Raw genomic sequence first — 72,089 nt, 5'->3', positions numbered from 1 at the left:
TCTTCTATTTCATTGACTTATTATTTCATCTTAATTATCATCTTTTTTCAGCTTGGTGTATGCTTAGATTGTTCTTTTGCTTTGTTTTTAATACAAGGTATTGACACAATCTGTTTTCCACTAAGCACTGTTTCAGATGCAGTCCATAAACCTTATACATTGATTGGTTTGTTTTTTTACTCAGTTTCACTCAGTTCAAAATATTTTCTGATGTGACTTGACTTTCTTTGTGACTTGTTGAACCATGGCGTTGCTTAGAAGTGTGTGGTTTATTTCCAAATACTGCAATGATTATCTACCATCAGTAGGTTTCACAGTTAAATATACAAATGAGTTGGCTTGGATAGGATGTCATTATTAAGTTCATTTTTACAACTGCTTGTTAAAAAGGCTATATTCCTAATATATACTTGAGTAGTTCCCTTTTTATTTGAAAATTTATATAATTTTATGGGGCTCCTTGGGTGGCTGAGTTGGCTCAGTCAGTTGAGCATCTGATCTTGACTTCAGCTCAGGTAATGCATGATGTCAGGGTCACAAGAATGAGCCTCAATTCAGGCTCCCATGGAGGCTAATTAAGAATCTCTCTCTTCTGGGACACCTGAGTGCCTCAGTAGTTGAGTGTCTGCCTTTGGCCCAGGTTGTGATCCCATGGTCCTAGGATCTAATCCCACACCAGGCTCCCTTCAGGGAACTTACTTTTCCCTCTGCCTATGTCTCTGCCTCTCTGTTTCTCATGAATAAATAAATATTAAAAAAAAATTCTTTTTCTCCATCTGCCCCTTCCTCCCCCCTAAAAAATTCTGTAACAAATAAAAACTGGTAAAATTTATTTTTCTGTATCTGTAACTAAATGCTATACACATCAGCAATGCCAAATATGGAAGACTGACCTATCTCTCCTTGTTGGGTAAATATATTCCTCCTTTCTTCACACACACACATCCATCCCTATACACAAACACACACATACAAAAAATGTTTAAGCTGTTTGCTCTTTAGATCAATTACAAGGGTTTCATATATAATAATTGATTTTGTACAAATATGAAAGTTACCTGCACTATCAGGACAGGGAAGACCATCGTTCCCAAATTTTCTAAATAACTGAAGGGAAAGTATCTTCTTCAGAATTTTGTTTCATTTGTGTTGTGAGTATCCTTAAAAGGTATGTTGTTAATGAACATCTATTGAGTACCCATTCTATAGTCAACATACGACTAAGCAATAGTTCAATAGAAGTAATGGTCTATTACTTCACAGCTTCCTGTTACTTTTATCTGGATATCTTAGACTATGACTTATCTATTCAATACTGAATTGCACCAAGTTGGATATAATACCCCACAGATTTTCGTGCCCAATGTGATTCCTACTTCTGCTTTCAGATAATTTGGCATTCAGAGACTGTAAAGCTTAACACTTTAGAGATTTCCAGCTATAAATATTTAGCTGTTGCAACAGTTTCTATCTAGGAGTAAAATACAAAACATCAGTAATCAGATCTTTCTCTTTGTTTGTTTTCTGCTCTATCTAAAAGGAAAAGAAAGTGTGCCTGGCCAGCTCAATCCATAGAATATGTGGCTCTTGATCTCAGGGTTGTGAGTTCAAGCCCCATGTTGGGTGTAGAGATTACTTAAAAAATAAAATCTCAGAAACAAAGAAAAGGAAATGACTATACTGAAGATTCAGGCAGCCCATTATTACTTAGTGGGTGGAGGGCTATTTTGGGTGTCTGTGAGATGTCTTTATTCACAATTTTTAAGAATAATTTTTTGATTTTTCCAGCCATTTTGTACTGTATTTACAGATCTTACATTTTTTTTAATAATTTTTTTTTATTTTTATTTACTTATGATAGTCACAGAGAGAGAGGGAGAGAGAGAAAGAGGCAGAGACACAGGCAGAGGGAGAAGGCAGGCTCCATGCACCGGGAACCTGATGTGGGATTCGATCCGGGGTCTCCAGGATCGCGCCCTGGGCCAAAGGCCGGCGCCAAACCGCTGCGCCACCCAGGGATCCCCAGATCTTACATTTAATGCAAGTATACCTACATCAACATGAGTTTCAGTTGGCATAATTTAAAATGCAAGATGTTTGGGCCTGACAATGGTTTCTGGAACTGAATTTATGAGAAATGACTCTAACTCTTCATTGCTTTCAGATCAGAGTTCTACCTTGGATTACCTCTTAATTGGTATGGAAGCTTATAATTGCAGCAGTTCTTTGGAATCCTTTCATCAAAAGTACTCATGCAGAGACTTAAAACATATCCCAAACCATCTATCTGAAAATCTGCATACAGATTATTTTCTGCCTCAATTAAAGTCCAGCTCAGATGGCTAATGTCCTTTGAGTCAGCTGTAAAATGAGTAGCCCTCAACCGTCCACACAAAATGACAAGGCATCCTTTTAAAATTCTCTTTCTGCTTAACTAAACATCTGCATCTCAGATGCAGTAATTTGCACTCAGATGTATTGCTTTCTTCTTCTCTAACTAGACAATTTGTATAAATGTTCTTGGTAATTAATGGTTCTTATTTTTTATTATTTTCTAATTAGCACATTTTATTGATTTTTTTGTCTCAATAATAACAGTAATTTAATTGGCTGATTCCTTAGCATTCTTGTTCAAAATATTTAAGTCGATCTGCCAGCTTTTGACAATATCTCATTCAGGGTGAGAGCCTTGGTTATGTAATTAGAAAGCTCAGGAGAAGGGTAAGTCCTTTAGAGTGTAATAGACACTGAAATTACAGTTTTCATGGGCACTTCATCAAGTTATTTATTGCAAATCCTAAATTTCTGATGGTAGCTGGAAGAGAAATGGTCCCAGTGGGGTAACAGTAACTTCCTGACCATGTAGGTTGTCACTCAGTTCTCCAAATAAGAAAGGATTTTTATAGGAAACTTTTCTACTGTCCTATTTCTGGATTCCTAATATCTTAACCAGGTTCTCTAGAATCATATCCTGTGATGGGGAATTCCCTTCAAAGGCTTTAGAAAGATGATGTTCTGACAAAAAAGAGTTAGGAAGGAGAGAAAGCAGGATAGAGGAGGGGACAGTTCTAAGAAACAATGAGGTTTTTGCTAAAATGCAATGTGAGCTCATCCACACAGGTATTTCTGGAATGTGAATCTTATCATTGAGCACATTTCATGTTGAGGCAAGAGGAATGGCGGTTTGTTCACCCAGCTCAGTAGCTCAGTATAAATCATGGGCTGCAGGCTACTTGAGTGAGCAAGTGTTGGAGAGAAGGAGGAGAAAGACGATAAAACCATCCAAACTCACAACTGACTCAAGTTGATTGAAGGATAATTCTCAAAAGAAGAATACAGTGGTGCACCAGTAACAGTTTAGGTGAAGAGGGGTAGCTAGGGAAGGGGTGCACGCCTATATCTATATCTATATAGATCTATCTATCTATCTATATGTGTGTCTATATCTATATAATCAATCAACTTGCTTAGATTACATATTACTGGGGAAATCAAAACAATCAAAAGACATTCCTAATGTCAACTATTGATATCTGTACCAAACAATTCTACCCTCTCTCTGGTAATTATAGAAGAAAATTGTACTCAAATACAAAGCTAAGTCTTCCAAGTTTGCATTGGATTTCACTCCCTCTGGTTTATTCAGAAACATCATTTCAGCAATCCTTTCTTCTCTATCCCTTCCTCAGCCACTTCCCACTCTTAATTAGATAATCAGCCATATTGATTCTTTCCCTACCTCATGAAAATCCTCCCTTGATCCCAATTCCTCTTCCTCTCTGGATCCATTTTATTCTCATTTGCACTTAAGCTCTTTGAAATATTTTTCTCTACTCATGGTCTCCAAGACCTTGTTTTTTACAGCTCTTAATACCTCTTAAATTCACTTCAGTCATGCTATTTCCCTGATCATGACACTGAAACAGTTCTTGCTAAATCAAAATATCAATTTTGGGGGCACCTGGGTGCTCAGTCAGTTGAAAAACGGACTCTTCATTTTGGCTCAGGTCATGACCTTGGAGTGGTGGGATCAAGCCCCAAATGGAGCCCCACATCAGGCTCTGAGCTCAGAAGGAAGTCTGTTTGAGATTTCCTCCCTCTCCTTCTGATTCTCCCCTCCCACTTGTGCATGCTCTTTCCTTCAAATAAATAAACAAATCTTTTAAAAAATATAACAAATTTCAATCAATTTTCACCTGTTAGAGATTTTGACAGGGTGATTCACTCTCTTCTCTTTGAAATACTATGGTCATTTTTGTCTTGGACAAACAACTCACTTTATCTCCTACATCATTGGTCACTCCTGCATATTCTTAGCTGGTTACCATCTTTATCCACAATCCACAATTCACCTAGGTTTTTCCAGTTTTTTTTTTTTAATGAATACATTTAATATTTAATGTTCTGTGAGTTTAGACTGTGAAGTGTGTTACTTTTATACATACATATTATAATATGATTGCTAATGTAGTGATATCACATTACATACTTATAGTATTGTTTATATTCATCATACTATGCATTAGATTCACATGGCTTATTTACCACTCATTACAATTTTACACCCTTACACACTCAATCTTATCTCTCCTATCCTCTGTGATTATCATTTTACTTTCTAGTTTTTACAGGTTTAGTGTTTCAGATTCCACATAAGTCATGTCACACAGTTCTTGTCTTTTTCTGTCTTATATCACTTGGTATAATGTGCCCAAAGTCCACCCACAGTGTCAAAAATAGCAATATATTCTCCTTTCTCATGGCTGGATAATATTCCGTTGTGTTTATGTACCCCATATTTTTTTATTCCTTCACCCATCGATGGACATTTGGGTTGTCTTCATATCTTGGCTATTGTGAATAATACTGCAAAACACAGGGAACTGCATGTATCCTGTTGAAATCCTGTTTTCATTTCCTTTGAGTATATACCAAGAAGTGGAATGGCTGGAGCATGTTATGGCTTTTTTTTTACATTTGAGGAGTCTACATACTGTTTTCCACAGTGGTTGAACTAATTTACATTCCAATAAACAACGTATAAGGGTTCCCTTTTCACCATATCTTTGCCATTTCCTGTTGTCCCTTGTCATCTTGATCATGGCCTTTTTAAGAGGTGATATATCATTGTGAATTTGATCTCCATTTCTCTGATGATTATTGATGTTAAAAGTCTTTTCATATGCCTCTTGGAAATTTTGTTCTTATCTTTGGAAAAATGTCTGTTTAGTCCTTCTGCCTATATTTTTATTCAGATTGTTTGAGGTTTTTTATTATTAAATTGACAGAGTTCTTTATATATTTTGGGTATTAACCCCTTATCTGATATATAGTTTGTAAAAATTTTCTTTTGTTCTGTAGGTTGTCTTTTCATTTTGTTGTTTCTTTTACTGAGGAGGAGCTTTTGAGTTTGATGTAGTACCATTGGTTGATTTTTACTTTTGTTGTTTGAACTTTTGGTATCTTGTTTAAAAATTAATTGTTGAGCTGAATATCAATGAGCTTCTACCCTATGTTTTCTTCTAGAAGTTTTATGGTGTCAGTCTTTTTTTCAGTCTCAGTTCCATTTCAGGTTGGTTATTATTTATTTGTTTGTTTATTATTTATTATTATTTTTTTTGAATGGTGTAGCTTGGAATTAATTCCATTGTCTGCATGTGTTTCTTCAGTTTTCCCAACACCGTTTGTTGAAAACACTATCTTTTCTTCATTGGGTATTCTTGGCTCCTCTGTGGAATATTAGTTGTCTGTATATGACAGTTTAATTCTGGGCTCTCTATTCTGTTCCATTGGTTGATGTGTCTATTTTTCTGCAAGTTCCATACTTCTTTTATTACTATGGCTTTCCAGTGTAACTTAAATCTGAAAGTATGATATCTCCAGTTTTTTTCTCTTCTTCTCTGAGTTGCTTTGACTATTAATAGTCTTTTGTGACTCCACATGAATTTTAAAGTTGTGTCTTCTATTTCCATGAAGAATGCCTTTGGTATTGGCTGGGGATTTTGTTGAATCTGTAGATGGTTTTGGGTAGTATGGCCCTTTTAATAATATTAATTCTTCTGATCCATGAACATAGAATGTCTTTTTATTTCCTTATGTCTTTCTTTTTTAAGATTTTTATTTATTTATTCATAAGAGACACACAGAGAGAGTCAGAGACATAGCAGAGGGAGAAGCAGGCTCCATGCAGGGAGCCTGATGTGGTACTTGATCTTGGGACTCCAGGATCATGACCTGAGATGACAGCAGATGCTCAACCACTGAGCCACCCACGTGCCCCCTATTTCTTTATGTCTTACTTGATTTCTTTCAGCAAAATTTTGTAGTTTTCATTGTACAGAACTTTCACTTCCTTGGTTAAATTTATTCCTAAGTATATTATAATTTTTGATATTATTGTAAATAGGATAGTTTTATTTATTTTCCAGATATTTCATCATTCGTGTAAAAAAAATGCAACTGATTTCTGTATGTTGATCTTGTATCCTGGCACATTAGCAAAATCATTGATTAATTCCAACCTTTTTTTGAATGACTCTTTGGGATTTTCTATATATAATATCATATCATCAGTAAATAGCAACAATTTTACTTCTTCCTTTCTGATTTGGATGCTTTTTATTTCTGTTTTGCCTAAATGCTCTAGCTCCAGTAGTGTATTAAATAGGACTGGTAAGATAGGGCATCATTGCCTTGTTCTTGATCTTAGAGGAAAAGCTTTCAGGTTTTCTTCCTTTGACTATAATAGTAGTAGATTTCATAAGTATGCCCTGTGTTATGCTGAGGCATGTTCCTTTATACCCAATCTATGAAGGATTTTTATCATGAAAGCATGTTGTATTTTGTCAAATGCTGCTCTGCATTTATTGAGATAGCCATATGATTTTTATGTCTCATTTTATTGATGTGATATATGACATTTACCAATTTTTGAATATTGAAATGTTCCTTATGCCCCAGGAATAAATCCCACTTGGTCTTGATGTACAATTTTTTTTAACATGTTCTTGAATTCAGTATGCTAAAATATAATTGAAAAAATTTAGTATCTATATTCACCAGGGATATTGATCTGTAGTTTTCATTTCTTGTAGTCTCCTTATTTAGTTTTGGTACCAGAAAATATCAGCCTCATAAAATGAGTTTGGAAGTTTTCCTTCCTCTTTGGTATTTTGGAAAAGTTTGAAGAGGATCTATATTAATTTTTCTTTAAGTTTTAATTCTTCTTTAAATGTTTATTCTTCTCCTTTGAATATTCTGGTCCCAGAGATTTCTGTGTTGGAATTTTTTTGATTACTGAGTCAATATCTTCATTCATTATTGGTCCATTTCGATTTTCTTTTTTCTGTTTCAGTCTTAGTAAATTGTGTATTTCAAGAATGTATCCATTTCTTCTAGCTTATGTACTGTATTGGCATATAATTGTTCATAGTAGTCTCTTATGATTCTGTGTAATTCTATAGTATCAGATGTAACGTTTCCTTTTTTCATTTCTAATTTTATTGGAATTTTATCCCATTTTTTTTCAGTCTAGTTAAAGCGCTGTCAATTTTGATGATCTTTTCTAGTAATCTGCCCTTAATTTAATTGATCCTTTGTATTGTTTTTCTTGTCTCTACTTTATTTATTTCCACCCTGATATCTATTATTCCCTTCCTTCAGCTACCTTTGGGTTTTTGTTCTTTTTTTCCTACTTACCTGAGGTACAAACTTAGGTTGTTTGTTTGTAATCTTTCTAATTTTTTAATATATTTATTGCTATTAGCTTTTTACTCAGAACGGCTTTTGCTGCATTTCACAATAATTGATATGTTGTATTTGCATTTTAATTTGTAGTGAAATTATTTTTCATTTCCTTTCTAATTTCTTCTCTTATTCAGTGGTTGTTCTACTTTTTTTTTTCATAAATCAATGTGTATTCTACTGCTATACGCCTGTTAAATCTGTTTTTTTCTAATGTGTGGTTTAGTTCCAATGTTTTATTGTTAATTTTCTGTCTAGAAGATCTATCCATTGTTGATAGTAGAGTCTTCTAATATTATTATATTGTTGTCTATTTCTCTCCTAAGGTATATTTGCTTAATATATTTCAATGTTATGGTGTCAGGAGTGTATATATTTACAGTTGTTGTATCTTCTTAAGGTACTGACCTCTTTTATATTATATAATAACCTCTGTCTCCTGTTACCCCTTTGGGGTTAATGTTCATTTTGTCTGATGTAGATAGGGCTTTGCCTGCCTCTTTTTGATTTCCATATGCTTACATTATCATCTTCCATCCTTTCACTTTGAGTCTTTGTGTATCTTCAGAGTTGAAATGAGTCTTCCGCAGGTAGCATATAGTTTGGTCTTGCATTTATATCCATCCATTCACTCTGTGCATTTTGATTGGTGAGTTTAATCCATTTACATCATGATGATTACTATATGTAAGGATTTACCACTCCCTACAGTATTGTATTACAGTGATTTTTCACAATGTTTTATGAAAAATACTTCTGCTGCAACCTCACAAGTAGTGAAAACTTTTCTTATTTAAGTAGTTTTGTTTAATTTTAGCAATTGAACCAGTTGGTAATTAGGAGCCTTCCTTTTATCTTCCAGAAGGTGGCGATATAGCACAAGTTTTTGGTTTCTCTTACCTGAGCACGCCTCTAAGATTGGGAGTACCCACATTCAAAAAAAAAAGAAAAAAGTCACCAAAAGAAAAACAGGAAGAACAGAGTGGGAGATGGTGTGTGCTTGGCTCTTGGGGCTTTGGCTGTGCTCTTGGCCTGGCAAGGGGATCCTCTAGTGGAGTGTCTCAGGGGTTTGTGAGCCGTCCTCTTTCCAGAATCCTGAGGCAGTTGAAAGGAAGTTATTTGCTTCAGTTCTTTTTGTCTGCCTTCTTCCCAACTCTTTCCTTCACTCCAAGTCACACATATCTCTCCTCAGAGATAACAAATGGATTCTTCCATCTACAGCACTCAGCCAGGAAGGCATCCACCCTCTGTTTTCACCCGCTACCTCCCTTTCCACAAAGTCCTGAAAGCATGTTCCCTGATCTGCCAACCGTCATATCTGCCAACACTCCTATTCTGTAGTTTCCTTCAAAAGCCAATCCACCTAGTTTTGTGCGCATAGATATATGGATCTCTTTATTGTCTTGGTGGGCTGTGCACAGGTGCTCTTTTTTTTGTTTATGATTTAGGATTAGTTGTATATCAAAAAGAATAGAGAAAAGGAACATCTCAATGCACGATGATGCTGATGTCACCCTGCCTGTTTTTTACTCTCTTTTAGTTTTTATTTATGTCCTTTGTTCCCTACCACTCTTCCTTACCCTTTGTGATCTCATGGCTATTGACATCAATGTGCGGGCCAATTGTACCTCCAGGCCGTATCTCACAGCAATCCATATCTAAATAGAACTTCATGTTGGATACTTCAGATTTTACCTGTTTAAAACCGAACCCTCTTCTATTTCTTCCCAAATCTGCACCACTCACTTTATTTTTTTTATTATACATTTATTTTTTATTGGTGTTCAATTTGCCAACATATATAATTACACCCAGTGCTCATCCCGTCAAGTGCCCCCCTCAGTGCCCATCACCCAGTCACCCCAACCCCCTGCCCACCTCCCCATCCACCACCCCTAGTTTGTTTCCCAGAGTTAGGAGTCTCTCATGTTCTATCTCCCTTTCTGATATTTCCCACTCATTTGTTCTCATTTCCCCTTTATTCCCTTTCACTATTTTTTATATTCCTCAAATGAATGAGACCATATAATGTTTGTCCTTCTCCAACTGACTTCTTTCACTCAGCATAATACCCTCCAGTTCCATCCACGTCGAAGCAAACAGTGGGTATTTGTCGTTTCTAATGGCTTTAACTAATAACATACTTAATAGTGAGAAGTTAGGAGCTCTCAAGGTAGGACTCAGAACAATGCAAGTATGTTCCTACCTATACTTCTTTTCAATATTGTACTAGAAATCTTACCTAATGGACTCAGAAAAGTAAGGGAAATAAATGGTATATGGTCTTGAAAGGAAGAAATAAATACTTCTTTGATCTAGATGGCATGATTGTCCATTTAGAAAATCCAAACAAATTGACCTTAAAAAAAAATTCTGGAATTAACGCTGTGTGATTATATTATACCAAAGTCACAGGATACAAGATAAATATACAAAATCAATTATTTGTCTACATGCCAGAAATGAATGATTGGAGTTGTAATTAAAAACACAGTATATTAAAAAAAAACCCACACAGTTTATGGGACCCCTGGGTGGCTCAGCGGTTGAATGTCTGCCTTTGGCTCAAGGCGTGATTCTGGAGTCCCAGGATCAAGTCCCACATTGGGCTCCCTGCGAGGAGCCTGCTTCCCACTCTGCCTATGTCTCTGCCTCTCTCTCTGTGTCTCTCACGAATAAATAAATAAAATCTTTAAAAAAATAAAAAAAAAACACGGTATCATTTACATTAGCAACCCAAAAATCTAAGTACGAAAGTGTAGGTCAAAATATACAAGATATGTATGAGAAAACTCTGATAAATCAAAGAGCAACTAATAAGTGAAGATATATTTCATGTTCATAAATAAGAAGACTCCATAGTGATAGTGTCAAGATGTTAGTTCTTCCCAACATGATCTATACATTCAACACAAACCAATCAAAATCCTAGAAAATTTTGTTGATATTGACAAAATGATTCTAAAGTTTATATGGGGCAAAAGCTCAGAATATAATTAATAATACAGTTATATTTTGTATAGTGACAGATGATAACCAGACTTACTGTGGAGATAGTTTTGCAATACATTACAAATGTCATTTTTGTAAATAAAAATATCATTTTTATACATTTTATATATAAAATGTATTAAAAAAATCACCATAACATACATCTAAAACTAATAAGATATTATATGTCAAATATACTTCAATAAAAAATACTTATTATTCTAATTAGAATCCTACTGAATAGATACTTTCATTCATATATTTTCCTCCAAATTACTCTTTTTTCTGAGGGAGAGGGTAATATATTCATGAGAATTTTACTGAAATTTATTGTAAATAAAGATTTTTTCAGTGGTCTAGAAAATCAACTTGAATATCATTCAGCTTTTATTGAACAGGGATCAAAATTATTCTTTATATTATCCTTTATTGAAAAGTATGGTTTCCTTTGACACTTTATAGTTAAGAATTTAAACTTTTCCTTTTATTTCTCAATTGAATTACTGCACCACCCTTTAACAGACTTTTTTGCTCCAGGCTTCAGTGTCTTCAATCCATCCTTCAGTATAGCTAGAGTTGTACATGATAAAAGGGTAAATTTGCTCTTTAACTCATCTCTTTAGAATCCCTCAATTTTCCTCAACACCCTTAAAATGAACATAAGCTAACAAATATAACACATTCCAGCTTTATATTCTTCTTCTCCAAATTCTTATACATAACAATAAAGCAAATGCTGAAGCTAGAAAGCCTGAATATAGAGAATTCTCATATCTTTGTCTCCCTACACCATGGTATTGTGCATGGACAAACTTCCTTTTATTTCTTTAGCTCTAAAATCAATCCAGTCAATGAGTGGTAGTGACCCTTTATGTGGTAAGTATTACTCTGTACATTAAATCACGATGGTTCCCCTTATGATACACTGCACTCATCCTTCAAGACTTAAGTTATCTCTATATCCTCTGAAGTCTTCCCTAACCGTTTTCTGATTAAGCTTATTTTGTGATGACATATTTAATACTAAATTAGGACTTCTTGGTGGAGGGGCAGACAGTGAGCATTAATAAAGTCCCTCAGCATTCTGAAATGTAAACACAATCTAAGTAAAATCAGCAAAACTGGAGAAATGCAGTTTAAAACAAGTCTTCTAGCTCCCCACAACCACCCCTTGCCAACCTAAGCTTCTCCTATATGGAAAATCTGGAGCCACCACAGCACTGCGCATACCCTGTAGTGATTATTAAGAGTCCTTTTGTTCTTAACCAAAGTCATTTGAGTGCTTCAAGGATACTAATTATAAAACCTTGTTCTATATATTCAGAATCCAGCTCAGTACCTGGCATATAGCTAATATGAAATAAATATTCTTATATTTTGCATTTAGTAAATTTAGGAAAAAATGTAAGGCTCTTTGGCAGAGAGACTATTTTTTTTAGATAAGATTTAAACATATAGAAATAGTGTGTAATTTGGAAAGGCTTTAGTCCAACACTGTATCTAATGATAGGAAGGGTCTTCATTGTGCCCAAGAACACGAGCTTTTGTGGATGACAAAATTCTGGAAACTTTGAGGTCACAACTATTTTTTTAAAGATTTTATTTATATATTCATGAGAGACACACACAGAGAGAGGCAGAGACACAGGCAGAGGAAGAAACAGGCTCCCTGCAGGGAGCCTGATGTGGGACTTGATCCCAGAACCCCAGGATCACGACCTGAGTCAAAGGCAGATGCTCAACCACTGAGCCACCCAGGTGCTCTACACAGCTATCTTGAGATTAAAGGTTCTTCTAAGTTGCAGAGAATGCACAACACTAGTGTTAAATGTCTTTCTTCTGAAAGTGACCACATATAAAAATGATGCCATATCTTAAAATACTGGTACACTAAAATTTATATAGAAGTGAGTAAATGGTTAAGGTATGCTTTCAAAAGGAAAATATATATTATGAAAAAGCACTTTGTGATAGTGATACACAGAAAAAAAATGACATTATAAATAAAAAATATTATATCAAAAAAGGTTTAAAACCATATTTATGCCTAAATTTCATTTTCTCAGAACTATTAATGTATGTTAGCTTCATGCTCCACTTATTCAGTTTCCTAGGTACATATGTCCTTCTAAATATACACAGATTTATTTTTTTTCCTACTTCTTGTAATTATGAATTCATACTCTGGGTGAAACTAGAGAGCTTAATAAATACAATCACTGAACTTTTTACATACACCATTGGTTTTATTTTAAGTTTTACTTACTGGTAACAGCACTGAGAATCACACAGCTTAAGTACCTCATACAAAATCAATAGTTAGTACCTGGTGGAGAAGGCTCTACAACCAGTTATTTTTTACTTCACTGAAACACCACTGAAACACGATTTCCTCATTTATTTCTTTGGGCCTGATTGCTGCACCATACACTTATTGAACACAGCATATAAAATTTTGCACATAAAAGGAGAATTTCTTAAATCACTGTTTTATGGGATATCCATAAACTGCTGGTAAAACACTAATATTTACATAACGGGTTAAGGGATTTATTCTCTAATGTTTTCATTCAATTTCTATGTTTTTTAGTTTATATGGACCTTTAAATTATTTTCTATGAGACCTTTTTTTGGGATGATTTAAGGTTCACAGTAAAATTGAGCAGGAGATATAGATATTACCATCTTCCCTTTGTGTCCACACATAGCCTCCCCCAATATTAACATCCCCCATCAGATGGTACATTTCTTGCAATTGATAAGCCTATACTGATAGATCACTATCACTCAAAGTCCATAGTTTTTATTAGTGCTTACTCTTGCTGTTATATAGTCCATAGGTTTTGACAAATGTATAATGACATGTATCCATCATTATAGTATCATATGCCCTAAAAATCCTCTATGCTCCACCTAGTCATCACTCCTTCTCCCAAGCCCCTGGCAACCATGGATCTTTTTCCTGTGTCCCTATTTTTGTCTTCTCAGAATGTCATATGTTTGAAATAATACAAAGTGTAATCCTTTCAAATTGTCTTTTTTTTTTTTACTTAGTAATATGCATTTAAGCTTCTTCTATTTATGTGCTGATTGTTCATTTCTTCCTAGTGCTGAATAATGTACTTTGTCTGGATATTTATTTATCCTGTACTTCAGTAAGGATTTAAGTATTTACTTAAGCTTACTTACTTCAGTAAGGATTTAAGTATTTACTTCAGTCCTTACTGAAGGACTACTTAGTTGCTTCCAAGTTTTGCCAATTGTGAATAATGCTTCTATAAACATCTCTGTAAAGGCTTTTGTGATAACCCAACTTTTCAACTCTTCTGAGTAAATACCAAGGAAAGAGAATATTATATCATATGGTGAACATATGAGTTTTGTAAGAAACTGTCAAACTGTCTTCAAAAGTAGCTGTACCATTTTTGCATTCCCATCAGCAATAAATGAGAGTTCCTGTTGTTCCACATCCTTGCCAGCATTTAGTAATATCTGGTTCTGGACTTGAGCTACCTATTAAGTTTATAGTTGCTACCTCATTGTTCTTTTAAATTACAATTCCCTAATGGCAATATGATCTTTACATTTTTATATACTCATTTGTAAAAACATTCAATACTATACTTTAAAATTTGCCCATGAGGGTATATTCTAAAAAAATATAACTATTACATGGTAAAATCATTTTACTGTAAAAAAGGGAGTTATGATCATCTAAGTATTTATGTCCATTTCCTTCATGTTTCCTAATTCCTCAATTTTGCCTTTGTTTTCTTATTGTTTTAGGCCTTTGTAAATTAAAAATATTTTTTTTAAATTATTGTTTTATTTTCTATTCCAAAATAATCAAGGCACTGGTATATCTGTCTTAAAATTGTGAGATTGCATCCCCCCAACTTTGAGATCGAAATTCTATTGAAATACAAAATATGCAATGTAAAGTGTATAATGCAATAATTTAATATATGTTATATTACAAAATAATTACCAATAAGGTTAGTTATTACTTTCATCTTATGACATAACTTTTTATTTGTGACAATTTAACATTTAAGATCTAGTTTCTTACCAACTTTGAAGTATATAATATGATATTTTTTATTGAAGTATAACATACAGTATTATATTAATGTCAAAGTACAATATAGTAATTTAACAATTCTATGCATCACTAAGTGCCCATAATAATAAATATGGTCATCATCTGCTACCAATGTTATTTAAATATTATTGACTGTATTCTCTATGCTGTACTTTTTTTCCCATGACTTATTTATTTTAAAACTGGAAGTTTGTACCTTTTAATCTCTTCATCTGTTTTGCCATCACTCTGCCCACCTTTCCTCTGGCAACTAGCAGTGTATTCTCTGTATTTTAGGGTCTGCTTTTTTGTTTGTTTTGTTTATTTCTTTACTTTGTTTTTTAGATTCCACATATAATTATTTGATGTTTATTTTTCACTGTCTGACTTATTTCATTGAGTGTAGTACTCACTGGGTCCATCCAGGCTGTTGTAAATTACAAGATCTTTTTTATTCCATTATGTACGTACATGGATATGTACATATATCACATCGCATCTCTTTAATCCATTCATCTATTGGCGGGCACTTGGGTTGCTTCCATATCTTGGCTATTGCAAATAATGTTGTAATAAACATAAGAGTGCATATATCTTTTTGAATTAGAGTTTTTGTTTTCTTTGGGTAAATACCCAGTAATGGAATTAATGGATTGTATGGTATTTACATTTTTAATTCTTTTAGGAAACTGAGTACTGTTTTTCACAATGGCTGCATCAATTTCTATTCTCACCAACAGTGTATGAAGATTCCTTTTTTCTCCACATCTTTGTCAATGCTTGTTATTTTTTCAGACAGCTTGTTATATACTTGTTATAGACATCAGATATTAACTCCTTATCAGATATGTCATTTGTAAATACCTTCTCCCAATCAGTAGGTTGCCTTTTTGTTTTGTTAATTATTTCCTTCACTGTGCAAAAATTTTTATATTTTGGTGTAACACCAATAGTTTATTTTTGCTTTTATTTGTCTTACTTTAAGAGACATGTCTAGAAAAATGTTGCTACAGCCTCCATTTCTTCCAGAAATTTTATGGTTTTAGGTCTCATCTTTACGTCTTTAATCCATTTTGAGTTTGTTTTTGTATATTGTGTAAGATAGTGATCTAGTCATTCTTTTGCATGTAGCTGTCCAGTTTTCCCAGAAAAATGTTTGTTGAAAAGGCTATCTTTTCCTTATTTTATGTTGTTGCTTCTTTTGTCATAGACAAATTAAGTATATAAGTGTCGTTCTATTTCTAGGCTCTCTATTCTCTTTTATTGATCTATGTGTCTATTTGTGCCTATATCATACTGTTTTGATTAATACAGTTTTGTGGTATATCTTGAAATCTGGGACTGTGATACCTTCAGCTTTGTTTATTTTTGTTTTTGTCTTTTTCTTCAAGAATACTTTCACTATTTGGAGTCCTTTGTGCTTCTATACAAATTTTAGGATTATTTGTTCCGGTTTTGTGGAAAATGCTTGGTTTTTTTTATAAGGATTGATTTGAATCTGTAGACGACAGTAGTATGGACATTTTAACAATATTTTTCCAGTCCATAAGCACAGTATATCGTGACATTTGTTTGTGTTGCCTTCGATTTCTTTCATCAAACCAAGTGTTTCATCTCCTTGGTTAAGTTTACTTCTAGATATTTCATTCTTTTTGGTGTAATTGTAAATGATATTGTTTTCTTAATTTCTCTTTCTGCTACTCTGTTATTAGTGCATATAAATGCCATATTTCTGAATATTAATTTTGTGTCTTGAAACTTTACTGAATTTATTTATTACTTCTAATATTTTTTAGTGGCATCTTTAGACTTTTCTAATATAGTATCATGACATCTGCAAATAAGACAGTTTTACTTCTCTTATACCAATTTGAATGCCTTTTATTTATTTTTCTTGTCTGATTGCTGCAGCCAAAACTTCCAGTACTATGCTGAATTAAAGTGGTGAGTGTGGGCATTCTTGTCTTATTTATGATCTTAGAGGAAAAGCTCTCAGTTTTTCAGCATTAAGTATGATGTAAGCTGTGTGGCTTTTATATAGGGCCTTTATTTTTTTATATATTCCCTCTAAAACCATTTTGCTGAGAGTTTTTTTTTTATCATAAATGAGTATTATACTTTGTCAACTGCCCTTACTGCATCTATTAAGATGATCATATGGTTCTGATCCTTTCTCTTTTGAATATGAGATATTACACTGATTGGTTTGTGAGTATTGAACCACCCTTGCATCCCTGAAATCATGGCTCAACCCTATTTGATCATGGTGAATGATTTTTAAACTTTATTGTTGAATTTTATCTGCTAATACTTCTGTTGAGGATTTTTGCACCTATATTCATTGGAAATACTGGTCTGTAGTTTTCTTGTAGGTTTTTTGTTATTGTTGTTTGGTTTTGTGGGTTTTTTTGGGGGGGGGGTGTCTAGTTTTGCTATCAGGGCAATGCTGGCCTTATAGAATGAATTTGGAATTTTTCCTTCCTCTTTTGTTTTTAGGAATAGTTTGAGAAGAATGAGTATTGAGTCTTTAAATGTTTGGTAAAATTCAACTGTGAAGCCATCTGGCATTGGACTTTTGTTTGTGGGAACTTTTTGATTACTGATTCAATGTAATTGCTAATTATTGGTCTGTTCAAATTTTCAATTTCCTCCTGATTCAGGTTTGAAACATTATGTTTCTAGAAATGTATCAATTTCTTCTAGCTGTCCAACTGTTAGCATATAATTTTTCACAATATTCTCTTAGTATTCTCTGCATCTCCATGGTGTTGGTTGTTAATTCTCCTCCTTCATTACTGACTTATTTACTTGAGTCCTCCCTCTCTCTCTCTTTTTCCCTGATGAGTCTGGATTAAAGTTGTTTATCTTTTCAAATAACAAGTTCCAGGTTTCACTGATATTTTCTATTTTTTTGTCTTTATTTCATTTATTTCTCCTCTAATCTTCATTATTACCTTTCCTTTATTTGCTTTGGACTTTCTTTGTTCTTTTTCTAGCTCCCTTAGGTGTGAATTTAGGTTGTTTATTTCAGACTTTTCTTGTTTCTTGAGGTAGGCCTATGCTGCTATAAACTTCCTTCATAGAACTATTATTGCTGCATTGCAAAGATTTTGGATCAATGTGTTTTCATTTTCAATTGTTTCTCTTTTTTATTCCCTCTTTGACTTTTTGGTTGACTCATTCATTGTTTATAACATATTGTTTAGCCACCATTTATTTTCAATAGATTTCCTTGCAATTGATTTCTAGTTTCATATTGTTGTTGGAGACAATGCTTGGTATAATTTCAATATTGAAATTATTGAGATTTGTTTTGCAGCCTAACATGATCTATCCTGAATAATATTTAAAGTGCACTTACAAAGAACATGTGTTCTGCTGTTTTGGGATGGAATATTTTGTATATACCTGTTAGGACTATCTGGTCTAATGCATTGGTTCAAAGCCTCTGTTGCTTGTTGATTTTCTGTCTAGATGATCTATCCATTTATATAAATGGGGTGTTTACAATTGTTATATTTTCTTGTTGGATTGTTCCCTTTATCATTATGCAATGTCTTTCTTTGTCTCTGGTAGTCTTGATTTTAAAGTCTTTTTTGTCTAAGTATCACTAATTTGTTGGGTTTCTTTCTCTTTTCTTTCTTTTTTTCTTTCTTTCTTTCTTTCTTTTTTTTTTTTTACTTCCATTTGCATAGTATATACTTTTCTATCCACTCTCAGTCTGAAAGTGTCTTTAGGTATGAAATGGTCTCTTATGGGCAGCATGTAAATTGGCTTGCATTTTATCCATTGATTGGAGCATTTAGCCTATTTACATTTAAATAACAGATAGATATGTACTTATTGTCATTTTATTATTTGTTTTCACCATTCAGGTCCTAGCAACCACTGTTCTATTCTATAAGGTGAGCTTTTTAAGATTTCACATAGAATGGTATTATACAGTCTTTTTCTCTCACTGTGTAAATTATTTCATTTAGCCTAATACTCTCAAGTTTCATTCATGTGGTCAATAAAAACAAGATTACTTTTTTTTCACCTGAATATTATTCTATTTTATATAGAACCTGCATCTTCTTTAATTACTCAGGTTGGTTGGACACTTATAATGTATATTGCTTCCACATCTTGATTATTGTGAATAATACTGCAATGACCATGAGGTCATTGATATCTCTTGAGATATTGATTGAATTTCCTTCAGGTATATACCCAGCAGTGGAATTGCTGTACACATGATAGTTCTATTTTTAATATCTAAAAAAACTTTATTTGCTTTTCTGTAGTGACTGTACCAATTTATATTCCCTTCAACAGTGCACAGGAGCTTCCTTTTCTCCATGTCCTTGCCAATGCTTGTTATCTCTTAGCTTTATGATAATAATCATTCCTACAGGTGTTGGATGATAAATCACTATGATTTTGATTTGCATTTTCCTGATGTATGGCGATGTTGAGCCTCTTCATGTACCTGTTGGTCATTTGTATATCTTCTTTATGAAAATATCTATTAGGTTTTCTGTACATGTTTTGATTAGATTTTTGGAATTGATATGTATGAGTTTCTCACATATATTAAATATTAATCCCTTATTAGAAAGATGATTTTCAAGTATTTTCACCTATGCTATAGGTAGCTTTTTCAATTTGTTAATTATTTATTTCCCTGTGCAGAGGCTTTGTAGTTTGATATAGTCACATTGCTGATTTTGGCTTTTGTTGCTTGTCCCTTTTATTTTTATTTAAAAAAATCATTGCCAAGACCAAAGTCAAGAATTTTTTCCCCTATATTTACTTCTAGGAATTTACACTTTTTGGCTTCCATTTGTAATCTTAATCCGTTCTGATATAAATTTTGTGTTATGATATAGGGTTCCACATTTTTTTTTCACATTCTTTTTTTGTTGTTATGAATATCCAGTTTTCCCAACACCATTTATAAAAGAGAATATCCATTCTCCAGTAAGTATTCTTGGCTCCTTTTTCAAATATTAGTTGGTTTATAATCATGGGTTTAGTTCTAGCTTTTCAATTCTATTCCAATCATCTATGTACCTGTTCTGTGCAGTTCCATACTGTTTTGATTACTATACCTTTATAATAGAGTTTGAAATCAATAACTGTGATGCCTCTAGCTTTGCTATTTTTTCCCAGAATTGTTTGGCTATTAGAGTTCTTTGATGGTTCCATACAAAATTTTAGAACTATCTTTTTTATTTCTGTGAAAAATTTTCTTGGAATTTTAATATGTATTGCATTGACTCTATAGGTGGCTTTGAGATGTCTGGACATTTTAATAATATTAATTATTTTGATTCATGAACATGGGATATCTTTCCATTTGTTTGTGTCTTCAATGTCATTCATCAAAGTCTCATGGTTTTTAGTGTACAGATATTTTATTTCTTTGGTTAAATTATGCCTAAGTATTTTATTGTTTTTATGCTATTTTTTATGCTATTTTAAGTGAGATTCTTTTCTTTAGTTCTCTTTCTGATAATTCATTGTTAGTATATGTAAATGTGACCCTGGAGTATGTTCCATGTATGCTGCAGAAGAATATATGTTCTGCTGTTCCTCAGTGGAATTCTTATTCATTGTTGATGGGATTGAACAGAAATTCTCTAAAATGTGAGAGCAGGTGATATATGGCAAATTTCTATGTTTTTAATTTATTTGTGTAGTAAACCTTTAATTGTTAAAAAAAATCAAGTTTTTAAAAAAATAGTTCATTACCCTGGATAAATTTTTGGAATTAGTAGATAGACTGAAGTAGTTTGTTTCCATCACACATGCCAATTACTATTTTCCACTCCTTTACAAAAATGCCATTTTCTCATTTTAAGATGGAATTTCTTCTTTTTTCTCCTCCACACTTTCCAAACTGCACTTAGATTCAACCTGGTCAAATGCTTTCTTGACTAACAGAATGTGGTAAGGTGACACTTGGTACTACTGAAGATAAATCTAGAAAGTATTTCAGCTTCTGCCTAGGTCTCCAGGAATGTTCGTGCTTCTGACATTCTAGTATAATAATAACACCATGCTTCAAAGTAATATTAGGCTCTTGAATAATAGACTCTAACAAGCCCAGCCTTCTGTCCATCTCTGAAAGGAAAATAAACCTCTACAATGTGCTGAAACATTACCTCAATACCACCAGGTGAACTTTGGTTTTATTACATAGAACAACAACAACAACAAATTCCCAACCAACTCTGGTCATTTTACTGGCCTACATATTTGTGAACTTTAATTAAGTGTATTTTATTGAAGCCAAAAAATTATCATCACTTGCTAAATAGCAATAAATAATCTGAACATATTATGTCCAATAACAAACTCCTTTTTACTTACCCATTCAGAAACAAAGAAGTCTCCAATTCTACTCTAGAAAAATTATTTCAAGAGAGGGAAACTCATGGGCATATCTTTGAGGGGATCAATGTGAATTGAATGTGATTATGAGAAGAAGATAAAAAACTTTTCTTTAAAAATGCTTCTTACTGATAACTAATGATAGGATTTTGAACTTTCTTGCTACCTTAAAAAAAATCAAAACTATACTTAAAAAGACAAATGTCCTATGATTTCACTCATATGTGGAATTTAAGAAACAAAACAGATGAACATAGATGAAAGGAAGAAAGGAGAGGAAGGCATACTATAAGAGACTCTTAAGTATAAAGAACAAATTGAGTGTTGCTGGAGGGGAGGTGGGTGAAGGATGGACTAAATGGGTGATGGCTATTAAGGAGGACACTTGTGATGAGAAGTGGGTGTTATATATAAGAGATGAATCCCTAAATTCTACTTCTGAAACCAATATTGCACTATATCTTAACCAATTAAAATTTAAATAAAAGCTTGAAACAAACAAACAAAAACCAAACAGATAATTTTGGGTTCAGATAAAAGGTGGGATGCCTCTCTTGATTTTTGATCAAGAATATCCCTAAGACTCACTGCACAAAAATCTACTTGCAATATTTGGTTGGATTCTTCTATTAGTCTTTGATGTATTCCTTGACATTTGGACATTTTACTTACATATAAATAACAAAATGTACTTTATGAACATGTATCTTGGCTTCCCAGAGCACTTAAGCATTTGGGTCACTGTTCTTAATTTCTCCCATTAATATTAGTGAAACATTACCATTAGTGTCAAATATTTCTTATCTAAGACTAATTTAGGGTCTGATTTTGATTCAAATATTGACAATTATTTGTTTTCATTAGGGACATTGGTATGGATTCTGATTTTTAATTATGTGGCACATTCATTTAGAGATTTCTGTTGGGTAGTATATAGTCTATTTTTCAAGTGGCAAATGAGTGTGAATTCAGATTTTTTACATTGTTTGCATGTATATATATATATATATATATATATGCAAGATATATATATATGTGTGTGTATATATATATATATTTTATATATATATAAAATCCAGGTATTTACTAATATTTGAGACTACATGTCATTAGTGTCTTGGCATTTCAATCACAGATAGAGCATCTATGTTTGTATTGTCTTGCATGAATGTGTGATTTTTATTTTTTAACTCAAATCATTGTCTTTTCACACCAACAAAATCCTTATCTCTACTTGTATGTAGAGATATAGGCCATGTAGTTAATAATATTTACAAAAAGGAATTACCATACCAGATGATGTTTATATAAAATGGCTTACAGTGAACTTTTGAATTAGTACAGTGACATATTTAAATAGCATTTTAGAATAAAAATAAAAATCTCTAGCAGAGTGATCAGCTTTTTTTCTTTTTCTTTTCTTTTGGTTAGCATGTAAAATAAATAGCACATAGTATTATTGTCTTTTCAAGACTCTTCAAATAAGACTAAAGATGGCAGAAAAAGGAAAAAAATATTCCCTCAAAGTACAACAGTTATTGATTGTTGTATAAGACTTTTCTCCAAATCTAGTGGTTTAAAAATAACAGAAATTTGAGAGCTTATTTACTATCTTAGTATTTTAGTGAATCAAGCATCTGGGTACACTATTACTAAGTCTTCTACTCAGGGTCTCACAAGGCTGTAACCAAGGTATTGGTCAGGTTGGTTTTTTCATTTGGCAGTCAACTGAGAATAAACCCACTTCCAAGCTCATTCAAACGGTCAGCATGATTTATATATTGCAGCTATATGTCTAAAGGTCCTGGCTTATTACTGTCTGTCCACTGGGTGACTCTCCATGTCCCTGACATTTGGAAAATAACGGTTCTACTAGATTCACAGGAAAATTCACAGAACTTTCATATTTTACCAGTGATGCTCCTCTGAAAAAAATCCAATGATGTTAATTATATTATTTAATTCATGCATTAATCAACATTCTTATAAAAAACAATATTTCTGTTTCTACTTTAAACCTTGCAGCTTACAACATCCCCAAGAATTGATAAAAATTGTCTGTTTGAGAGTATAAACTGTTTTTAATTTTAAGAAATTTACATAACTTTTCTACTTCTGGAGGTAATTAATATATCTAACTATAGATTTTCCAAAATTTGCATGGAAGTAACTATTTTGATTGGTTAAAATAGTATTATATACATTATGTAAAGATGTATATAATACATCTACATTTTCTAGAAAAGATGTTCAACTTATACTTTAAATATACTGCTTCTATAACTAAGAGGGAGTTAACTATAACTGTAACTAAGTGGCTTAGTTTTCATAATACAATGGCCTGGATTATGGAATTATAAGAAATAAAAAAAATAATGGAAATTTACTACTTATAAGAAATATAAAAATGTAACATTTCATAGATAAAAGTAGCTGAAAAATTAATACAACATTTCTAAAGAAGATTACTACTGGCACAATTGACTCTCAATAATAAAACAATGTTCACTCTCATTTTATCAGCATATAGAAATAAAGTTAACATAATTTTCTATGAAAATCTTTTTTTGATGCATCTTCTCTTTAAATTTTAATAAATTTGTGTTTTTATGTATGTATATCATTTTCTGATTACACACTTCATATGAGATCTATCCTCTCAACAAATTTTTAATTGCACAATACAACACTGTTCACTTCAGACCCTTATTTATCTTGCAAAACTGTAACTATATATACTATACAATAGTCATTTCCACAAGAACAGTTGAACTTTAATCAGTTGTTTCAATTATTAAAAACACCTTTGTGGTGCCTGTGTGGTCTAATAAGTTGAGCATCCAACTCTTGATTTTGGCTCAGGTCATGATCTTGAGGTCATGGGATGGAGCCCTTCATCAGGGGTCCATCTTCAGCAGGGAGTCTGCTTAAGATTCTCTCTCTCTCTCTCTTCCTCTGTCCCTCCTCCCAGCTCTTTCTCTCTCTCTAGGATAAATAAATGAATCTTTTTTAAAAAAAATAAAAAATAGAAATAAAAATAAACAATAAAAATTTTTATCTCGTTGTTACTCTAACAGATTTCAAATTTTCCAGAAGGCTAAAGTTTACGTTTTATTTCACATCTCAGAAAAATAGTGTTTTTCCAGTAGGAAGTATCTTTAATACTCTCTTGAGATTAAAAAGAAACCTCATTTTGTGGTCAACATACTTAAGGGAGCATATAAAGTATCCTCATTAAATAAATACTTTAATGTCTACTTCATTTCACATAATTCTAGCAAGGTAAGAACAGACCTAGTAGCGTTTTAAAATCAAAAGTATGCAAAATATTAAAAAAATTCTAATTCATCCTTGGCCTACAGTTCTATTTTTATTTCTAATAAAAAGGCATCTAATACTTCAAGATCTCCAATATACTTGCTATAGGGAATTCTTGTTAAGAGATCCAAAATTTTGGCTTGGTACATATTCTGCCTTGGTATACCCTGATCTTGTCAGATACTTTCAGAAAACTAGTATATTTGCCCATAGCCATACATCCAACAGAAAAGGTTTTATGTCCAAGAGGGACATACATTCCCCACCAAATGCTCCTGTTTGTATGTATGAGAACCAAACATGTTAACTTTGATTTTACCTTGGCCCAAAGTTCCTAAACTATGATATGTCATTATAATTTTTGTGCCTAAGAGCTAAATAAATGAATAAAATTTCAAATAAAAGGAATCAACAAACATATATTTTCATTGGCTAATATAATTCTCAACCTTTTTCTCATCAGTCAACATAAAATCCATAAACTGTCTTTGTTCATTCAAATCGATATAAATATTGGGTGGCTTATAAATAAATATATGTATATATTGCTCATAGTTCTGGAGGCTGGTAGTTAGAGATCAGAGTGCTAGCATGGTTGAGTGAGGGCCCTCTTCCACGTTACATATTTCTTGTGTCCTCACACATGGCACAAAGGGCTAGAGAGTTCTATGAGATCTCCTTTACTAGAGCATTAACTCCTTTACTAGAGCATTAATCTATTCATGCATCCTGATCAATTTACCACCCAACCCCATTTACTATATCAATACTTTTGGGGGTTAGGATTTCAATATATGCAAATTATATGCAAACATGTATAAATAATGTCTCTTTTATGGTTGAGTAAAACTCGTATAAAGATGAAATACATAATCTGCTACATTAAAAAAAAAAAAAAGCAATCAGTTAACTAGAGTTAACCAAACAAAACCTTTAGTCTTTAGTCTTATTCTTCTAATTAGGGTGACTGCAGGCTGATAGGGATATCCTCCAGCAGGTTATTTCCAGAAATTTGTGGGCAGACATCCTGGTAAAGTCCTGAATCCACAGCAGAAACTGTTCCTTTCATGACCCTTGCAATTATTGTCTTTTCTTTCCTTTTTTGTCTGCTTCCAGTCATGAGGTACTTTCTCAGAAATCAGGATCTGCTGGAGAAAAACAGGTTTCTCCATTTTCAACCCTCACAATTAGATTAATCTTACAGTCACTCACTGCTTTCCAACTACTCCTTGGGGAGGTCACCTCTTTCCACCATCTCTGTGAGAAACATCCTTGCTGCCACTGACAGAGGTCAATCTTATGCAGTGTCACCTGGGGAAGTGGGCAGCTCTAGTAGAGTTCCTCTCTGTCTACTGTTTTCAAACTCATTTTTATTCTGCTCCAATGGCCTGCTGAAATCTCCACTATGGCAGGCTGAAAATCTATAAATTTCATCTCCCCTGCTGTTCAGGCAGCACTTGCCAGGTTTTATTATCCTTAACCAAAGCAACTGGAGATGGGATAGATTTGTTAACTACCTTGAATTCATCCTTACTAAGGTCTTGTTTGTTTATTTTCTGATGTACAGATGAGCAAAGTTTCTCTTGGGTTCCTCCAGGAGCTGAAGGCCTCTTGTTTATGTATAGATATCTAATTTATTTTTTAAAAGGTGGGGGAGGAGGGATAAATGAAGAATGCTTTATGCACCACATTGCTGACATCACCACCCACACTATATTTATCTCTCCTTTTAAATTTTGTTTTGCCTTTTCTCACTAACAGTACTCCCTAATAGATGAAGCACTTTTATCTGTAGATGTGAAATATCTGAATTATTCATTAATATAATTAAGAAAGCTACAGATGAATCCTGATGTTTGAATATTTGTAAAATGATTTAAATAGGGTCAAATTTCTTTCTGGAACTTAAAGTAATTCAAGTATTTCATAATATGGTTCAATGTTGAAAAAATTATCTTGGGCGTGGGCAATAGTATGAGCAAAAGTACTGAAGGTGAAGTGCTTCTACTGTGTGCACGGAACACATAGGACAGGAACAAAAAAAATACAGTCATATTTATTCATATCGAAGAATAATTAGAAATAAAGCTTGATAGAGATGATGGAGCCAGAGTAGAACTTTTATCCAGTTGCCATGGTCTTTAGAATTGGGAAAGATTTGTTGCTAAGCAGTTAAATGTAGAACACAATCAAATGGGAGATGAAAGGGAGGGGATTATTACTACTCTTTATTAGGTAAGTTTCAGATAAGTCTTTGTCCATAAAGAGGTAGCACAAACTTTCTATGATAGGGCTAAAGTTAGAAAAGATAGTGGGAATCATTAATTCTACTGCTGGTAAGTCTTCCAAGAATTTAGCTGTAAAGGAGAGAAGCATAGTATTTGTACATACATGAATACACACATGCAAACACACACACCACATGTTTCTTTGCCAATTTTTCAATCTTAAGGAGGATCAGTGACCTGGATTATGTCTTATTCTGGCTTATTTTACTTGGTTGAATAAACAAAATTGTGTATTTAATAGGTTGTTACTCATAGTTTGGGAAAAACTGATAGGCTACAAATGGAAGTGAGAGGGTAAGTGGTAATTAGAGTAGATAGATCGATGGATTTGATGAATTTATAAAAGATAGTGTATGACCATCTACTTGGAAGTTTCTGTATTATTATAGCACTATACCCAATTATTAATGAAAATTTTATATTCTCTTAGGAAGAGTGTCTTGAATCATTGCATGAAATAACGTTATGAGGACAAATACAGTCCATCTCAAATATTCTTGGAGTTTGTTTTCCTATTACCTGCTTGGAAGCTGAGGTCTTAGGAATAAATTCTGACAGATTTGTATTGATTAATTTCATCTTGCTAGCACTATGTCGTTCTTAAATAATTATACTCCACAATAATTACCAAGTATATATTAAGAAAAACAAAAAGCAAATTAGCATATTAGGATTTTACTCACAATTTAGAGATGTTGTCCTCAAAGATTTAATTTAGGGATCTTTCTTTTTGTGGTTTCTTGGCATTTTGCGAAATATATTTCTAGGACTAAAGGGGATTTAGTCCTAGAAAAATATCTAAGTACCCTAGGAATTTAGATCTTATTAATGATGAAGATAATATTTAACCTGAAGTAAGTCTCCTGCCTGCTATCTGCAACAAGAAAGCAAAGACAAAATATCAAATCCTATATTAGACATACAAGAAATGTTGAATTATTGGTTTTAGTACCATAACTATAATTCAGTAATTATTAATTACTTGTGCAAACAAAGACAAGAGATTTTCAGGTGAAAGTCCTATGTATTGATGAGGATATTTGGAAAATCAGAAAGTTAAAAAACAACGTGGACAACAAAACTCAGTTTTTTGAAAGCATAAATTGGTTGAAGTGAATATCTATACCTGACTTCATCCTTTAGGCTGAAGTATTAGGTTATCTCAACTAATTATGGTTTCCTCTTTTTACCCATTAACTTCCTTATAGATACTCTGTGGTTTATTTTCCCAGCAGTTTTGAGATTTTTCTATGGGAGCAGCAAAAGCAGGAAAAAGGATTAACCTAGTTAGGGTTGAGGCTTTTAGCTCATAGTGGTTGTATTGAAGGAGTCTAGAGCTAGGCTATAGGGATACAAGCTAAAATGAAGGGAACTTAAAAAGTGGGGAAAAATGAAAAGAAAGTATATTAAGAAAGGAATGTGGGATATCTGGGTGGCTCAGTGGGTGAGCATCTGCCTTCTGCTCAGGTTGTGATCCTGAGGTCCTGGGATAGTCTTGCACTGGGTTTCCTGCAGGGAGCCTGCTTCTCTCTCTGCCTGTGTCTCTTTCTCTCTGTGTCTCTCATGAATCAATAAATAAAATCTTTAAAAAAAAAAGGAATTCAGTTTGAATAAGAATAAGAGTTGTGGTTAATTTTAATATGTAAGAGTCAGGACACTGGAGGGTGATAATAAGGGTTAAAGGTTAAGAGTAGGGTTATGGTTAGGGTTACAGTTAGAGTTTTTATAATTTAGAGTTTTTGATAATTAGATGCAGGTGATATTAAGATATAATGCTTAGCCATAGGCCAATGGCTAAATGTTGTTGAAAATGAGTTGTAAAACTAAAATAAGTGAGATGTATATGGGTTATCCACATGCACACTAAACCCAAAATGTGGGTAAAATTATTGGTGGATAATACTTTAATAATTTAGACACTCAGTTTCTTGAGGTTTATGTAGCATGAATTTGGGTATTGCTGTATGAGTAAGAAAGAAGCTAAATAGTGGTCTAATGAGATGGCTACCAGTTTAGTGGTTTGGAAGTGGCTTTGGTAATCAATGCAAATTGGGACCAGTCATTTGTTCTGTATGCCATATTAGGAATATTGAGAATGGAAATCTTCCTCTCTGCTCTGGCTTTGAATTGTTGACTGGTGTGTTTAGTAAAATGAAATAGGAATAAGAAACTTTCCATGAAAAGCTAGAGTAGAGCGATCTTTGCTTTTCATGAAAGGAAGATTCCATACGTGACACAATGATTCTGCAGAAAAGAGGTCAAGGAATGTAGAATCAAGATTTTTTTAAGCTTCTCCCTCTGCCTGTGTCTCTGCCTCTCTCTCTCTCTCTCTCTCTGTGACTATCATAAATAAATTAAAAAAAAAAATTAAAAAAAAAAAAAAAGATTAAGCATAAATGGGTACAAGGACTAGGAGATGATAGGTCCTTAATTATGTATATTTTATTCTTATATTACTTCTATGGGAAGTAATATAAAATACTATAAATATAAATATAAAATTTTATATTGCCTCTTACTGTGGGAGATGGTTTGATCAATTTATATTAGATCCCTCATAGCTGACTTCACTTTCCTAGTTATTCAATTGGAGCAAGAGTTCTTGGTATCATTACTTCAAATATTCATATAACTTTAATGATCTCTTAAAGATTGTGGCTATTCTGACTTGATAATAAAAATAAGCAATATATATATATATATATATAGTACTGACATTTTACAAATTTCTAATGTTTAGTTTGTCTCAACCGCTCTGTCCAATTTTAAGAACAGTAATATCTCCAGACCACTAATATCATGACATGTATGTTCATTTATATTTCCTGAATGTGTTGCACCATTGTTTTATTTCATTTTTCATACAAAATATGTATATTTTTTTAACTTATGAAATAAATACATTTTACTTCAAACTTAGGAACTAGTTATCTTGCAATCTTACAAATTTAGGCTTTGATGCCAATATTTTTTAGAATGATTGACACTTTTGTCCTTGCAGTTTTATAGGCTTAGATGAAAAGAAGAATGCAGGAAGGAGATAGGATAATTAATAATTTGTCACATGGAAGCATATATTAGAGACAATGAGAAAAAAATAATATATGTGAATAATTTTTATATCTTCTCTAATGTATGTAACTAAATAATTTATCACTTGAAAGTGAAAGGAAGACCTATATAGTGGTATTCACACTCAGTCCATATGTATAAATTGAGACTGCTACATTAAAACATGATAGGTGTTCATGTTTCCATTAATACCCTTTTGTTTTACTAAATATACAGTGAAAATGTTGATACCTATTCATATATTTATAGAACAGTATAATGAATCCAATTGTGTCCTTCATTTAGGTTCTGTAAGTGTCAACCTATGGCCAATTGCCTCAGTTTTGTATACCCAGCCTCACTCTGCCTTACAATTATTTAAGAGAAAATGCAATGCAGTGTACTGAGTCATGAGCCAAACACTAGCTCATTTTAACCTGTATCTTCTCTGCATCCTCTATCTTGATTTGCTTATATCTTCCACCTCTGTCTCTGTCCTTCTTTTAATTTTTTTTTTCTTTTAGTGCTGCTGCTCTGATGGTGTGACTGCTAGAAGACAGATCTTTAAATATCAGCACTTGATTTATCAGCTTACATCTCCAGCTCAGAGGCAGGAGAAAAAATAGTAATGCTTCCTAATCTGCTCTGGTTTGCTCTCACCAATGGCTGAATATGGTGGCTCTATAATGGCTGTGGGTGAGGTCCTGGTATGTGTGAGGATCGCTGTTCCCATTCTCTGGTTGAGGGTGTTTCTGCTTCTTTCTGGATGGTCCCATGTCGGGCACTTCTATCACCATGGTCCCCCAGAAGTGGTGATTCCTTTGAGGATAACAGACAGGAGCATTGTCAAGAAGCCTACAGGCTGGCTTTCTTACTGCCTGCATTTTGGTGGCCAGAGACACGTTTTCCATATAAAGGTCAAGAAGCTTTTGCTCTCCAAAAACTTCCCAGTGTTCACTTACACAGACCAGGGTGCTCTTCTTGAAGACCAGCCATTTATCAGGAAAGACTGCTATTATCATGGCCATGTAGAGGGGGATCCAGATTCCCTGGTTTCTCTGAGTACCTGTTTTGGGGGCTTTCAAGGAATATTACAGATAAATCACATTCTTTATGAAATTTTGCCCAAAAGGCTTTCTACCACATTCGAGCACCTGGTATATAAGATGTACAGCGAGGAGAAACAATTCCCACCTATGAGGTGTGGATTAACAGATGAAAAGATAGCACGACATGTGAAGTTTCAAGAGAGCAGTAATTCCACTTTGGTGCAAAGTGAATATGAAGGTCTGTGGATGCACAAGAGATATGTTGAAATGGCAGTGGTAGTAGACTACAATCGATATGCCTATCGTGAATATAATGTCACAACCGTGCAGCTGGAAGTGATTACTACTATGAACAACGTAAATACCTTCTACCAACCTCTAAATGTCGATGTGGGTTTAGTTGGAATGGAGGTATGGAATGAAGGAAACCCTGTTGAAATAGAGAACATGGATGTACTTGTGGATTTATTTTGCGCCTGGAAGAAAAAAGGCTTCAATGCCCGTGTGCCCCATGATGCTGCCCATGTTTTTGTAAAAAGAAGATATGGTATTCTTGGCATATCTTATGTCGGATCAATATGTAACTATAATACTAACTGTGCAGTGGATGCTTTCACAAGTGATAATTTGGGTTTTTTTGCATTTGTTGTGTCACATGAGCTTGGTCATTCTCTGGGTATGTGGCATGATGAAGAAACGTGTAAATGTGCAGACAATGTGTGCATAATGTATGCAGAGCAGTCTCAGGCAACTAAATTCAGCAACTGCAGTTATGCTCAATATTGGCACACTGCTGTAGGATCAAGATGTATCTTCCATCCACACACTCCAGAGAGAATCTTCAAGTATACGCGCTGTGGGAATGGTGTGGTTGAAGAAGGAGAAGAGTGTGACTGTGGCTCCTTAAACGTGTGTACAAAAGATCCATGTTGTCAGTTAGACTGTACTCTGAGTCCTGGAGCTACTTGTGCTTTTGGGCTTTGTTGCAAAGACTGCAAGTTCATGCCATCAGGTGATGTATGTAGAGAACAGGCTAATGAATGTGATCTTCCTGAGTGGTGTGATGGGACATCCTATCAGTGTCCAGAAGATGTGTACGTGCAAGATGGAGTCAAATGCACAGGTGGCGGCTACTGCTATGAAAAGAGATGCAATATCCGTGATGAACTCTGTAGCAGACTTTTTGGCCCAAATGCCAAGAGTGCAAGTCAGATTTGCTACAGTACAGTGAATATTCGGGGTGACCGTTTTGGTAACTGTGGTCTCAAGAACAATCAGTTTATAAAATGTAATACCTCAGATACCCTGTGTGGGAGGGTGCAGTGTCAGGATGTGGCAAAAATCCCCACTCTGAGAGACCATTCTACTCTGCACTGGCTTCACTTCAATGACAGCATCTGCTGGGGTATAGATTTCCACTATGGGATGCCCTTGCCTGATCTTGGTGAAGTAAAAGATGGTACAGAGTGTGGTGAAGAACGTATCTGTGTTCAAAGGAAGTGTATCCCTTTGGCATATTTGAAAACTGATTGTTCACCCAAGACCTGCCATAGGAATGGGATCTGCAACAATAGACATCACTGCCATTGTAGCCATAAGTGGAAGCCCCCCAGCTGCCAGGTAAAAGGCAATGGAGGTAGTGTTGATAGCGGCCCACCCCCAATAAGAAACGGGACTGAAGTGCCACAGAAGGAACAGCAAAAGAAGACTTACCAGCTACTACTTCAGTTGGTGCCTTCTTCAGTTTTATTATGTTGTTTGTTAATTTGGTTTTTTATGAGAAGGGAAAAAATGGATAAGAAGGAAGAACAGAATGTTTCACCTGCACCCAACGAACAGCAGAATGAATCACCTGAACCTAATCAAGAAGTAAATGAAAACTAAAGAGTTATGATTTCCAAAAAGATACTCAATCCCAAATGAACTTGCCTATTAAGTTTTAGCACCCTGTCAGGAGAAAGGTTACAGCTTTCATCACAGATCACTGACAGAAAATCCCTGAGATTTTTTATTATTTGAGATCATAAATGCTAGCCGCTGAGCAATAACCAAAATATACTAATTCTCGGCACATTTATCTTTTCCATTATTTAAGTAATCTTAGCACTTGATTTTATTTGATGGAATTATTCTGTGTCTCCTGAACAATGGCAGGACCAGCAGAGGGTGTGTTTTTGTCTTTAACTCACTGTCTGACAATTCCAAACACCCTTTCCCTTTGTAATCTGCTTTCATAAGCAAAGAATAAGAAACCACAAGTCACATTTCTCCTTTGTGAGTCCTCCATTTATATCTATACCAATAGTGGAAATGAGAGGGAGACTGGACATGGGAAGTGTTTTGAATGTTGTTCATGATGGGGTTGCCTCACTGACTCTCATCTTGAAGAGGCAGTGCCTTACACTCTTTATGTTACCACATATAGATATGAATGTAGGTGTAGATAAGGACAGAATGGTATTATATGTATGATCTATAGATATACACTTGCATATGTTTATAAATGATCTATAGATATACATTTGCATATGTTTATAATATATATGCATATAGATTTTTTTCTTTTGGTAATTCCCAGAATTGACAGTACCGTTAGCCTCAGAGATACTGGCACAGCTACGTAATGTCTTACCCTTGGAGTTCTAAACACCCAGTGTCTGAATCCTCCACCAAATCCCGGAGGTTCAGCACCATTTGCCAACCATTTCCCCAGTGGTCAGTCTTAGATCCATGGGACTCACTCCAAAAGTGTGGCTTCTAATAAGCACATTTCTTCCCTTTGATCTCAGTCTCCCATGCAATAGCTGCACTTCCTGTTAGGGAAGCATGGATGGCTCAGGGAGGCCCCCTTGCTTGCTGGTCTTGGGATAATGGAGAACACAGGAAAGGAGTCTGACTTCAGAAGCTCTTGAATTTTCCACACCACTGCCTTTACCATCTTGGGGACATGTTTCATACTCTGGTAGAATTACTTCAAAATCTCAAAAGATAAGAAAATGATACTTGACATTCCACCCTTGGTAACTTCACTTGTGGTGTAAGATGCAGAAGATACTTACAATTCCAGGTAGGATATATAAGTTTTAGCAGGCCATGTGTCCTCTGTAAGGAAAAATCCTGGAAAATCTCAATTTTATTTTAAACAATATTTTAGAGTGGGTGAACTAAAATGTTGGGCAAGGTAGAATAATTCTGAAAAGCACTTGACATTTTAGCCTCTGAGCCTCTGCTGACGCCAGGTATGAGTTGAACTTTAGGCTTAGCCCAGGTGGAGGACGTCTGCTGAATGAAAGAGAAATCCTCAATGTCTTAGTTCCTACACAGGGTTAGATAGACTCTAAACATTAGACATTGAGGACCTCTTTCCCTATCAGATTTCCCCAAGTCACAACAGCTAAATCTGAGAGCTTTGTGGGATGCTGGTGAGATCTTTTATGAATTTCTCAAAGGCATTGATCCCCAACATCATGTTATATTTTGAACACAAGGCATAGTAAAAGGATGCTTATCTCAAGCTCATGCTCTCTTTCCCCATCATACATTTACCTGATTTTGTTGTTGCATGTGGCAAAAGATTGAGGGCTGGGTTGTGAACCTCTGGGTGACAGCCAACCACCCATAAGCTCTCAGACTGCTAAAACAGAGTCACCTAAACTCGTAATTGAAAGCCCAGCAAGCCCATGACTAAACAACACAAGGAAAGGAGAATTAGCCCAAGATTCACTAAAAGCCACTCACCTCTGACTTGGCACAACCTATGATTAGATGTATGTAATCAGCTCCTCTATCTTCCTAACAGAGAAAAGAGAGAAAACTCCAGAGGGTCACCTAGAGCTACTGTGGTTGTCTTATACACAACTCCTGCACATGGTAAAAATTACCACACATACTTAGAATCACAATTCATGACATATTACTAAAGCAAGAAAGAAAGGAAAGAAAAGGCGGGGGAGACTATACCTACGATGCAGATGGTGGAACAAGAGCACACAAAAACACAACAGCAACTATGTGCATTTAAAATGAAAGAAAAAGGGCAGCCCGGGTGGCTCAGTGGTATGGCGCTGCCTTCGGCCCAGGGCGTGTTCCTGGAGACCTGGGATCGAGTCCCACATCGGGCTCCCTGCATGGCGCCTGCTTCTCCCTCTGCCTGTCTCTGCCTTTCTCTATGTGTGTCTCCCATGAATAAATAAAATATAAACTCTTTAAAAAATGAAATGAAAGAAAAATACACAAAATATAAGAACTAATGTAGAATAAACTAGTAAGTTGGAATCTATACACAAATTTCAATTGAATATTGTAGAATTAAAAAGTACAGTACTTGATATGTGTGATAAGCTGATCCTCAGGGAGAGCATTTTGGTGGGTGTAAGTAAAAAATGAGATGTTCCTGGACAGAAAAAATTTCTTGACCTTCATGTGGAGAATGTGTCTCTGGCCTCCAAAATGCAGGCTGTAAGAGACCCAGCTGGGAAGCTTCATGACAGTGCCTGCATCAAGGGAATCACACTTCTGGGGGATCATGGTGACAGGACTGCCCAACCTGGAGTCTTCCAGGAAGGAATTGACACACCTCTAGTCAGAGCATAGGAAGAGATCCTCATATGTACCAGGGCCCTACCCATACTCATTATGGAGCCACCATATTCAGTCATTATTAAGAGCAACAGACGGCAGCTCAGGAAGCATCATTTTGTCTCCTTCCCCTGAGCTGGATGTAGTGTTGACTTTTAATCTGTCCTCTTGCTCAGCTATACCATTCCAGCAGCAGTGCTAAAATAAAATAAAATAAAAAAAAACCACAAGAGGAAGGACAGAGACAAGGATGAGGGTTATCAGTTGCAGGAGGAAGAGAAAAATATGGACATGGGTTAAAATGGTGAGTGTTTGGCTCAAGATGTGAGTCAGTAAACTGCATTGCATAGTAAGGCAGAGTGAGACTGGGTGTTCAAAACTATAGCGATTTGCCTAGGTTGACACGTACAGAGCTTAGACAAAGGACACAGATGCAACCATTATACTGTTTCCTAAATATATGAACACGGATAGACTTTTTTACAATGTATAAAACAAAAAGAATGAAAAGGTGAATATCTATCATGTTTTTATGAAGAATTCTTGATGTACACATATGGGCATAGTATAAACATCTATACAAAAGTCTTCTTTTCATTTTTTTAAGGATTTTATTTATTTATTTATTAATGAGAGACACAAAGAGAGAGAGGCAGAGACAGAGGCAGAGGGAGAAACAGGCTCCACGCAGGGCGCCCGATGTGGGACTTGATCTCAGGACCTTGAGCCAAAGGCAGATGCTCAACTGCTGAGCCACCCAGGCATCCCTCCTTTTCATTTTTCAATGAATAATTTAGGGGCATTACTCAGGGGAGATATAAAAATTACTCACATATATTTTTTCTCATTTTCCGTAATAAATGCTTCCATGTAACAAATTATTAATTATCCTCTTTCCCCGCATTCTTCTTTGCATCCACATCTGTGAAACGGCAAGGATCAAGGCATCAATTGTCTCCACAAATGTTGGTAGCTACTCTAATGATACCCTCATTCTGTAATCAATACATAACAGTGGTATTGCAAGAGCGAGTATATTCGGTTGGTGATGGATACTACTCAAATGAATTTATCTTTGATTCTCCTAATCAGAAGAACAATATTTTTAAAACCTCTAGCCATGTAAAATGGAAGAAAATCAAACTAGCTGGAAGAGTAACAACTAGAGATCAGCGTATACTGAAGGCAAACTAAAGTTCCTTCAGAAATGAAAAGGAAATCAATAATCCTAGATAGAGGGAAGAAAGCTTTGAGGAAGGTAATATTGTCTTATGGTGGCAAGGCATCAAAGCCTGTATTTATTTTTAAGATTACAAGGTAATAACTGTCTTGGGTTAGAGAGTAAAATGTATGGATTTCATAATAAAAATACATATACATATTTTGCTTGAAATATAGAACAAAAAATCGTCTAAATAACACAAATGTATTACCACATATTTGTGAAAAAGAAATCTGGTATCAGCACAATGCCTGGCTGGTAATAGTGATTTGTTGCTTTCTTCTTTAAATAAATACATAATGTGCACACATGGTGCTACACACTTGGGAAACATAAATGAGCATATTGTCAAGAAAATTTAATAATATGGAGCTCAAATCTAGACAGAGTGGATGGGGCAAAGATACACATTAGGAATTTGTAAAATTGAATTCAATATTTGATGTATGAGATTTTTATTTTTATTTGTCTTGGGAAATACCCACTGTCTTCATCCGATCATTAAGGTGAGATTGTTTAAAATAAAAACTGTTGGTGTAGTTGAAAAAACACAAGATAGTGCAGTTGGCTACAAGAGATGTAAAACCAACTGATCAAGTCCACATCCCATAAATGATAATATCTGGAATTATTCTCCTGTCATTTATGGAAACTTCCTTTTATAAAAAGCAACAACAATAATTTCTCTATCAAACTTCTCCATGGATAACTCCGTGGTTATTCATGGTTAGTTCTACTACACTAAACCTACCAGTTAATAGCTGAAGAGCATGGAAAGATCAGCAGAGATTTCCTACTCAGAATACCCATAGGTTTATTATCAGACATCTGGTTGTAGTTCACTCTGATTATCAAACCCACTTCCAACCCCTAAGATGACAGCTAGCCATTCCATTAAACCACTATTTAGTTTATGTTCCTATTCACGCACCAACTACCAAACTAGTCTTACATAAATTTCAAAGAATTGGATGTCTTATCTACTAATGTATTATCCACCAATAATTTTACTCACATCCCAGGTTTAACAAACATATGGACAACTGAGATAACATCTGGTTTATTCTAGCTTTACAACTCATTTTCAACAATTGGCCTATGGCTAAATAGTGTATCTTATTATCAAACCCTACCCACCCTCCTAACCCTAACCCTAATCTAACCCTAACCCTAACCATAACCTTAACTCATTTTCAACTTCCACTGTCCTCTTATATATTAAATAGTTAACCACAAGTCTCATTCTCATTCAAAACTTAATTCTCAAATTTCTGGGCAAAAATAACTTTTCATTCCATTTTTTCCCACGTTTTAAGTTCCTTTATTTTACCTTTATCCTTTATCCTTTATAGATAAAACTATAGATAATAGTTTTTTTTTTTTTTTACAAAATGATTCAGCTTTTATTAATTAGCATCTTAGAAGAAACAAAAGATAAGAGAGCCAGCAAAGCTCTGAACAAACACAATGAAACAGGTGCAGACAGGCCTCAAGAAGCCATTTGAACAGATGGAGGCAACACCCTCCTTGAGTGGGCCCTGACCCAGGGGTGCTCCATGATCTGGGCCAAGGGTAGCCTTTCCAAAAGCTGGTATCTGAGAAGCTTGGAGACTAAGTCCTGGGCCCCCAAAGGTAATGATGGGGGAAATCATAGGTCTACCTTGAGGATGCATCTGTAGGTCTCATTATGGGAAAGGCTCTCATAGGGTGGATATCCTACCAACAGCTCATAGCAAAGTACTCCAATGCACCACAGATCAACATTCTCATTGTATGTTCTCCTCTCAATCATTTCTGGGGGCAAGTAGTCCAGAGTCCCACACATTGTCTTTCTCCTCAGAGATGGTGTGTGCACAGACCAGCTGAAGTCTGCAATTTTCACCTCACCCTTGAACCCGAGCAGTAGGTTCTCTGGTTTAATATCCCAGTGAATCACCTTTTTCTCGTGGCAGTAAGTCAGAGCATCTGCCAATTCCTCCATTATCGTGGCTGTGTGCTGTTCATCTAATGTGTGGCTCTTTTGCAGCTCCTTATAGAGCTCACCCCTTGGAGCATATTCCAGAATCAGGTACACGTGGCGTGCATCATGGAAATAGTTGTTTTGTTTGTTTTGTTTTTTTTATCTATATCTATATGGCTCTAGATTCCATCAATACAACTAGAATGGGCTCAAGCCAAACTGGGTCAATTCTCTTTCCTGCTTTCTACACTTTTACAACAAACTACCCAAACTGTAGGAAAATCAATATCTCTAGGGGAATGAATGCATGAAAGGTGAAAAGTACAAACTGGTTAAGACAGCCTGACATTCCAACCTAAAGGATGAAATCAGGAACAAATATTTATTTATGCATCTAACAATTTGTTGTCCACTTTGTTTCTTAACTTTCTGATGTTTTTTAAATTTCCTCAATAACATGCAGGACCTTCAGCTGACAACCTATTGTCTTTGTTTTCACAAGCAGTTGTTACTAAATTTCAATAATGATAGTTTAGTTTAAATTGTAAAACTAAGACTTTTTATTTATGGCACATTTAATAAGGATCTGATATTTTTATTTGTCTTTCTTGTTGAAGATAGTTGGTGAGAAACTTGTTTCAGGCTGAACATTGACCTCATCATTAAAGTGACCTAAATTCTTAGAGTGCTTAAAAAAGTTTCTAGGACTAAAGGGAGAGATTTTTTACAAGATGCCAAGAGCCCACAAGAAGATATAAGATCTCTAAATTAAATCTTTGAGGATACCTCTAAAATTGTGAGTAGAATCCTAATATACCCATTTGCTCTCCATTTCTCTCTTTATATATATTTGATAACTATTATGGAGTATTGATTATAATAGAAAAGAATTATTTGTAAATAATATAGTGTTAAGAGTGATCTTAATCAATTTAAAACAACCAGAATTAATTCCTAAGATGTCAGCTTGCAAAAATGTAAAAGGAAGACAAACTCCAAAAATATTTATATCAAACTGAGTTTGTCCTCATAACATTATTTTATAGAATGACACAAAAGACATACCACCTGAGAGGGTATAACATTTTCTTTAATGTGGTAGAGTGCCATAATAGTATAGAAACTTCCAGTGGATCTCCATACATTGCCTTTTATAAATTCTTCTTTTCTTTCCCTAAAGATTAATAAAATTCATCAATCTAGTTGCCCTAATTACCACCTCCACTCTCACTTTCATTTAAACCTAATTCAGTTTTTCTCAAACAATGAGTAGCAACCCATTAGAAACATAGTTTAGTGGCTCTCAACTGAGTAAATAGACTGGAACCAGACATAATACAGGCCACAGATCCTCCTTAAGATTAAAAAATTGGCAAAGGAATCATGTTGTGCTTGTATGTATGTATGTGTATGTGTATTCATGTATGCACAAGTACTATTGCTTCTCTCTTTTATTGCTAAATTCTTGAATGACCTATCAGCAGTAGAATTAATGGTGCCCCTGGTTTTTTCACACTATAGTCCTGTCATAGATAATTTTACTACTGATCTCTATGAACAGAATTTTATTTGAAACTTTACATGACAAAGATTAGTAACAATCCCTTCCAGTTCATCTCTCATTTGTTCTAGATTTGTGTTCTAGATTTAACTGCTTAGCAACAAGACTTTCCCAATTCCAAAGACCACAGCAACTGGATAAAAGTTCTATTCTGGCTCCAACTTCTCTATCAAGCTTTATCTTAACTCTTCAATATGAATAAATGTGATTACATTTTTTATCCCAATTTTATGAGCTCCCTGAACACAGTAGAACATTTTATCCTCAGTACTTATGCCCTGTTCCCAAATTATTTTCTGAACACTAAACCACATTATGGAACACTTGTAATATATAGGTTCCAGAAAGAAGTTTTACCCTATTTAAACCATTTTATAAAGATACAGACATCAGTAATCATCTGCAACTTTCATTACAAGGTCAATAAATAACTCAGAGACATTTCATATGTACAAATAATATGCTCAACTATTAGGAGAGAACTGCATCAGCAAGAAAAGGGAAAGTAAAATTTAAAAGGAGAAAGAAGTGAATTAAATATACTGTGGATTTTGATGTCAGCACCTTGGTGATAAAAGACATTTTTCCTCCCTCACCCCTCTTTTTAAACAACTATTTAGACACCCATACATGAACAAGAGTGCCTTAGCATTAGGAGAGACCAGGGAGGACTCTTGCTCATTTGTGGCAAGGGCAAATAAACAATCAAGACTTTGGTTAGAGATGCAAAACCAAAGGAGTTGACAAACCTATCCCACTTCCATTTGCTTTGGTAAAGAGAGAAAACAAGCAAACCTGGAGAATACTGAACTGAGTAGAAATAAATAGGTGAGAAAAAATTGATATAAGTTCAGCCTGCCAGATGGGAGATTCCAGCATGTCATTGGAGTGGGATAAGGACAAATTTGATTGCAATGGACAATGATGAACTTGACTAGAGTCATGGCCCATCCTCAGGGAAATAATATTGCAGAGTAAGCTATCTGGCAGTGGCAGCAGAGATATTTTCTGCAGAGGTCCAAAGAGTCCACTTCTCCTATGGAGGAGGTGGAAAAAGTGTGTGGCTGCACAGCTAACCCAGTTTTGGGAGTCTCCAGTGGAGAAACCTGTTTGTCTCCAGTAGCTCCCAAGTTTCTGAAGAAGAATCGCTATCACAGGGTGAAGAAGAAGGGGAAAAAGCAGACAAGAATATCAAAGTTCATAAAAGAAACATGGTTCATGCTATGTTTTTAGGACTTCACAAGAAGTGTGCACAAAAGCCTCTGGGATTGCCCATGGGAAGATCTCCTTACCAACCTATAGGTATCTCCAAAACCCAGATTGCGGAACCCACACCTCTCCCCACTCTGTGGTGGGTATCTTGTATATGCTCCTGAGTGTAGCAGTGAGAGCAATGTAGATAATCAATGTGCTCTCAGAAAAATGGTTCACAGTTTGTGAGTGAAAAAGATCATAAACTGGAGCTGTGGCATCACCTTCTGAAAAACAAAATAGAAATTTCTCAGCCAGTTAGATAAGTTATGAGATCAAGAGTGAAGGAAAAAAAAAAAAAAAGCTAATGAATTCTACCACAAGAGGGAATAAGAAGATGAAGCAGTTCTATACACGACAAACCTAGGATCCCCAGGGAAGCGCACTAATGAACAGTACCCCTCTGAAGATAATCTTGTTCATAAGTTATCAAAAATAGCTGTACTGAAGAAACTTGGCAAACTGTAAGAAATCTCAGAAGGACAGTTCATTGAAATTAGGAAAAAGATAAGTGAACAGAATGAATTCTTTACAAAAAAGACAAAACCCATTATAAAAAACCAAATGGAAATTCTGGAGCTGAATAATTCAATGAATGGGTTGAAGTTTATAATTCAGAGTATCTATAGTGGAGTAGAAAACATAGAAGAGAGAATAAATGACTTAGATAGGAATTTTGAAAGACACCCTGTTTGGCTATAGTGCATTTCTCAGTAGAAACCCTTCAGGCCAAGAGAGACAGAGGGGAATGGGTATTTAAAGTGCTAAAAAATAAAAATTGTCAACTAACTGTACTCTCTCAGTCAAAATTATCCCTCAGATTTGAATAAGAAAAAGACTTGAGAACTGAGGGCATTTATCACCACTAGACCTCCTATGCAAGGCATACTGAAAGTTCTTCAAGCTGAAATGTGAACATGCTAACCAATGAGATTAAAAAACACAAATATATGATACAGTGGTCAAGGCAAAAATATTTGGTCAGGTATAGAAAACTCCAATTATGTCATAGGATGGTGTGTTGACTACTTAACAATTGTGTAAGTGGTTAAAGGAAAAGAGTATTAAAATAATGATAGCTACTATAATTTATAACAAATTCATAACACAAAAAGAGGTAAACTATGATATCAAAAATAAAAAAGGAATAATAACAGGATGGTTGCTTTACATGCAAAGATAAGGTACTATCTTCATAAAATGGACTGCTTTATCTTTGAGATATTTTCTGTAATCCTCATGGTAACTGCAAAGCAAAAATCTAGAGTAGATTCAGGAAATGTTAAGAAAAAATGGGGTACACCCATTTTTAAAAACAGTACACCACTATGGAAAAACATTAATTTAAAAGGTAGGTGAAATAAGGAGGGAAAAAAAAGAAACAATGAAATAGAAAACAAATAGAAAGTTATCAAGATGTTCATAGCGAACTTTTATGTATCAATAATCCCTTTAAGTTTAAATAGGTGGCATTCATCAATTAAAAAGGCACAGACTGACTGGATGGAATTTAAAAAAATAATCTCAATTATATGCTGCCTACAAGAGACTCATTTTAGTTTTAAAACATACATAGGCTCAAAGTGAAAAATGAAAGCTTTCCATGCAATTGGAAGCAAACAGAAAGTGGGAGTAGACAAACCTACATCAGACAAAACAGACAATAACTCGAGGCAAAAAGATCATTATATAATGATGTAGGAAAGATGAGGGTCTGAGGGCATCAAAGCTGAGGGTCAAGAAAGAATCCTTGAGACGTCTTTAATGTTAAAAGGTGGTTCTATTAAAGCATCAGGACAGGACCTGTGGGCAGAAAGACCTGCACTGGGGTCATGAAGAGTGGCCCATTATATATTTTCAAGTTGGGAGGGAGAGAAGGAGAGGGTAAATCTCTGAAGAATTTTGGAAACAAGGTTTCCAGGATCCTGATGAGGCTAGCTACTGTTAGGAAAGATCATTTATTATTGTTTGGTAATAGCTCAGTCATGAAACCCTTCAGATGTACATAGGTGGGTCATATGCTTGGAGGATGATTGCCAACAGCTATCTTGGGGATGAGGTGGGAGGTAGAGGTTGAGATAAAGTTTCCAAAGGACTTCTTTTTTTTATTTATTTATGATAGTCACAGAGAGAGAGAGAGAGAGAGAGAGAGAGAGAGAGAGGCAGAGACACAGGCAGAGGGAGAAGCAGGCTCCATGCACCAGGAGCCCGATGTGGGATTTGATCCCGGGTCTCCAGGATCGCGCCCTGGGCCAAAGGCAGGCGCCAAACCGCTGCGCCACCCAGGGATCCCTCCAAAGGACTTCATATATTCAAAGTAAACTTACAGGGTCCTGGGGGTTGGGCCTAAGATTGCTTTTTATTTACCCTTAGTAAAGTATTAACATCAAGGCAGCTAAGTTCCTAGAGGTATATCCCTCTGCCTGTTTTAAGAACTTGTCAAGAAGCTGTAAGTAGTAAGGAAATTTAATAATCTTTCTTCTGCCTTTGGTTCCCACATCACATAATAATAAAGATGTTAATGTTATCAAGAAGACATAACAATTATAAATGAGTATGCACTCAGCATCCAAGTACCTAAATATGTTAAGGACATCCTAACAGATCTGTGGTCTTGGAGATGGGGAGAAAGAGAGAGAGGAGCACAGAAGGACACACAGGGAGAATGTTTCCCCAAAGCCATTAGCTTGGAACAAGAGGGGCTGAATTTCCTGAGTTCTTGCAACCAGCAGAACTTAAAGCCTAATGTTTAAAGGTCAGTGTGTGGCGTCTAAATGGGGTATCTCTCTATTAGTTGGGGGGCCCCCAGATGTGGGGCAACAATTGGGTGAAAGCCAGTGGTTCTGGAGGTGAGAGCACTCAACTGAGGCAGAACAAAAGAGATAGAAGATAACTGAATATACTACGAGGAAGCAGAGGGTAGGACAGCAGAGGAGAGGCTTTCTGCAGAGAGGTAGTGTGTGGTGGTTGTTCTTAAAGGGGGAGATAAAGAGGTATGACTACCTATGGAATCTTCCCTTTTTTTGGTGTCTGTACCTAGTTGTAAGTAGCCCATTGGTCAGTTAGGATCTATGGATATCATGATGTGGGCTACCCACCCTAAGGTCTGGTGGTGTTAAGCCAAGTGGTTGTTGTGGGCCTTTCCTGCATTCCATCACTCAAACCTCCTAAAAGTGGCTCCTACAAGTGTCTTGCCTGCAACAGAGCCCAGAGGACACAGCTCCCAGAGAGAAGGCAGGCAAACAACCAGGGGACAAAGGGCCTGGAAAGAGCATCTGAATAATGCCTTTGGCACAGAGTAGGGAAATTATTCCCTGATCTCAGAAGGCATTCCTGGGAGGCAGTGTTCATGGAGATGCTTTTCCAGGAAAAGGGGAGCTGGCAGGTGTCTTTTCCCTTCCCCACCCCTCAGCATAAACACAGAGCCACCAGCAGGAGGCAGTGCAGTGCTGACACTGGTTGCCTAACTTGCTTGCACTGAGCCCCACCTCTGTGCTCTGATGGGCTTCTCCATCAAGCTTGCCTTCATCCTGGTGCTTTTCATATACTGGTTGTGGCAGTAGTATCAGTAGTAGTGACAATAGCAAACAGTTATCGGGTGCTGACTACTGTACTGAGCAAGGCTCTTACCTCTCTTACAATCTCTGTTAAGTGGCTGAAAACACTGCTGTATACCTGTCTTAGATAATTAGCCCAGAATACCTGGCATCAGATTACTTTTTTTATCACACTATCAATTCTCTATAAAATGTAGATTGGTTTTCTTTTTTAACCATAGCTGGGGGCATCACAATGCCAGATTTCAGGTTGTACTACAAAGCTGTGGTCATCAAGACAGTGTGGTACTGGCACAAAAACAGACACATAGATCAATGGAACAGAATAGAGAACCCAGAAGTGGACCCTGAACTTTATGGTCAACTAATATTCGATAAAGGAGGAAAAACTATCCACTGGAAGAAAGATAGTCTCTTCAATAAATGGTGCTGGGAAAATTGAACATCCACATGCAGGAGAATGAAACTAGACCACTCTCCTGCAGCATACACAAAGATAAACTCAAAATGGATGAAAGATCTAAATGTGAGACAAGATTCCATCAAAATCCTAGAGGAGAACACAGGCAACACCCTTTTTGAACTCAGTCACGGTAACTTCTTGCAAGATACATCCACGAAGGCAAAAGAAAAGCAAAAATGAACTATTGGGACTTCATCAAAATAAGAAGCTTTTGCACAGCAAAGGATACAATCAACAAAACTAAAAGACAACCTACAGAATGGGAGAAGACATTTGCAAATGACGTATCAGATAAAGGGCTAGTTTCCAAGATCTATAAAGAACTTATTCAACTCAACACCAAAGAAACAAGCAATCCAATCATGAAATGGGCAAAAGACATTGAACAGAAATCTCACAGAGGAAGACATAGACGTGGCCAACATGCACATGAGAAAATGCTCCGCATCACTTGCCATCAGGGAAATACAAATCAAAACCACAATGAGATACCACCTCACACCAGTGAGAATGGGGAAAATTAACAAGGCAGGAAACCACAAATGTTGGAGAGGATGCGGAGAAAAGGGAACACTCTTACACTGTTGGTGGGAATGTGAACTGGTGCAGCCCCTCTGGAAAACTGTGTGGAGGTTCCTCAAAGAGTTAAAAATACTCTCGGTGTCACTTTTGTTATCTTGAAAGCTGGTTCCTTCCCTGAGGCTCTTAATTTTTTTGAAAACTTGATGCTGTTTCAACTGAAAAATTGGCAAGAATACTAAAAAAACAAGTTGAGGAGAGCTGTTTAAGAAATTGAAAAGTAATTGCAAACAACATTGGATAATTGTGACTTTCAGTTGTTCTGTATCAGTTAAATTTTTGTGCTCTTTTCCCTGTGTACGTGGTGGTTCTATTTTTCTCCAATAAAACTTTTATTTAAAAAAAAAAAAAGAGTTAAAAATAGACCTGCCCTATGACCTAGCAATTGCACTGTTGGGGATTTACCCCAAAGATTCAGGTGCAATGAAACACTGGGACACCTGCACCCCGATGTTTCTATCAGCAATGGCCACAATAGCCAAACTGTGGAAGGAGCCTCGGTGTCCATCGAAAGATGAATGGATAAAGAAGACGTGGTCTATGTATACAATGGAATATTACTCAGCCATTAGAAACGACAAATACCCACCATTTGCTTCAACGTGGATGGACCTGGAGGGTATTATGCTGAGTGAAGTAAGTCAATTGGAGAAGGACAAACAGTGTATGTTCTCATTCATTTGGGGAATATAAATAATAGTGAAAGGGAATATAAGAAAAGGGAGAAGAAATGTGTGGGTAATATCAGAAAGGGAGACAGAACGTAAAGACTCCTAACTCTGGGAAACAAACTAGGGGTGGTGGAAGGGGAGGAGAACTAGGGGTGCTGGTGAATGGGTGACGGGCACTGAGGGGGGCACTTGACGGAATGAGCACTGGGTGTTATCTGTATGTTGGTAAATTGAACACCAATAAAAAATTAATTTATTATAAAAAAAGTTGATTGGTTGAATCAATTACTTAGTCTACTTCTTTGCAAATAAAAAAATTGCTAAAATTTATTTTTCCATATCTGTAACCAAATGCTTACAAATCAGCAATGCCAAATGGCAGATTTATGTATCTTTCCCTGTTGGGTAAATTTATTTCTCCTTTTTTTCAACACACACACACACACACACACACACAAATAATGTTTAAGCTATTTGTCTTATCATTTTTTAAAGAGATTTATTCATTTATTTTAGAGAGAGGTCAAGAGAGCAAGCGGGAGTGGGGGAAGGGACAGAGAGAGAGAATTTTCAAGCCGACTCCCCACTGAGCGCTGGAATTGATCCCACAGCCCTCAAGATCATGACCTGAGCCAAAACAAAGAACCAGATGCCCAATCGACTGAGCCACCCAGGTTCCCTTAAGCTGTTTAGTCTTTAGATCAATTACAAGGACTTCATATATAAATTAATTTTGTACTAATATGAAACTTAATTGCACTATTAGGACAGGGAAGACTATCTTTCTCAAATCTTCTAAACAACTCAAAAGAAAGTACTTTCTTCACAATTTTATTTCATTTGTGTTGTGACTATCCTTAAAAGATACACTGCTAATGAACATTTATTGAGTAACCACTCTGTAGTGAACCTAAGTCTAAGCAATATTTCAATACAAGTAATGGTCTATTACTTCAAAGCTTTCTGTTACTTTCACCTGGGTATCTTAGACTATGATTTTTATCTATTTAACTATTGAACTGTATCCAGTTGAATATAATACCCCACAGGTTTTCATGCCTAACGTGATTCCTACTTCTGTTTTCAGATATTTGGCATTCAGAATCTGTAAAGCTTAACACTTTAGAGATTTTCAGCTATAAATAATTGTTGCAACAGTTTCTATCTAGAGATAAAATACAAAGCATCAGTAATCAGACCTTTCTCTTTGTTCTCTGCTCTATCTAATAGGAAAAAGAAATGACTGTACTAAGGATTCAGGCAGCCCATTATTACTTAGTGGGTGGAGAGCTATTTTGGTTGACCAGGAGATGTCTTTATTCACAATTTTTAAGAATGATTTTTCAGATTTTCCCAGCCTTTTTGTACCATTATATATGTATGTACGTATATATGCACATATATAATGCTATATATATATTAAGCACATGTATAAAATGCTATATATATTATATATATATATATATATATACACACACACACACACACACACACACACATACATATGTACAACCCCTTGCGTGCCTATTTTGGCTTTCATGCCCAATGCAAAATCACTTGGAAGTTTTACTGGGCACTCCTATCTTTCTTCATTGTCTGGCCAAAAAAGTAAAAATGTAAAAATCTTATCCAAAGAAGCCTTCAAATTTCTTTTTCTCTTGTTGATATATTAACTTGATTCAGAACTTCCCTTCTTTGCTTTTTTTGTCATTCCCTAGTAAGGATGCTCAGATAGTGAGGCCATCTCACAAATAAGAAATCCAAAGACCCTAAGAGTAGAAAACCTTTGTAACCTCTATTTATTTCAAACGTACCCACAATCAGCAACATCCTAGGAGAAACTCTTCAACACAGTAAAAAGAAGTCTAGTTGTTTTGCAATGCACATATTACTGTTTTGTCTACAGCTCTCAATTTCCTTTACCTCTGACTGTACACCTGGACCATGCTTGTACTCATTGTTCTGCATCTTTCCCCTTACCCCAAACTATCATAACCTGATGGAACAATTCCAAGTTAGCAGGATGTTTACACTCTGAGAAATATATAAATTATAAAATTTATTCTTCACTTTGCCCAGTGGCTTACAGAGTCACCCTGGAATTATGATCATGAGTCTTTAATATCAGTTGTTTGTTTGGGTTTTATTCTCTTCCTTCCAAGATCTGGCCCATTTCCCTTTTGTGTCCACAGTGCTAGGATTCTTTCATTTTATTATTATTATTAGCAAAATTAGAGAATCTCTGTATAACAAAAGGGTCTTCTTATGATTAGGAAATGTAAGGGACCCACTTGAGGCAGAGAATGAAATAAATGGATCTGCAATGAAAGCCAAAACTGTCATTGTTGTACTCCACAAAGATGGCTACAGCAATATACTTCCCAAGTCTTCAATCAATGGTATATCAATGCTCCTCCATGAAGACACATGGCCTTGAATATTAGCTGGCATTAGTAATTGGCTTCTATGAGCAATCTGAACTAACTTCCTAGTCTAAATAATACAAGGTGATACAGTTTCTTCCTGGTTTATATCCCTGAGTATATGGACCATGAGAGCCCAGTGCTGACATCCCTGACATTGTTTTGTTAAAAAAAATCACATGTAAGGCCATGTAGATATGATGAAACTTAAAGAGTCAGACTGATCTAGCCATCAGCTTTTTGAGTCTCTCAGTTCAAAGGCCAGAAATAAAATATAGCATCTTCAGATTATTCACTTCTTACTCTGGAAGCTGGTCACCTGGTAAAAGGTAGAAAAACTATCTTCACCAAGTGATACTGAGATACAGATTCATGCAAAAAATAAATATTGATATTTTAAGTCACTCAGCCCCAAGAGTTTTTTTTCTTTTTTAATGTAGTAAAAAATAACTTAAAAAGTGGAAAAAAATATAGAAACAAGAAACAATCTAGGGCAATAGTCACCAAACACTGTAAAATGTTGTCCTAATTAAGGGAGAATGCTATGAGTGAACATTTTTAAGACATAAAGTGATGTCAGAAAGGTAGATATACTCTAAGGAACCAAACCAATGTCCTGTTATTTGAAATAGGGCATAGGGCATATGTGGAGAACAGAGTAGTGAAGGCACTACTCAAAGTTATTATAAGCATCAGAGTTAAAGAAAAAAAATGCATATGTGTATCATATTAGCCAACAAATTTATATACACCATTAAATATATGTTGTATATAATATATAAAACATTGGTTTAGTGTAGAAAAATAGAACAGATGCAGGCAGGTTCAAGTCTTCAGCCTCTATTTGCAATGGTCAAAAATAAGTCACCAGATGTGGAAACTTTATGTTGTTTTGTTGCTAATAGACTGATGTCCTCTTGAGCAGGCGTAAGGTTATAGACTCAGGAGTAGGGGGATCCCTGGGTGGCTCAGCAGTTTAGCGTCTGCCTTTGGCCCAGGTGTGATCATGGATTGAGGCCCACATCAGGCTCTTTGCATGGAGCCTGCTTCTCCTTCTGCCTGTGTCTCTGCCTCTGTGTGTGTGTGTGTGTGTGTGTGTGTGTGTGTGTGTGTCTATCATGAATAAATAAATAAAATTGTAAAAAAAAAAAAAAGGACTCAGGAGTATTGATAAGAAGGTAACAACAAATAGCTATAAAATCACAATTGTCTGATGTCCTGGCTCATATCCCTGCCCCCTTCCTTACATAATGCTTAGGCAAAAGCTTAAGAATTTATGATAACCAGAAATTATAGACCCTACTCACATATGGAATGAGAAGGAATTCTGCCTTTGAGAAAAAGAGAAAATTTGAAAAGATACTTCTTTGGAATATGAAGCAAATCTAAGAAAACATAGTTTTTCTTAATGAATTGATAAAATATGTACACATAAATAAGAAAAAAGAAAAGCTAGCTAATATAGCACTGAAAAGAAAAAAAAAACATTGTGGATAAGAAGCTATAAAAAGGGCACAAGAAAAAGGCACAAGATGTTAAAACAGCTATATGAAAGATGTATTTGAGAAAACCAATCCATATAAAATTGAAAGAGCCAATACATAGAGAGGTTAGAGGCAGAGAGAGACACCTGTTGGAGTCAGAATAAAGATTGCATTTTTGTGTATTACCAACTCTAGATAAATACAGCTCCCAGAATCATCATACTCAAATCTGTGACGAGAAAAATGTACAATCATTTTGAGTTGAGTCTCATCAGATGCAACACTAAAATGAGGATGGCCATCAGTGTCATCCTGCAAATGCATTGCCTACTGGAGTCTATACACTGTTTGTTCTGTGAGATTACCACAGACATTTTTTTTTCTCTCCCTTAGTCTTGAAAAAAAGGGGATTAGTTAGCAACATGTTCCTTGAATTAGAAATACACTGGTGTAGAATCAGGAAAAAAAAATATCAAAATGAGCCAGCAGAATTAGGCAGAAAGGATCAGAGAGACTTAAATTTATACACATATCACAGATTATCTGGGCAACTGATACATAAAATGAAATGAAAATAGTCTTGCACTGAAGTCTGTCCACTGTCAAAATATTTAACGGAATAGCTGTACATTAATTAATTGATCTTAGGTTTTCAAGAAAAAGAATATTGGCCTACCTTATTTATTACACTTCATCTTACTGTGCTTTGCAGATGCTTGTTTTTGTTTTGCAAATTGAAGCATTGTGGTTACCCTGAACCAAGCAAGTGTATTGGCACTATTTTTCCAGGTTTTGTTCACTTAGTGTCTCTGTGTCACATTTTGGCAATTCTCACAATATTTCACATTTTTAAGTTTTCTAAAGATTTATTTATTTATTTATTTATTTATTTATTTATTTATTTATTTATGAGGGAGAGAGGGGCAGAGAGAGAGAGAAAAAAAAAACCAAATAGACTCCATGTTGAGTGCAGAGCTCAACACAGGCTTGATCTTTTTTTTTTTTTTTTTTTTTCAGGCTTGATCTTATAACCTTGAGATCACTACCTTAGCTGGAGATGCTTAAGTAGAATCAGAGTTTAACCAACTGCACCACCCAGGCACATCAAATTTTTTCATTATTACATTTGTCATGATGATATGTGATCAGAAATTTTTGATGCTAGTTTTAGTTTTTTATATATTTTTAAAGATTTTATTTATTTGTTCATGAGAGACACACAGAGAGAGGTAGAGACATAGGCAGAGGGAGAAGCAGGCTCCATGCAGGGAGCCTGACGTGGGACTCGGTCCCAGGACTCTAGGATCATGCCCTGAGCCTATGGCAGGCACTCAACCACTGAACCACCCAGGCATCCCTGATATTATTTTTATAATAGTTTTGAGGCACCATGAACCACATCCATATAAGATGGCAAACTTAAATCAACAAAAGTTGTGTGTGTTCTGACTGCTGCACAGTGATGGAGCCTTCCTCCATCTATCTCCCTCTCCTTGGGCTTCCTTATTTACCGAGACAAAAAGAAAAACAACAACAACAATAAAATTAGTACACTTCTGCACCGTATAAAGGCCTCTAAGTGTGCAAGTGAAAGAGTCACACATCTCTCACTTAAAATCAAAAGCTAGAAATAATTATGTTTAGCAAGAAAGGAATGTTGAAAGTTGAGATAGCCCAAAAACTGGGTTTCATGTGCCAAACAGCTACCCAAGTTGTGAATGCAAAGGAAAAGCTCCCGAAGGAAATTAAAGTAACTACTCCATTGGACACACAAATGATAAGAGAGCAAAGCAGCCTTATAGCTGTTATGGAGAAAGTTTGAGTTGTCTGGATAAAAGATCAAACCAGCCAAGTCACTACATTCCTATAAGCTAAAGCCTCAGCCAGAGCAAGGCCCAACTCTCTTCACTTCTGCTGAAGTTGAGAGAGGCGAGGAAGCTGCAGAAGAAAAGTTGGAAGCTAGGAGAATTTGTCATGAGGTTTAAGGAAAGAAGCAATCACCATAACAGAAGTGAGCAAGTGCTGATGTGGGAACCACAGCAAGTTACCTAGAAGATCTAGCTAAGATAATTAATCAAAGTGGTTGCACTAAACAGTAGATTTCCAATGCAGACAAAATAGCCTTCTATTGGAAGAAGATGCCACTAGAACTTTATAGCTAGATAGAAGTCATTGCCTAGCTTCAAAGCTTTGAAGAATAGGCTGAGTCTCTTGTCAGGGGCTAATGGAGCTGGTGAATTAAGTTGAAGCCAATGCTCATTATCACCCTGAATATCCTAGGGCCCTTACGAATTATGCTAAGTCTATTTTCCTTGTGTTCTATAAATGAAACACCAAAGCCTGATGACCTCAAACCTGTTTACAGCATGATTTTCTGAATATCTTAAGTATACTGTTGAGACAAGCTGCTCATAAAAAAAATTACTCCTTTCAAAATATGACTACTCATTGCCAATGTTCTTGGTCACCCAAGTACTCTGATGGAGATGTAGTCGACTTATGTTGTTTTCATGACTGCTAACACATCTATTCTGCAATCCATGAATCAATAAGTAATTTTGACTTTAAGTCTTAATATTTAAGAAATACATTTCTTAAGGCTAGAGTTGCCATAGTGATTCCTCTGATGGATCTGGGCAAGTAAACTGAAAACTTTCTGGAAAGGATTCATCATTTTAGGTGTCATTTAAGAACATTCCCAATTCATGGGGAGAGATGAAAACATCAACACGAAGAGGAGTTTGGAAGAAGTTAATTCCAGTCCTCATAGATAACTTTGAGGGGTTCAAACTTCAGTGGAGGAAGTAACTGCAGATGTGGTGGAAAAAGCAAGAGAACTAGAATTAGAAGTGGAGCCTGAAGATTGGACAGAGCTGCCACAATCTAAACTTCAACAGATGAAGAATTACTTTTTATGGGTGACCAAAGAATGTGGCTTCTTGAAATGGAATCTACTCCTGGTGGAGTGCTATGAAGATTGTTGAAATGACAACAAAAGATTTAGAATATTACATAAACATAGTGAAAAAGATAGGAGCAAAGCTCAAGAGAAATAACTCTAATTTTGAAAGAAATTCTGCTGTGGGTACAATGCCATCAAACAGTATTGGGTGCTACATTGAAATTGTTCAGGAAAGGAAGTCAATTGATGCAGTAAACTTCATCATTGTCTTATTTTAAGAAATTGCCACAACTACTCCCAACTTCATCAATCACCACTCTGATCAGTCACCAGCCATTCACACTGAAGACCCCCCACCAGAGAAATTAATTAATTAAATATTAATTAATTAATTATGTTTATTTATTTATTGAATATATGAATTACTGAAAATTTAGATGATGGTTAGTATTTTTTAGTAATAAAATATTTCTCATTAAGAAATGTACATTTTAAAATGTTATTTCATACTTAATAGACTAAATTATAATGTAAACATAACTTTTATGCATTGGGAAACCAAAATAATTGATTTGACTGACTCTATTGCAATATTTATTTTGTTGTGGTAGTCTGGAACTGAACCTGCAATATCTCCCAGGTGTGCCTGTACACGTGTCAAGATGCTAGAGGATAATTCAGTATGGGACAATAAAAGACTGACCAGAATACTGATTAATTTACAACTGACTACTCCCATTTTGCCATCTATGTACATCTTCTTGCAACAAGATGCCTAGTACAAAAATAGATCTTACATCTCCAGTATAAGAATTACTTACTTAGTAACTGAGTACCTCTATTCTAACGACAGGTGGGTGAACACTTCAGAATCTTCCTATTTCTCTGGCCCTTTCCCCCCCCCCTGGCCTTTTTAAAAAATGTTTGTACATGGAGATTATAATAAATATTTTGACAGATATTTGAACACTTAACACTATTACCATTATAAATCAGGCTATGGTACTTTGTTTCACAAATCTCAGTAACATTTTTATCAATCGCATGTTCATCTTTTTTAGTTTAGTTGCAAAAGGGTAAACTTATCTACCAACTCTAGGGCATTTTATCTAAAAAACTATGTATTTTAGTATAGAAATATACAAATAGCTCTTTATTTGGCTAATGACAATAATGATAGTGGGAAATGTGAAGTCAGAAGTAGTTTCCAAGAAGTCAATATTTGTGCTATTTTGATAGAATAATTCCCAAAATTGTGATTTTTATACTGCACAAAATTGTTGCTTGTCTTCTACCATGTAGGGATACTGTGATTCTGTGCTGATCTTTAAGAACAGATAACTTATTTAAGCACATATGTTTAAAACAAGCTTTGACTCCTAACTCTGGGAAACGAACTAGGGGTGATGGAAGGGGAGGAGAGCGGGGGGTGGGGGTGAGTGGGTGACGGGCACTGAGCGGGGCACTTGACGGGATGAGCACTGGGTGTTATTCTGTATGTTAGTGTATTAAACACCAATAAAAAATAAATTTATTATTAAAAAAATAGGGATCCCTGGGTGGCGCAGCGGTTTGGCGCCTGCCTTTGGCTCAGGGCGCGATCCTGGAGACCCGGGATCGAATCCCACGTCGGGCTCCCGGTGCATGGAGCCTGCTTCTCCCTCTGCCTGTGTCTCTGCCTCTCTCTCTCTCTGTATGACTACATAAATTAAAAAAAAAAATAAAAAAAAAATAAAACAAGCTTTGTCTTCATGAAGTAGAGACTTCTTACTCTCCTAAATATAATGAAAGATAATTATGTGATCTCCCAGATTTTATATTGGTTCTAAGTTGTTTAGAAAGTATGAATTTTGAGGGATCCCTGGGTGGCGCAGCGGTTTGGCGCCTGCCTTTGGCCCAGGGCGCGATCCTGGAGACCCGGGATCGAATCCCACGTCGGGCTCCCGGTGCATGGAGCCTGCTTCTCCCACTGCCTGTGTCTCTGCCTCTCTCTCTCTCTGTAACTATCATAAATTAAAAAAAAAAAAATTAAAAAGAAAGTATGAATTTTGAGACACAATAAAATGTATTCATTTTACAAAGCAGTATCCAAAATAAGTATAATAATCATATTAGTAAAGGGGAATAGACAAAAAACTATAAAAACTTTTTTTGAAAAAGAGAACACAAGCAGGGTGTGGGGAAGGGCAGAGGGAGAGAGAATTTTAGCAGGCTCCACACTCAGTGCAGAGTCCAATGCAGGGCTGGATCTCACAACCCTGAGATCATGACCTGAGCCACAATCAAGAGTCAGATGTTTAACTGACTGATCCACTCAAGTGCTCCTGAAATACTTTTGGACTAAAAAAAAAAAAAAAAAAAAAAGGAAAAAAATTAGTTTCTAATCAATATCCATACATATTTTAGGAATTCAATATTCAAAAATTAAAGACATTTATTTCACAATTATCATTTAGTTTTGATAGTATAAATATGACAGCAGTACTACTAATAGTAGTGCACATATAGCAATGAAGAAAACAGGCAAAATTTCTGATTTATGGTGCTTACTTTTTTTTTTAAAGATTTTATTTATTTACTCGTGAGAGACACAAAGACACAGGCAGAGGGAGAATCAGGCTCCGTGCAGGGAGCCCAATGTGGGACTCGGTCTATAGGATCATGCCCTGGGCTGAAGGGACCACTAAACCACTGAGCCACCTGGGCTGCCCCTGGTGCTTACTTTCTAAAGAGAGGACATAGTGAGTGAGTGATTCCATTTTAAACACATAGACATTGGTGTATTCAAGGAGTTGCAAATAATCCAGTATGGATGGAAGTTAATGAAAACAATAGAACAGTAAAGTTAGATACAGTTGGGATGGTAATCAGGTAATTGTAAAAATATTGGGGTTTTACAACATTGTTTGTAATTATGAGTGATATGGGAAGCCATTAGAAAGTTTTGAAAAAAGGGCAGCCCTGGTGGCTCAGTGGTTTGGTGCTGCCTTCAGCCTAGCACGTGGTCCTGGAGACTTGGGATCGAGTCCCACATAGGGCACCCTGCATGGAGCCTGCTTCTCTCTCTGCCTGTGTGTCTGCCTCTCTCTGTGTCTCTCATGACTAGATAAATAAAGTCTTAAAAAAAAAGAAAGTTTTGAAAAAAGAATGAGAGATTACATTTTTAAATGTCTTGGGATGTTTTGTTGTGAAGAATTATATTAAACTAAGAACAGAATCTAGAAAATTGCTAGGAGACTATTGAAGAAAAAAGTGAAGGACAGAGACATGTTACTTTGGGCTAAAGTGACAGAAGAGGGGGTGATAAAAGTGTAGTTAGATTCTAGACATGTTTTTACATCAAAGAACAAGATTCTCATCTCATCGAAAAGAGTTGTGGAAATAGCAGCAGTCACAGATGAGACCACAGATGATTGGTCTGAGTAATACAAGATGGGTTTGCCCTTAACTGAAAAAGGATAGCCTGTAGAACAAGGAGATTAAGGGAAGGGAAGAATAGAAGTCTAGTTCATAGGATGTTAAATTTATGATGACTGACAGAATTCTAAATGGAGGCATTCAGTAGGTAGTTCATATATAAGAAAGCTACAGTTCAGAATATGAGGCAAAGCCAGGAATATAAATTTGGTAGTCATCAACACAATCATATTTAAAGCTATGAAACTGAGTGATATCATCAAGAAAGTGAGAGAAGAAAGAAAAATGAAAAATTTCAAAGACAGAGACAAGAGCTCTTCAAAACTTATGGACAGGAAAAGAAAGTAATTTGAGAACAAAAAGACTGAAAGATATGAAACAAGACAGAATAATATAGTGCCTTATAAGTCAAATGAAGAAAGTATTCATCAACCATGTCAGATGTAATTAACAATGGCAGAGAGAATTAATATATTCACAGAATGCTTAAAAATTCCAATGAATCTATTTTGAGATTTACTACATTTTTAAACATCAGAGAGTGCTTGTGTGGACCAAAAGCAAGTACAAGACTGCTCATAGAAGCTTTACTTAAAATTGTTTGAAACTAGAAATAACCCAAATTTCCTTCAGTATTAGAATTATATATTCTAAAATAAAACATTTGCATAATGGAATTCTGTGCAACAATAAAGTAAAACACTAATAACGGAAAGAATTAACCACAGACAATAACATAAATCTCACTGATGCATGAAGAGTAAAAGAAGTCAGAAAAAAAGACTATATACTGTTTGATTCCATTCATGTCGAGTACAGTTAGATAGAATCCATCTATTGTTAGAGATATTTTTTAATTAATTAATTAATTAATTTATTTATTTATTTATTTGAGAGACAGAGCAGGAGAAGGGGCAGAGGGAGAGAGAGGGAGAATCTCAAGCAACTCTGCGCTAAGCATGGAGCACGGTGCAGTACTCTATCTCACAACTCTGAGATCATGACATGAACTGAAACCAAGATCCTGAAGCTCAGACTGAACCAGACTGGGTCATCCAGGTGCCCCATTGTTAGAGATATTTAAATTGTGATTACCTCAAAGGTAATGGTAGGAGGAAGGAGGAAACATACTGAGGTGCTGAAAACAAACTATTTTGATCTGGATATTGGAGAGATGTATCTATCTAAAAAAAGATAAATTTGCGTATTTATACATGGATGTATTATAAATATAAATTATATATTTATACACATATACACCTTATATAAATATATATAACTACATATATAGTTATTGATCTATTGCCATAACCAAATTTCACTGAGAAAAATCGAAATAATCAAAAGGACTCTCAACACTATCTATTGATGTCTGTACCAAATAATTCTATCCTCTCTCTTGTAATTATAATTTTTATAATGATATATAAAGCCAAATCTTCCAAACTTGCAGTAGATTTCATTCCCTCTAGTTTATTCAATAACATAATTCCAGCAATTCTTTCTTCTCTCTCCTTGCCTTAGCCATAAAGTCTATATTAAAACAAAACAAAACAATTTACTCAATGATTTGATTTGTGAGAGATGAAAATACAGTAGAAACAGTAGAAGGTGAAAAGTTGGAGTCTCAGTTTTTCGACTGGAACACTGTTAGGTTTTAAATAGTTGATTGAATTGATATGAGAGTAGTGTTGCTTTAGAAAATAAATTACATAATAATGCAATATGTGTAATTGCTCTGGAAGTTAATAAGAGAACAGAATGTATGATATTACATCACTCTAATAACATATGACCTTTACATTTCTGTATACTCAGTTGTAAAAAAGTTCAATACTGTACCAACGTGCCACAAAATTTGCCCATGAAAAACAAAGGTCTATTCTAACAAATAAAACCATTATATAGTAAAATAAAATTATTAAAAAGATTTTATTTATTTATTTATTTATTTATTTATTTATTTATTTATGAGAGAGAGCAAACGGGCATGAGCTGGTGGAGTGGCAAAGGGAAAGGGAGAAGCAGACTCCTCACTGAGCACAGAGTTGAGGAGAGGGGCTGTATCCCTCTGAGGGGCTCTGAGATCATAACCTGAGCTGAAGTCAAGACACTCAATCAGCTGAACCACCCAGGCTCCCCAAGGCCAGATCTTTTCTAAATTTAAATGTGCTGTCTGTCCCTCCTGGTAATTTCTTTCAGTGGAGCCTACATACTTATAAAACACTTTAAACATATTAAAGGTATAAAAGAACTTTAATGAAATTTTTAATCCCCAAATTATCAAGATTTTGCCACTTGTGGTTAATATGTTCTTCTTTTTCCTTGGTCTTTTTTGCCGAAGCTTAAATCAAACCACACATGCTATTTCATCCCTGAAACTAAAAAAAAAAAAAAAAAAAAGAAAGAAAGAAACCATTAATACCAAACTTAAGTATTTTTTGGTATCAGTTAATGATCAATAATCAATTTTTCTGTCATAAAACAATTTCTCCATATTTATGTAAATGAGAATTCATACTAGGTTCACTCTACATTGCACTCAATTGTGTTTCTTAAGTTTTTCATATTCTAGATAAATTCCTCTCTATCTACATATTTTTGTACCTTAATGTCTTTAATTTATTGTGGAACCCATATTAATGGTCTTGAAGAAAGCATTACTCCTTGGATATGTCTGGTTTTTGAGATGTGCATACATTATTTGTCACTTGTTTTTCCATGTAAATGTGATTAGACATTCAAATTTTGATTATATGTATACCAAGTCTTTTAGCAAGGAAACATAGTAGATTGGTCTCATTGCTTGAAAAGCACACTGAAACTGGTTGTCTCATCTTTTGGGGATGCTAAAGTTGAAGAATAGATTTAGATGGTGACAGCTTCACTTTTGTATTTGTACAGTGTTCCAGTTAACTTTTCATGCCATGCGTTTTCCATTGATACCATGAATCCATTAGTACAATGAAATTTGGGGGATCCCTGGGTGGCTCAGCAGTTTAGCGCCTGCCTTCAGCCCAGGGCGTGGTCCTGGAGTCCCGGGATTGAGTCTCACGTCGGGCTCCTTGCATGGAGCCTGCTTCTCCTTCTGCCTGTGTCTCTGCCTCTCTCTGTGTCTCTCATGAATAAATAAATAAAACCTTTAAAATAAATAAAATGACATTTTTCTGCATTGACTTTATTAAACAAACATGATTAACACAAACTAATATTGAAAAAAAGAATTCAGTTTTTTAATTTCTGAACATCATATTTTGAGACAAGAGTTGATCATTTCAAATGAAAATTTACACTGAGACTAATTATTTACTGAAAAATTTTTATACATTGACCTTAATAATTAATTATTTTAAAGCTAATCTGCCCACTGCTTTCCCAGTCACACACACACACATAATAACTGAATGCTCCTCTGAAAAATAATGATAACACATAAAATACAATCATTAACTTGTAGAGAGGAAGCAATATTAAATACAATATAAATCTTAACTGGCTAATTTTACAATGGTTAATAGGAGAAAGTTCTCTGCAAAAGCCACCCAGTGCAGTCTTACGGTGTCAGAGAATTCACGTGCAGCATATGATGGGACTAGAGATTTTGTATCATGATACAGTAAACATAAATTATCTACAATAAGTAAAACAAGATACAATAGTGCTTAGCATAAAACAAATTCTATTCAGAAATGGACTCAAGCATTGTTCAATTGTTGAGTGTGTCTGCCTTGGGCTCAGGTCATAATCCTGGAGTCCCAGGATGGAGTCCCACATGGGGCTCCCTGCATGGACCCTGTTTCTCCCTCTGCCAATGTCTCTGCCTCTCTCTGCGTCTCTCATGAACAAATAAATGAAATATTTTTAAAAAAGGAATAAAAAGATTTGGGGATCCTTGGTATCCCTGGTTCAGCGGTTTAGCACCTGCCTTCGGCTCAGGACGTGATCCTGGAGGCCTGGATTGACTCCCACATGGGGCTCCCTGCATGGAGCCTGCTTCTCCCTCTGCCTGTGTCTCTGCCTCTCTCTCTCTCTCTCTTTCTCTCTCTCTCTGCGCTCCCATGAATAAATAAATAAATCTTAAAAAAAGATTTAAGACAAAAAATAAGATAACAAAGATAGATCATTTTAAAATATTTCTTTGAAGTTCAAAATTACTTTTAAAATTGTCTTCCAATCCATTGAAATATTAAAGTATGACATATGTAAATTTAAAGTGCACAGTGTGATTATTTGATACACGAATATATGCCAAAATGATTACCACAATAAGGTTAGTATATACCTCCATCCCCTGATATAACCAACTTTGTGCGTGTGGGTGGTAATATAACACAAGCTGTCTCCCAACCAGGTACTAACCAGGCTCGACCCTGCTTAGCTTCCAAGATCAGATGACATCTGGCACGTTCATGGTGGTAGATTATTCTCCATACTTTGGCAACCACCATTCTATTCTTTCTATGAGGCTGGCTTTTTTAGATTTGACATATAAGTGACATTTTACAGTATTTGTCCTTTTCCGTGTGAGTTATTTCACCTAGGATAACACCCTCAAAATTCATTCCATGTAATTAGATTTGAAATTAGGAATTGTATTGCCTCCGATTTTGTTATCCCTTCTCAGCACTGCTTTGGCTATCTGGGATCTTTTCTTTTTCCATACATTTTTTTTTTTTAATTTTCTGTTCCTATGGAAAATGTCATTAAGCTTTGATAGGGACTGCATTGAATCTATGGATGGCTTTGAAGAAGTATGGACAACTTAACAATATTAATTCTTTGGGTCCAAGATCATGAAATATCTTTCCATTTATTTGAGTCTTCCTCAATTTCTTTTACCAAAGTCTAATAGTTTTCAGTGTATGAGTATTCCATTTTCTTGTTAAATTTATTCCGAAGTATTTTATTGTTTTTAAAATGACATAATAAGTGACATTGTTTTATCTTTCAGATAGCTCATTGTTAATATATAGAAATGCAACTGATTTTTGCATGCTGATTTTGATTTTATAACTTCATTAAATATGTTTATTAGTTCCGAGTTTTTTGGTGGAGTCTTTAGGATTTTTCTATATAAGAAAGTACATCATAGCAGAAACAATTTTACTTCTTCCATTCTGATCGTGACTGATCTTATTTTTTTTACAACTGATTGCTCTGGCTAGTACTATGTTGGATAGGAGTAATAAAAGTGAATACTTTTGCCTTTTTCCTAATCTTAGTAGAAAGTTTTCCATCTCTGACTGCTAAATATGACATTAGTTGTGAGCTTATCATATATAGTTTTCATTATGTTGAATTTAGTTCTTCTATTCCCAAATTGTTATGACTTTTTATATGAAAGATGTTCATTTTTGTCAAATGCTTTTTTGGCATCAGCTTATATAGATCTCATGGGATCATGGTATTTGATTCTTTTAATGTGCTATTGAATTTGCTTTGCCAGCACTTTGTTGAAAATTTTTGTATCTATATTCATCAGGAATATTGCTCTATATTTTTCAGTATCCTTATTTTATTGGCTTTGGTATCATGGTAGTTCTGGTGCTGTAAAATAGATTTAGAAGTATTCCCATCTCTAAAGTTTTTTTGGAAGAGTTTGAAAAATATTAGCCTTAATTCTTTAAGTGTTTGATAGAATTCACCAAGAAAACCATGTGGTCTTTGGTTTTAATTTATTGGGAGGTTTTTGATTACAGATTCAATCTCTTTACTTGTAATCAATCTGTCCAAATTTTCTTCTTTTTCATATTAAACTACTTCACACTAAAGAAGATAGATTTAAAAAGCTATAGACATGGAAGGTGTGGAAGGACTGGAACTTCATACCTTATTTTTGAAAATGTAAAATGATTAGTCCACGTGGAAAATGGATTAAAATTATTTTTAAAAATTAAGCATAAAATTTCCATTATGACCTAGGAACTTTTTATGTAGGTGTGGATACAAAAAAAAAGAAAAGAAAAGAAAATATATCAATACAAAGTCTTGTGTGCATATATTCACTGAAAAATTATTTCCACCTTCCAAACTGAACTGGATCTTATAGTGAGTTAGTTTAGGTTTGTAATAAACTACAAACTGTTTTCTAAGTCTCTACCACTTTTTATTGTCATCATCAATAAGTGACCATGCCACCAAACAATAGCACAATACACATTCAAGCTCAAAGGAAACATTCTACAAGATATATCACATTAGGTCACATGGAGAGGAGCCTAAGCAAATGTAAGGAAATTGAAATTCAACAAAGGATCTTATCCAATTACAGTGAAGTTTAATATGAATTTCCTTAACAACTAATAATGTTGAGTGTAATTTCATGGTTTTTTTTTTGTCATTTGCATTTTTGGGGGGAGAGTGATTATTCAAATATTTTCCCGTTTTTTTTACTTGCGTTACTACTATAGTTATTATTAAGCTGTGAGAATTCTTTAAATATTTTGTGTATTATCAGATAGGATGTATGATTGGTGGATTTCTTTCTCAGAGTCTAGGACTCACATTTTCACTTTCTAGGTCATGATTTTTTGACACAAAGTTTTTGAATTTTATTGAAGTCCGAATTATAATTTTTCAAATTATAATTTCTTAATCACTTATGCTTTTGATATTGTGGCTAAAAGAAAACTTGCTTAGTCCAAGGTTATGAATATTTACTACATTTTCTTGTAAGCTTTTTAAATTTTTCACTCTAAGATTTAAATCTATGACCCATTCAAGACAATTTTGGTGTATGATGTGAGATTTGGGTCTAAATTTATCATTTTACAAATGGATATCCAATTGTCTCACAACTATTTGTTGAAAAGACTTTTTACCGGTATATTGCCTTCATGTTCCAAATCAAATAACCACAAATGGAATGATTCATTTTTTATTTACTCCCAATTCTATTTTATTGATTTATAAGTCTATCTTATGCTAATACCACAATGTCTTGTGAATCAACCTGGCATATAAAGGATAAATCCACTTAATCGCAGACAATGTTTTCACCCTTTCTATTTTTTTAGAAAAGCTTTTGTATTGTGTAGAAAAGTTTAGTATTTTTTTTTCAAAAAATATTCATGGAATTATGATCCTGGGTTCTCTTTATGGAAGGCTTTTAATTATTCAATTTCTTGTCTTTGCTAACTCATATTTCCTATATTTTCCTGTCAGTTTTAGTAACATGTATCCTTCTACAATTTGTCCATTTCCTGTAACTTCTCTTATTTATAGACATCAAGTTTTTCATATATTTTCTTATCAACTTGGAATTATATTGATAATTTAAAAGAACCAACTTTTGGTTTTTTTAACTTTTTCTGTTTTATATCTTATTGATTTCCCTACTATTCCTAATCATTTTTTTCTTCTATTTGCTTTGAGTTTTGTTGTTCTTTTTAAAATTTATTCAGGTGGAAACTTAGATTAGCAATTTGAGATCTTTCTTCCTTTCTAATATGATCAGTTTATTATGAAAATGTTTAATGTTGTGCCATCATGAATATAGGTTAGGTCAAGAACTGTGTACAAAATAGTTCTCTTCTTAAGATTAGCATTGTATCTTCTAGTTCTTACAAAATCCAAAGGGAATCAATTGTACATGAGTGCCTCCCTTCTCCTATTTATGTTACATCTTCTATTTTCCAGTGTGTTCTCCTCTCTCTCCCCAAATGAGTTCAGGGCTTTCAATGAAGATTTATATTGGCTGTGATGATCAGTACATTCAAATATCTATTCTTTGGTATTTTTTTATTAGACTTAACACATCTGAATTCAGCTTTTTTTTCCTTCTCACACAACTATAAATATATTTCAATGATTTATTTCCATACTGTTAACAGTCTGGATGCACAGAGGTAAGGAATTTGTATGTAGAACATTTGCAAGAAAATGAAACCAATTACACTGAAAAATCACCTGCTTTTAGCAAATATTTTTTTAGCTGTTATGATAAAAATGTCTGTCTCTTTGATTACTTAAGACTGCATTTTCTAATGTTCCCTCATGTAAAGTATTCTAGGCTGATACATTTCAAAGAGAGGGAAAAGTATTAGTATTTTCCAAGTTCTAGTATTTTTTTACATAGCAGGTAAAAAACAATCTTTGTTTTTATACTTAACACTATTATTTGCTATTTGAAATTCATTTAAAACATGTATGTTAAAACTTGTGTATATGAAGACTACTTTGTAATCAGTTCAAAATGTCAGATTAATTTTTTCAATTAAACATTAATTGTAGCCTATTAAGTGTTATGCATTTTACTTCAAATAGAAACACCAAGCTATAATCCTAATTAAGGAAGAAAGGAGACACAAATATATTTGATATTGTACTCCAGGTAAATAACTATAAAATAATATTTGTTTTTTTTCTTTGGATATGCATTTGAAAACTTAATGCTTATGTGTCAAAGTACTTACAACAAAGTATAGATATTTTTAGTTCTTAAATTTTTCCCAATATTAAGGTATTTTATTCTTGAGCATCAGAGGTAGATGGATGTGCTTGGCTCTGACAAGGATAATATAAGATTTTTAATGCCAAATATCAATTGCCGGATATGCTTTTCCGTATGAAAAATGAATACAAATAAGGTCAAGTACTCAGTGTGCATAGCATGACATTTCAAAATGTTTCTATTCACATATCTTGTTTTCAGAAACATTTTAAACCTGTCAGTTGGTTAAATTAAATGACATTCCTTAGGACGTCATTATTTTAGAACCTGGAAAAGGAGAATAATTATTTAGTTATCTTCTTTTAAATTAGTAATATTGCAGAAAGAATTATATCATTGTTTAAAATTCAGGGGTGAAAATAAAGAAAACTACATTAGAAGGATTCTGAAGTATAACTTTAATTTCAGGAATCTAGATGTTTGCAATAACTATAAATTTATGATATAAATGAGATATGCTTATACTGACTGATGCATCCTCAAAAAAATTAAAAATGTTTATTTCTAACCAAGAAAAGCACAAAGTTTGTTTTAAATTTTGATGTGCTCATGATAGATGCATGTCAGTCTAGAAGAAACAAAGCTATTGTCAGCAGTGAAGCATCATAAAAATAATTGTTATAAAAAGCATTTCAAAACAAAATCATTATAAAACTACTACATCTTTCATCATTTGCCAAGTTTTGAAATTGTTAAATTATAATAATCCAGGGAATGACAGACTCATCAATAATTGAGAAACTTCATAAATTGCATATAAATGATGTGTGAAGAACAGAAGAAAAGTAACATTGGACTTTGGAAAATAGAGTAAAAGTATTACTGATTGCTATCTATTTAGTAGCGCCAAGCCCTATGATACATAATATATGTAGGTTATTTCTAATAATTTAAACATTGCTGAAGATATGTGCCCTCCTTTAAGGGTGAAATCATTTGTTTGCTAGCACTTACTGGCAGTTGGAAAATGAAGGTTTGGACTGCGGTTACCAAACATAAAATTCATGGAAACTATTTTTCAGGTCACAGATATCACCATCATCTAATTATTTCATTATGGACCTGAAAAATATTATTCATTTAACAAATATACATATTTTTAATACCTTCCTTGTACCAGTCGTTAATCAAGGTTTTGGGAGAAAACAGTGGATAAACAGACAAAAATCCATGCCTTAAAGGCAAAGCTTTAGTTGGTTAAGCTTCCCACTGTTGATTTTGGCTCAGGTCGTGATCTCAGGGCTGTGAGATTGAGACCCATGTTAGACTCCACGCTAGACATGGAACCTTTTAAGATCCTCTCACTCTTCCTCTGCCTGCCCCTGTTCACTCACTTCTCAGTCTCTTTCTCTGTCTCTCAAAGAGAGAGAGAGAGAGAGAGAATATATAAAATGTCAAATTGAGATCTGGGGTGTGTGTGTGTGTCAATTTTATTAGAGTAGCTAGGGAAAGGCTCACCAAGACAGTGGTTTTGCACAAAATCTGAAAGAGATAGGAGAATTTACAGGAATTTTATCTGGAAAAATAGAACTCTAGCATGAGAAAATAAGAAATAAAAATACTTTGAGATGGCAGTACATATATATTTTTGAGTACATGTTAACTTATGTAACTACTTAGCTATAAAACCTCAATCAACTTTTCATTTCAATCATAATGAGAATCAAAAACCTTCTACCAACCGTATTGCTCCTATCTCTAAATCCTCTTTGCCTACAAGTTGCCTTCTTCCACATTTCTCTGTAACACAATTATCTCTTTCAGTCTCAAGGATCACTTGTATTTCTCCTTTGAGTGTGAACCATAGATTACAAAGGAAAAAACAGAAAGAACACTTAATAAGGTACTCCGAGATGATAGTTGCTTGGATCAGCATGGTAAAAGTTTAAGTGATAGTAGAAGTGGTTGGATCTTGAATTTATTTTGAAGAAATCAGGAAAAAAAATGCTCTGATTGACTGGTTGTGGAGAATAAAATAGAGTCAAAAACAACTCCTGGGTATTTGGTCTATAAAACCAGAAGGAAGAATTTGCCACTTACTGAGTTAGAGAAGAAATGAAGTGGAGCAAATTTGGGTGAAATAACAGGAGTTTGGCAAGCATATTAAACATTAGAAGTATTAAATTAGCGTATATGAGTCTAAAGTTCAGATAAAAGTCTCAGAGGGTTGATATAAACTTAGGAGTCTGTTTCAATAGGTTTTATTATTATTTAGGCATGGGAGGGCCAACACTATTAGGTATGGAAGATAAGGAGGTGATTACCAGGGATGGCTCAGGGCATGATTCCAAGGTCTAGGATTGAATCCCACATCAGGCTCCCTGTGAGGAGCCTACTTCTCCCCCTCTGCCTATGTCTCTGTCTCTCATGAATAAATAAATAGAAATATTTTTTAAAGAGGTGATTACCATTAATACTTTTTTTTTTTAAATTTATGATGGTCACAGAGAGAGAGAGAGAGAGAGAGAGAGGCAGAGACACAGGCAGAGGGAGAAGCAGACTCCATGCACCGGGAGCCTGACGTGGGATTCGATCCCGGGTCTCCAGGATCGCGCCCTGGGCCAAAGGCAAGCGCTAAACCGCTGCGCCACCCAGGGATCCCCTACCATTAATACTTTAATGATATATTAATAAAGGTAGTTTATGATACATATCTCAAAGGAGAGGGAATACATATCATGTCATGGAGTGAGGGCTACATAGGGAAGCACCAGGATCAGGCATGAGGCAGAGGGAAAGAGAGGAGCCATGGGCAAAATACTTTATTGTGATTTCTGTGGAAGGAATAGGTAAGATAGGATAATACTCACTAATTAATACTCACTACTTTGAATAATTTCAATAGGCTCTGGGACATAGGGGCTGTCCCTGGTTGTCTGATGTTTAGTAATGGAGTTATTAAGGCAACTATATAGTGGCATAGAATATGAAAGCCTGAAAAAGGAGGCAGGTAAGTCTGTAGACTTGGTATTTGTTGGTTTGTATTTGAAAGTGTACCCCTGGGAGACAGACTCCTCTCAAAAGGGGATGATGAAGGATGCAGGAAGCTGAAACAATGTGCCTCAGAACAGCATGTGTCTAGCACATGCATGTAGGGCAGATGTTAAAGCATCAGGTTACATATTATAAACACATTTGATACAGAGTTGTCACTGATAGGTGGTGTTTGAAGCCATGATTATGAATATCTTTAAGGCAGAAATGAAAAGCAAAGTACTGAAAATGATTAGAAAACAGAAGTTGATGCAGTAGGAAAATCCTCAGGGTCAAGTGAAGAAAAGATTTCAAGGAAAAGGCGATGATCAATTTTGTCAGATGTTGCTGAGAGGACAAATAAGACTGAGACTTGGCCATTTTATTTAAAATGTTAATTAAGCACTTTGATAACAGCTTCAGATAAGCAGTGAAATAGAAATACTAATTTCTCAGAATTCAAGAGTGAATAGAGATAACCACAATTGAAATTATCTACTTTAAGGGAGAAAAATAAATTATTAAAAATCAACAGATCCTCAAAGACCCATGGACACCATCAAAATTATTAATATGCACACAATGAGAGTGCTAGAAGGAGAAGAGAGAAAAGAAGGGATGAAAAGAATATTTGAAAAAATAATCACTGGAAACTTCCCAGATTCGATGAAAAACATGAATCTGCACATTTAAGAAGCCCAATAAACTCCAAATAGGATACATTCAAAAATATCTATACGTAGACACAATGTAATCAAACCATTGAAAGTAAAAAAAAAAAAAAAAAAAAAAAAAAAAAGTCTTCAAACCAGCAGGAGAGGTGACTCATCTTGTACAAGTAATCTTCAATAAAATTAGGAGCTATTCTCACCAGAAACCCTGGAGAGTTGAAGTATTTCAGGCAGTGAGATGATATACTTAAGTTATGAAAGAAAAAGTTTATCAACAAGGAATCTTATATCCAGTAAAAGTATTCTTCAAAGTGTAAAGAGAAATGAAAATATTCCTGTCAACAACAAAAAAAATGAATTGACAGTTAAATCATACTTGATCTCGATCATGGTGTGTGTGTGTGTGTGTGTGTGTGTGTATATATATATATATTTGTGTATGTTGCTAGATTCGGTTTCCTGATATTTTGTTGAGATTTTTGCATTTATATTTACAGGGTATACAGGCCTATACCTTTCTTTCTTACAATACCTTTGTCTGGTTTTGGTATCAAGGTAATAATACTGGCTGCATAGAATGAGTAGGCAATTGTTTCCTCCCTCTCTAATTTTTGAAAGAGCTTGTTAAAGATTGTCATTAATTCTTTAAGTATCTGGTAAAATTCATGAGTGAAGCTATCTAGTCTTTTTTTATTATAGAAATTTTAAAATCACTAATTCAATGGCTTTACTGGTTATTGGACTATCCATATGTATTGCTTCTTTAGTTTGCTTTGGAAATTTGTTCTTTCTAAAAATTTGTCCATTTTATCTTGGTAACCTATTACATTGGCATACAATTGTTCTCCATGTCCTCCTATAATCCTTTCTGTATGTTTGGTAGAAATATTCCACCTTTCATTCCTACTTTTAGTAACTCAAATCCTGTCTCCTTTTGTCTAATCAGTGTAGCTAAAGATTTGTCTTAAAAAACTCTTTATAAGAAATCAACTTATGGTTTATTCATTCTATTATTTTTCATTTTCTATTCCATGTACCTCCATTCTAATGTATATTATCTCCTTTTCCTGCCTTCTTTGTGTTTAGCATATTTTTTATTTTTAAAATTGGAATATGATTGATTTGAGATCTTCCTTTTTAATATTCAAGCTTATAGCTGTAAATATACCTCCAAGCACTGCTTTTGCTGAAGCTCATGCATTTTTGGCATGTTGGATTTTCATCTTTATTCATCTCAGAGCATTTTTAAATTTTCTTTATGATTATTTTTAAAACTGTGGGTATTTATGTGTGCGTTGTTTAATTTTCACATATTTTATAATTTCCTAAATGTCTTTACTATTTATTTCTGATTTCATTCCATTGTCCTGAGAATAAAATGGACAGGAGTGGTAATCTCAAATATAGCATATATTATTACCAAAAATTCAGAGCCACACAGTACGCACTGGACTTATTTGGAAGTAAGAAAATGGGAGATATATAAAGAGTTATGCACTGTCCTGCCCAAGTCTAATGAATTCTTAAGATTTACACTGATGAGTCAGAGTTTTAATTCTTTGATAGATATATCTTCCATTCTCTGGCAACCATATTTTTTAGCAGGGTATCTAGGATACTTCTTTACCTTGTCCAATTAGCATAATGCCATCAATTAGTGGACTGGTGCAGCACTGTGAAGAAAGTTTAGATGTTTAAACTGTATAGATTTTATTGCAATGTGGAACAAAGCAGTTAACATAGGTCATAAAGTAAAATCTATTGCTGTATTTGCTATTGAAAGTTGAAGCGCTTTTGCACCCCCACTGATGAGATTTCTAGGGGGAAGTATTCACCAAATCAATGTTGGATGTCAAGTACTGGAGGCCGTGTAGATCTTTTGCAGTTAAAATAATACATCCAGTGCAGTAACTGATTGATAGAATCATGTGGTTAATTTTATGGTAGTCCATCATTTGCCATCATGGTCCACATATTTTTGCCGAAGCCAGGGAAGTGAAGTAAGTGAGATGTGACAGACGCTGTTATCTCTGCATTTCTCAAGTCTTTGAGACTTGAAACTGAATTTTTTTCAGGAATTTGATATTACCCCTTATTTACTCATTTGATTATATGAAAAGGGAAGCACAGTTTCAGGTGCTTGTACTTGAACTCTCTTACTTTAATGATTCTTACTCAGGTCAGAGAACCAAGGTAATTTTATACCAACTGCTAAGAATATTTATCATAATTATCCATTTGGAAATAAGAGGAAAAAAACATGGGGCAATCCTGCAGACACATTGGGTGCCCCATGAAATGAACTCAAATCAAAACTAGCTATCATCTGGCCTCCTTAATCTCTCCATCAGAGGACTGTAGTGGCATTTTGTGTCCCATGAAATGTATCATTTCTATGTAGTTCTCTCTTTTAGTCCATTTTCCTTTGTCTAAATTGCCAGATGGCTCCTTGAAAAATTTTGGAATAATATGTACTGCATATACATATGATGACATTTCAGCATCTTTCCTTAAGAGACCCTGGCCTCTTCTTCAATGTATTTTGGATGAGTGAATTAACTTTGATCTGTTAACTTAGATGAAGGACAATGATTTTCCATAGTGAAAGGTGATACCAGTCCATTTTTCACTGATGGTGATTTTCTTCTTACTCTAGAAAACAAGGAATATCATAGTTGACTGTTTACTTGCTTTACCCTTAAAAACACCATGAGTTTTCAACCAACACCATAAATTCTTGCAAGTAATGGAATCTTGTTTCTGATAATAAAATTCTGCAACATCGCTAATGTTATTCTTAGATCTTATAATCACTGTCATTCCCATTGATATCAGGCATCTAGTTCTATGGAATAATCCCCTACAATCAACTTAAATTTGATTATATTTAAGATAATGGAATCAGTCTCACCAGAGAATTTTTTTTACCTGTAAAATGAGAAGCATCTTCTGAGCCCACCCTTGAGAAAAAAATAGCCAGATAGTAAGTAGATCCATTCCAATATTTCCAACAACCTTTACAACTT

The 72,089-nt window shown here is 34.8% G+C and overlaps 1 protein-coding gene and 1 pseudogene across 1 annotated transcript; one reads left to right on the top strand and one right to left on the bottom strand.

The window, feature by feature from the left end:
* The first annotated feature begins 30,512 nt into the window (after nucleotides 1–30,512).
* LOC121497670 (disintegrin and metalloproteinase domain-containing protein 20-like) lies at nucleotides 30,513–32,783 on the top strand. Its single transcript, XM_041767427.1, has one exon. The coding sequence runs from the start codon at nucleotides 30,513–30,515 to the stop codon at nucleotides 32,781–32,783; it is 2,271 nt and encodes a 756-aa protein (XP_041623361.1).
* Nucleotides 32,784–38,070: 5,287 nt separating this feature from the next.
* On the bottom strand, nucleotides 38,071–38,791 carry LOC121498079 (annotated as a pseudogene).
* Between the last annotated feature and the right edge of the window lie 33,298 nt (nucleotides 38,792–72,089).

This window comes from Vulpes lagopus, chromosome 8 (genome assembly GCF_018345385.1).
Source record: "Vulpes lagopus strain Blue_001 chromosome 8, ASM1834538v1, whole genome shotgun sequence".
NCBI lineage: Eukaryota > Metazoa > Chordata > Mammalia > Carnivora > Canidae > Vulpes > Vulpes lagopus.
The sequence above is the reverse complement of the archived record's forward strand: the minus strand, read 5'-3'. Positions and strand labels throughout refer to the sequence as shown.

Bases quoted from the DNA above. Each gene is read 5' to 3' on its own strand.
- LOC121497670 (XM_041767427.1), top strand. From the start codon at position 30,513: ATGGCTGAATATGGTGGCTCTATAATGGCTGTGGGTGAGGTCCTGGTA.